The sequence below is a fragment of the Phyllostomus hastatus genome, unplaced genomic scaffold (genome assembly GCF_019186645.2).
Source record: "Phyllostomus hastatus isolate PE091 unplaced genomic scaffold, TTU_PhHast_1.1 phas_scaffold_1674, whole genome shotgun sequence".
NCBI lineage: Eukaryota > Metazoa > Chordata > Mammalia > Chiroptera > Phyllostomidae > Phyllostomus > Phyllostomus hastatus.
In genome coordinates this window covers 378,126-450,214 of record NW_025334011.1, presented here as the reverse complement: position 1 = coordinate 450,214, position 72,089 = coordinate 378,126, and the positions used below count along the sequence as shown (strand labels likewise).

The window sequence follows — 72,089 nt, the reverse complement described above, 5'->3', positions numbered from 1 at the left end:
TAACCCACACATCAGAACACATGTCAAAGTCTCTGATTCCCACCTAAAAAACTGAAAAGTCACCAGTGTGTTTGAGAAAAAAATGCAAAAAGATTTTAAGGGCAATTTTAGAATGGCAAAAAGAATACTGAACTTGGCTTGGAAGACTTAGGTTTAACTCCTAGCTATGTCGTTTTATTACTATATGATCTTGGTAAACTTATTTGCCATGCTGTTTTCTCATCTATAAATGAGAATCATCCCTGTTCTATTTATTTGAAAGAGTTGATGTTAAGATTAAATTAGAATATTTATTTACTTTGTAAACTCTAGAGCACTATGTGACAATATTGTTTACAACCTGTGTATTGAGTTTTCCTAATAATTTATTATTTATAGGTATAATTAATATAACTTCTAATTTTAACATTATTGGATTTGGAATGACAACTTTGGTTTGTTTATTTCTTTAACAGATATTTTTTAGACATCCACGCTGAAGAAGGTACTGTGGATGCAGTAGGAGCAAGAGAGTCTCAGTTCCTACTTTGGTGGGATAGGGGTTCATTGGAAAGCAGTATAACACAAACAGAAAAGAATGGCTTTCATCCAATGATATGTGGTTAACTTAGCAAGTACACTTTCACTCAACAATTCTTTTGGACAAATTTTCTTTACCTTTTCTTCCAAGAACCTCATGAAGATCAAAGTCAGGGTGTTGGGAACCGCCCTGACTGGTATTAGAAGCTGAGACCCCCGCCTAGGCTAAAGCTAAGGGAACGCCCTTGGAACCGTGAGCCGGCAAGGAGAAAAAAGCTTGTCTCCCTGGCAGTAATGCTGTTTCTGCTGCGGAACCCCAAAAAAGCTTGGTCGGTTAGCCAAAGACGGGTAAGATTCCCCACGGGGGAACAACCCAAGCCAGGCACGATCACTTTTGGGAGGCCCCCCAAAAGAAGGACTTGGGGGGCTGCAGCAAAAGGGGGGTGATGGACCCTCACTCCTCGGCTTTGACAAAGTCTGAGTTCTCAGCGTCCGGAAGAAAATCTCCTTATCTCTCGGTGGCCTTAGTTCCCGCGCTCCACCTAAGCCTGAAACAATGACGGGGAAGTGCAGCTCGGTACTGGGAAGTGCGGATTTCCCGGGGGTGATCAGGCCTAAGAAAGAACATGTAAATTACTGTGAAACCTTCTTTGTCCAAGAATGCTCTTAGTTGAATGAGGAGGGTCTTAGGAGGAAGCTAGTTTGTTCCTCAGCCTTACAGCTCTTTGACCCCCAACTCAATAGACCGGCAGAGTTCTTTGTTTTATATGTTCCTTACTTCCCCTAATGAGTATTGTACGTTACCTGAGTTATTATGTAGCATGAGCCTAATAAAAGCAGGTATGGACGGTGGATCAGCGCGCTCCCCACTAGGGGGGTGGCCATTCTGTCCCTACTTCCCCACAGAAACTGGTTTGTCTCTGTGCATGTGTGTTTTTTCTCGCGTATTGTCGAGCCATCCACAGTGTGCCGTGGTCACTGCTGGCCGGTGACCCACGCGCAACAGCTGGCGCCCAACGTGGGGCAGCGATTCGGGACCACAGAGGTGGGACCCCGTTCGAGACCACTTGGAACCAGCGGCTACGAGCCGTCGCTGTGGACAACGCATCAACTTCGGGTGGATTTGCGCGCTAACAGCCCAGGTAAGGGCCAACGACCCCCGAACTCTTTTCGGGCTTGTCGTGGGATGCGTTGAATTTTCAGGGAAGTAGGTCTTTCTTTTCTAGGTCGTTTCTCTCTTCGCGACCGCCTATAATTGGGTAAATAGTAATTTAATTCTCAAGTTTGGGGAAAAAAAAAGATTTGCCTTGAAAAAAGTAATCAGGTGATTTGTTTTGGCCAATTAAAAGTAAATAAAAGTAAGCTTTTTCTTTAAAAAAGAAAAAGAAGGGAGGTAAACACGGGTTGTAACTTATCTTAAGGGCAGAAATCTTTTCTGCGTATATTACAACAAGTTCTTAAAGAAGCAAAGTATAAGGAAGTATAAGAAAGTATAACAAAGTATAAGAAAGAAAAGCATTTGGTGCAGCTTTTGCAATCTATAAGAAAATGTTGTCCTTCATTTCCTGATAGAGGGACGTTAGACATTGATGTTTTGGGAAAAAAGTGGGTGAAAGGTTGAAATCTTTGCAAAACAGTGGTATATCTATTGGTGCACACACCTTTGTAACCTGGAGGCTTGTCAGGGATTCTCTCGAGTTCATTTGGGCAAAGAAAACAGAGCTAGATGATGATGAATCTGATTCTGACAGTGAAACGGTGTGCAAATTGAGTGAGCAGATCACGGAGGCCCCACCTTCACCCCCACAGAGAAGGATGGATTTTGCTCTGTATCTGCTCTGAAAAAAAAATTGAGGATTCCAGGGAAGGTTGGAACTTCACACTCTAGGAATGCAAATGGGAAACTGTAAAGATAAATGGAAAAGTAAAAGTTTTAGGAAAGAAGTTATGTGATGTTAGTTAATAATTGAAGGTATAAGGCATGGAAATGCAATCTTGGTGAATATCAGAAGGGGTATGAAAGACAGATTAGAAGGTTTGTGAATGTTTCAGAAAGTCTGGGGAAGTAAACGTTTTAAGAAAGAATTATGTGGTGTGTGTTAGTAATGGAAGGTATAAGGCATGAAGATGCAATCTTGGTGGATATCAGAAAGTGTATGAAAAAGAATATAGAGTTTGTGAATGTTGCAGAAGGTCTGTGGAAGTGAAAGTTTTAAGAAGCCTGGTAGATAGCAGAAGGAAAAGGATTTTCCTTCACACTTTATATTTTTCTCCCTACCTGATCCCTCCAGAATTTGGCATTCTAAAGGAGTAAGTAATGACGTAAGGTTTCTTTGCATAAATCTAACAAGTTAATAGTGATTATGATTTCATTGTGCCTTCCAACTCTTTCCAAATCTGTTATCTCCAGAATATGACCAAAAAATGAATGAATCCAAATGGCATTATAGCATTTAACAATGCACTGCTCTCCTTATGAGTCCGACAGTTTGTTAACACCTGGTTGCACTTATGGTTTAATCAATGCTACTTTAGAATTAGTCCAACAGGCTCAATAGATCAGGAGATCCTGACCCGCCTTTCTGCAGTTGAATCAGCACTGGACTGGATTGGCGAACGCCAGGACGCTCTCGTGATTCGTTAACACCTAACCTGTGACCCTGGTTTCTCCAGACTGTGTGTCACACCGCTACAGTGGAATTCCAGCCAACATACTTGGACTGATATACAACATCGCTTGAGGGGAGCTTTCTCCACTAACTTAAAAGGACAAATTGATAAATTGCAGTTGGAGTTACATCATCAGCTGCAGGACATTCAACGTTTAACCAAACAGGACATTTTTTCGAGCCCTTAATGAAAATATTAATTGGCTGAATCCTAAAACATGGTTTGATGGAATTAATTTGAGAATTTGGGTTTTTGGAGCTGCTGGTTGTTTACTGATTGTGATATTGATTTGTGTACTTCGTGTATTTGCAAATTGTTTTCCCAGGGTCGTATCAGAGACCAGCAGGTAGCCACCTTTATGGAACCCTTAGCAGTCCTAACTGAAAACAAGGGAGAAGGTATGAGAAACCACTCTGGCAGGCGTAAAATTAAAACTCAACACCCACGTTGAGAAAGTAGGTGATGAGTCGGTGCGCAGAACTGCACCTGTTAAGAAATCCTCTCGTAAAAAGTCAGGCTTGCATTATGCTCAAACTGCCATGTAATTTGCCTTTCCTGATATCTGTGTAATTTCTCTCAAAGATTGAAATGTAATCAGACCTATTACTTTTGTTTTTCCCTTAATATGTTTTCTTGCACTGAATTTAGAAATTTAGGTATTCACCACCCATAGAATTTAGTTTCTGCTTTATATTTCTATTATTGCCTTATGATGTATGTAGATGTTGCTTTTCTTCTGATTTGCATTCGAAAACAGCAAAAGTAGGTTTCACAGGCTTAACGACCACAATTGATTTTAAAAAAACTAAAAAAGGGGGATATGTTGGGAACCGCCCTGACTGGTATTAGAAGCTGAGACCCCCGCCTAGGCTAAAGCTAAGGGAACGCCCTTGGAACCGTGAGCCGGCAAGGAGAAAAAAGCTTGTCTCCCTGGCAGTAATGCTGTTTCTGCTGCGGAACCCCAAAAAAAGCTTGGTCGGTTAGCCAAAGACGGGTAAGATTCCCCACGGGGGAACAACCCAAGCCAGGCACGATCACTTTTGGGAGGCCCCCCCAAAAGAAGGACTTGGGGGGGGGGCTGCAGCAAAAGGGGGGTGATGGACCCTCACTCCTCGGCTTTGACAAAGTCTGAGTTCTCAGCGTCCGGAAGAAAATCTCCTTATCTCTCGGTGGCCTTAGTTCCCGCGCTCCACCTAAGCCTGAAACAATGACGGGGAAGTGCAGCTCGGTACTGGGAAGTGCGGATTTCCCGGGGTGATCAGGCCTAAGAAAGAACATGTAAATTACTGTGAAACCTTCTTTGTCCAAGAATGCTCTTAGTTGAATGAGGAGGGTCTTAGGAGGAAGCTAGTTTGTTCCTCAGCCTTACAGCTCTTTGACCCCCCAACTCAATAGACCGGCAGAGTTCTTTGTTTTATATGTTCCTTACTTCCCCTAATGAGTATTGTACGTTACCTGAGTTATTATGTAGCATGAGCCTAATAAAAGCAGGTATGGACGGTGGATCAGCGCGCTCCCCACTAGGGGGGGTGGCCATTCTGTCCCTACTTCCCCACAGAAACTGGTTTGTCTCTGTGCATGTGTGTTTTTTCTCGCGTATTGTCGAGCCATCCACAGTGTGCCGTGGTCACTGCTGGCCGGTGACCCACGCGCAACATCAGGGTTTGGCTGACCTTGAATAGTTGGATGCTTGTATGATTATGAAGACTGTGCAATAACAATACACAATATTGTCTTTTCTGAGAATTAAGGTAATCACTTTAAAGTTAATACAATTATACATCTGCATGACTGACACACTATTTTGATTCATAATAAGGTGTGATTCCTTTCTCTTTTATGTTCCTCATTACTTTGGAACACTAATCAAAACACTTTTATGAAGTAAATATTTCAGGTGTTCCAATTTATGGTTTTTATTTTGATTGAAAATGGAATATAGTGGAAATAACTTTGGAGGCTAAAGACTGATCTGCATATTCTGTAGCACAGTTTATACTTAACATTATTACTTGATTTGACTTAACAATTTTTGTAAGAAAGTACCTTATGTGAACACTTTATGATATAACATTATAAGCTCTATGTTTATATAAAAATTATTCATGCCTTCTCCAATATGAATTCAAGGATATTCAGGAAGTTTTAGAAAAGCTTTTTTTGACCATCAATATAACATATTATATAGTTATTTACATGTTATTGACATGGAGAAAATAAATTATTAAAATTTCACATTTAAACACCAATCAAGATAAAATAAAATATTTCTGGACATATTTCTATAAAATTTTTGTATATTAACATGACCTTAGACATATTTCTATCAGGTTGTTTTGAAAAAAGTAGGAGACTAGTTGCTGACATGTGGTTCATACCCAATAATTAAATAAGGGAGTTTCATACTAACTTACCTGTCTATCTTAAAATATACTGTTTACAAAATCAAGGCAATGTGAAATTATTGTCTAGTAGAAATTTGAAAGGAAAATAAATATATTACATTTTTGAAAGAAGGAAAAGAGTGGTTAAATAAACAGAAACTATGGTTTTAGCTTCCAGATAGTAGGTAGCAATTCAAAAATAGGTAAGAATTTGCAGGTATAGTGCCATTTGAGGAACAAGAAAAATGTATTAAGTGGAGATATCTTCATTCTGATATATATATATGTGAAGTCTGTTCAGAATGTATCCAGCCAGATAGTATGAAAATAAAGACATTTAATGAAGAAGATACAAGGTACAGGAAACATTGTACATAGGACAATGACACCTAAGATCCCTTCAAAGTAGGAACCTTGGGACCTTACATAGTTCTCCCAATCACCATCAGCTACACTGTCCTATGTTCTTGAATCTCATCAGCAGTTTGAAATCTTTTCTCTTTCAAAGGAAAGGGTCTTCAAAGGAAAGTAAAGAATTTTAGCTATGAAAAAAGGCAGGAGTTACAGATTGACAAATTTGGGCTGTAGGGCAGCTGAGTCACCTGGGTGATTTGATGTTTCACTAAAAAACTTTTCATGAGACATGATGCATGAGTGGGTGCGTTCTTGTGATGAAGCTACCAATCATCAGTTGCCCATAGCTGAGGCTTCATGAATTATCCAAATAGTTCCACAGAAGAATGTTCAAGCTTAACACAAAATTTGATTCAGATTCATTGCTCTACTTGCTCATTTTGAATGCAACAGCCACACAGTACACATGATCACTCAATTGTGTTTACTACCCCACTGATTAGTACAGTGAAGTTGTCATTGTTCATGCAATGCTCATTCCAGTCCACTCTCCTTAGCTACTAGGTTACATCAATGTCACTCAAACTGTTCTCATTATATTAACAATGATTGGACTTTTTCTGGAGAGACCTCATATGTACATATATAAAATCTGTATGCTTATAATTTAATATATATATAATATATATAATTGTTGTTCAAGTATAGTTGTCCTCATTTTCCCTCCACCATGCCCCACCCCCCCCACATCCCCACCTCCCACCCTTGAACCCTTGAACCTACCCCCTTTGGCTTTGTCCTTGTGTCCTTTATACATGTTCTTTAATGGTCCTTCCCCTATTTTCTCCCATTATCCTTCTCCCTACCCTCTAGTTACTGTCAGTTTGTTCTTTATTTAAATGTCCGTGGTTATATTTTGCTTACTTGTTTGTTTTGTTGATTAGGTTCCACTTATAGGTGAGATCATATGGTATTTGACTTTCACTTCCTGGATTAGTTCACTTAGCAAATGCTCTCCAGTTCCATCCATGCTGTCACAAAGGGTAGGAGTTCCTTCTTTCTTTCTGCTGTGCAGTATTCCATTGTGTAAATGTACCATAGATTTTTGATCCACTCCTTTACTGATGGGCACTCAGGTTGCTTCCAGCACTTGGCTATTGTAAATTTTGCTACTATGAACACTGGGGTGCATATGTTCTTTTGAATTGGTGTTTCAGGATTCTTAGGGTATAATCCTAGCAGTGGAATTACTGGGTCAAAAGGCAGTTCCATTTTTAGGTTTCTGGGAAAATTCCATACTGTTTTCCACAGTGGCTACACCAGTCTGCATTCCCACGAACAGTACACTAGGGTTATCTTTTCTACACATCCTCGCTGGCACTTGTTGTTTGTTGATTTTTTACAATGGCCATTCTTACTGGTATGAAGTGGTACCTCATTGTGTTTTTAATTTGTATCTCTCTGATGGCTAGTGATGCCAAGCATCCTTTCATATGTCTTCGGGCCCTCTGTATGTCCCTATTGGAGAAGTATCTTTTCAGGTCCTTTGTCCATTTCTTAATTGGGTAGTTTGTCTTCCTGGAGTAGAGTTGCGTGAGTTCTTTATATATTTTGGACATCAAGCCCTTGTCTGAGATGACACACACTCACCTGCCAGCAGTAAGCGTGGAACGCTGTGGATGGCTTGTCGAAATACGAGAAAGACATACACAGAGACAAGCAGTTTCTGTGGGGAAGTAAAAACGGAATGGCCATCCTCTTTTTAGTGGGGTGAGTGCCCCATCTCCATTCCCAAACAGATATTTATTGAGAAAACAGACTTAGTTTGTGGATTCACAGTCTGGCAGAAAAGATAAAAAGAAGTAGGTAATTTATAAAGGTGCAGACAGAACTCCTGCTGTGATTCTGGGCAGAGTTTGGGGTTTTATCATATGAAAGGGCTACAGGCTCCAAAGGTTTCCTGTCTGTGCCTTTAAATTCTAATCTAATAACATCCTCCAACAAACAGATCTCACAGGATCTTGCATATTCTATGTCCCAGGCCTGATTACCCTGGAGGTCCGCCGTTTCTGGTCTGGGCCGCCCCTGCAGGCCTGAGTTAACAGAGAAGACAAAGGCAGCCAGGAGACTTGGATTTCTCACAAGGACTCAGGCTTTGACAAAGCCAAGGGGGCAGGAGTTGATGCCCATCACCCCTTCACAGCCCTGAGTCTCTTCCCTTAGGGCATTCCCACATGATCGCATCTGTATTAGATTCATTCTCTTTCTTAGAGAATTGTTACCCATCATTGACTGTTGATCATGCAAAAGGGAAGCCAGGCATTAGAACAGGCAGCGTTCATGCCAGGGGAATAAGTTTTGTCTCCTTAGTGGCTCCTGGTCCAGAGGTCTTTCACTCAGCCTAAGTCACAGGGGATTACAGCTTCCTGAGACCAAGCAGGGTGGTCCCCAACACTGAGATACCATTTGCAAATATATTTTTCCATATGGTTGGTTCACTCTTAATTTTTCTGATGTTTTCTTTAGCCATGCAGAAGCTTTTTATTTCAATGAAGTCCCATTTGTTTATTCCTTCCTTTATGTCCCTTGCCCTAAGGGGATATATCAGTGAAAACATTGCTGCGTATAATATCTGACATTTTTCTGCCATGTTCTCCTCTAGGACTTTTGTGGTGCTATGACTTATATTTAAGTCTTTTATCCTCCTTGAATTTATTTTTGTGCATGGTGTAAATTGGTGATCGAGTTTTGTTTTTTTGCATGTAGCTGTCCAGATCTCCCAACATCATTTGTGGAAGAAGCTATATTTACCTCATTTTGTGCTTTTGCCCCCTTTGTGGAATACCAATTGACTATGAAGCCAAGGGTTTATTTCTGGGTTCTCTATTTTATTACATTGGTCTATGTATCTGTTCTTATGCCAGTACCAGGCTGTTTTGATTACAGTTGCCTTGTAATATAATTTTATATCAGGTATTGTGATTCCTCTTACTTTGTTCTTCTTTCTCAAAATTGCTGTGGTTATTTGGGGTCATTTATGGTTCCATGTAAATTTTTGAAATGTTTGTTTTATATCTGTGAAATATGTCATTGGTATTTTAATAAGGATTGCATTGAATCTATAAATTGCCTTGGGTAGTATGGACATTTTGGTGATGATAATTTCACTGTGAAATGTTTTTTATCTTTTGTGTTTTCAATTTTCTGATAATGCTCATTTTTCTTTGCTCACAGGCATCATCTTTAACTCACCATTTTCAAGAATAATGAAATATGATTTCCCTCAACAGCTTATAATTTAAGCTAGTAAATTGGTTTGTTGAATGGATAAACAAATCAGAATTCAAACATGTGTACTTTATCATTCAATATGGTGCTTTCTTAATTACCAACACAATATTTCAGTTATTGATTTATTGAACTATTTGGGCTCTTTAACAGTGTTGAAGTAATTATACGTACAGTAAAATAAAATTTGCTTGTAGTAAAATGAAAAATTTATTATTTTTTCCAAAATTTCTGACTTTATTATGTAAAATGACTTTATAATAGTATATAGATCTATTTAAAATCTCTTTTAAGGGAAATTTATAGTTTATTTTCTGTGTCAATTCCTACATGCTTATATTTCCCTTGAGAGAAGACTTGTATAGCTGCCATTGATTTTATATTAACCTTTTTCCAGTCCATACTCTTTTCTTATTTTGCCTTTGACACCTAGCTATTCACCCATATATCCATTCTTCTTTTATCCTGAAACTGGTTATATAGTCAGAAAGTGAATATCTCCCTTCGTTCCATTCTAGTGCTCAATGATTAGCTGAATATAATAAGAACAAGTATTATTTTTCTGTTGCTACAAAATGATAGATGCCTGATCACTTGTTCTATACAATATTATACTGGAGATCCTAGCAAGGAAAGTAAATAAAAGACTGGAAAGAAAGAAAGGGAATTCTCATGATTTCTAGATGTGTGTTACCTGTAAAAAATTTAGACAAATATACAGGAAAATGATCACAATTACTAAGAGAATATAGCAATATCATTATATAATCAGTTAATTAAACCAATTATATTTCTATATATTAACAACAAAGACTATAAAATTTTAAAATAATTATAATTTATAATAACATAAAATACTTATTAAATTTAATGATATGTTCAAGTTCTGTACTGAAAACTATAAAAGTTTATTGTATTAGTTTGTTATTCTGCCATAACAAATTTCCATACATTTAGTGACTTAAAAACACAAATTTATTATATTACTGTTCTTAAAGTCAGAAATCTGAGATGAATTTCACAAAACATTAACCAAGGTGTAAGTAGACTTTATTTCTTTTTTGAAGTCTCTGGGGGAACCTTTGTTTCTTGGTCATTTGGGTTGTTGGCAAAATTTAGTTCCTTGTGGTTGTAGGACTGATGGGCCCATTTTCTTTTGGCTTACAAGCTTAGAACTATTGCTAACTTTTTTCAAGCTACTACATTTATTTTATTTTAATTCTCACCAGAGGATATGTTTATTGATTTTAGAGAGAGAGGAAAGGAGAGAGAAAGAGCAGGGGAGAGAGAGAGGGAGACGTATGTGAGAAAGAAATATCGATCAGTTAGTTGCCTTGTGAACACTCTGTTTAACCGGGGATCAGACCTGAAGTCTAGGTACGCGTCTTGACCGGAATCCAATGTGCAAACTTTGTGTACAGAATGATGTTCCAGCCAACTAAGCTATCCAGCTAGAGTGATTTTTTTTTTTTTAATTAATGGGGGAAAGAAGGGGAAAGGATAAGCAAAGGAACACTACTAGAGGACTCACGAGCACAGACAATGGATGGGACTGACTGTGGGAGTAGGGGGAGCGGGGTAGGGGTGAAAAATGGTGAAAAAGGTGGAACAAGTGTAACTGAACACCAATAAAAAATAATTTAAATTCAATCTCTTTCACAATTTACAATTTTTTTCACAAAATTAATGGTCATAGCACTTGAAACTTAGTTTATGTCATATTCCTGAACATGCCTTTCTTCCAGACTCTAGCATTTGAGTGAAAGAGAAAATGAAAACTTGTAAATCACTCCTAATAATATCACATCTATTGAGGATTTCAGCAAAAGATTTTATGGGTGACTACTAAGCACTTTGTAAGGGTTGAGTGATTTATACTTTTCCTGGCACAGTGTGTTAAATATGGAGTAAGCACATTAATGACCCATTCATTTTCCTCACAATATTTGACTAAGGAAAAAATTGTCATATTTTTGTACATTGAGTATTCATCAATTTTTGTAAACTGGGAGAACCTCAGTCTCTGAGGCTTCATGGTTGTGTGTGTGTGTGTATGTTTGAACAGATGTAAGACTGTAGCTTTGATTCTGGAGGAAACTGGTCATGCAGGTCAAGAGCTTCACTCAACTCCTTGATTGTCGTCATGAGTCTTTTTGTAGTTGTGGTTATCTGTAGCCTGTCTATGCCCAGAATTTGCTGTTGGGGATGACTGTAAGTTAGCAATACATTTGCGCACATAAATTTAATGCTAACTCTATGGGTCCTATGATTCCAAAGAGCCACTTTTGGGTCATCTGGATTGAAACACCATGGCTTAGTTCTCTGGGCCCAATGACTAGGCTGCAAATTTAGGTGTTCCAGTGTTATCCTGGAGAAGACATTCTTGATCAGTGTTAGACCGTGGAGCACCTGGAGAATCAGATGAAATTATGAACTTTGCCCCCAGTTAAACTTGGGTACTCAAACTCACATTAAATTTGCTTCGGAATTTTAAGGTTTTAAAGATCCCTAAGGCATATCCACAGACTCTTCTCAAGTTAGGAGGTACAGTTGCATTCAATTGGCTTTATTGTATAAAAACAAAAAAATTAAATGTTGCATGAAAGTACAATATAAGGGGAGGAGACAGAGCTGAATCTGTGAAAATCACATTTCTCTTTTGACTGAAGATAGACAAGTGGCCAAAGGAGAGCTTGATTTGGTTTCAGCAAGATCTACAAAAAATAATGACAGTTCATTATCTGTTAATAGTTTTTAGGATATGTGGATTTTATTTAGCTTTCATGACTTGTCTTTTTATATATAAGGAGTTAGTATACAAGGAGTTTATAAAATTAAATATTTAAACTTAAATATTTAAACTTGCATATAGTGAATTGAAAATAATTTTCACCTAATATTTACATAAAGATACTGTCCTTTACATGTTTATTTATAAGTGACATTTTGGAATGGTTTTAACTTAGAAATTTAGATTTGTGGGTTTTGAACAAATACAACTATAGAAATCATGATTATACCATTAAAATCATAATCATAAAATAATATACTTTAGATTAATAAAATATGTAACTACATACTAAATTACTTGCTTTCATATTATTTCTGTTTGTTTTCTAATTTTGTTTTCTAAATTTTACATAAAAAATTTATTGTTACCTTTTTTCCTACTACATGTTCTATTAAATATCAGTTAGATAATACAATTTATATATATGCTGATTTGAGTAAATAAATGTTTTTGTTGCTGTTTTTTTTCAAATTAGACAGTGCATGGAAATAGGTGCATAGTAATTAGGCCTTACTATGTAAACTCAATAAGGATGTGAGGTATTGGCTATAAGGAAATCTTAATATTTATTACTTTTACTTTTTCTTTTCTAATGCATTACATTTTACAGGTTGATCGATTTTTACAATTCTTTTACAATATGCAGTCTCATTGGCATCTCATAGTAACCAAAATTCTGAGAAAATGAAATTTTAGAGAGACTAATGACTTGCCTAAGGTCACACAGTGGAAGAAATATCTTCTCTATCTAACTCTATTACCATTATGTCACATAACAGTGTTGTATTTTAGATTACAAAGCATGTAGACATAGTATAATGCACTGAAAATATTTATTGTAAAGACTCAGAATTTTCTGACTTTCTCCCCATATTATTTTATTCTCTTTGATCTTTTTCAACTTCATTAATCTTTCTCTTTATTTTAACTTCTTCCCATAAGTTTCAAATTATTTTAGACTCTGCCATTATTCATGGTCTCAGGTAATAAATGGAAACATTTTTCATCACATTTAAGGTTCTGAAAGTATTCTTTTAATGTGTATATGCTTTTCAAGCTAAGAATTAGATTTTTTCCATAGATTTATCTTAAAATAAAAGACATCTGTGGTACTTAATGGCATGGATTCTTTCACAAATGATGTCTGATATAAAGGTATGTATGGGAAACATACTTCTTTTCACTTTATTCATACAAAAATTAGAGTGCAAGAATACTGTTAAATGATTAATATGTATTTAAACTCAAAGAAAATTTATTTTTGAAATAAGAAAAATCATGAGTTCAACATTATATTTTACTCTATTATGTGTGAATACTAATAAAATGAAACTAATAGATCTGGGAGTGTTCCAACTGTCAAAAAAAGTTTGATCGTAAAATCTCCAAGTTTTCTTCATTTCCTAAAAGATTATTTTTCACTTTTTGTTGGAATGGAATCTAATGTACCAATCCTATGACACCATCAAATTAAAATTACAATCAACTCATTTTTCCTGTCCTCATAACAGACTTAATTTATCCATTTATACTATTTAGAGTTTATAATTGTATTGATAAATCCATAAATCTTGTCTTCATTTTTTCTTTTGCTCATTTACCTGTATTGTCTTCTTTGATGCTTCCATAGAGTTTTTAAACCACGGGTGAAGTAAATGTGACTGTGGTGGCCTCAGGTGTGCTTGTGATGAATTCTGAGGAAGCTTCTTGAATAACTACAATTGTTGGTTGAATGGTAGGAGTAGATGTAGGTTCAACAGCAGCAATGGTGTTGATGGTAGGGATGACTGTTTTATCCTGAATTTTCTTTGGGGGAACGACAATAAATCGTGGATATAGGTATGGGTGACTTACTCTAGTGAGTGGGTAGATAATTGGCAGAACTTGCCATTGAGGAATTTGGGCACATGGTCTAACTGACACTTGTTTTGCATAGTATGGGTGAGGCACATATTGGCTATTAATTGATATAGCTGGTCTATATTGGTAGTAATTGAGTTCAGAGTGAGGATAGCTCTTCAGAACATAATGAATTGGAATATATTTGACTGTCTTTTGATTGACCAGTCTTTTATCATTCTCATGACACTGCAAAGAATAAATTAAGCAGAATTGTATTATTATACAGTAGAATGTAGTGATATCTTAAATTAGATTTTTTTGAAATAGTGTTGTAGTATTTAACATTAAGTACAATATTAAAAGTAGTGAACCCAGCAACCATATTATTTTGTGAGACATGACTTGTACACATTCCTTCCACTTAATTTTCAACAAAGATTAAAAATAACATTAGTTTCAGACAAATTAGATGAGTTAATCCATAATGTAAACCAGACTGGCAAGAGCTTGGCCTATAGGAAAGGTGCTCAGTAAATGTCAAGCATTATGATAAGTACAGTAGCTATAAAAATCTCAGACAGTTTTGACAAACTATACACAAATGTAACAGCACACAGAGAAAAATCAAGATTTTTATATAGATGTATGTATGTATATATATATAACCTCACCACATATTCATAATTGTTTAGAATTTTATTTATTCTAGAGATTAGGCTGAGGGGACATTTGTTTTTTTCTAAATGAATTATAGCAGGATAGTAAAATATGATGTGGGAGAATTCCTGGAACTATAGTTTAAATATTTTCAGTTTACTTTTCTTCATTAAACATCATTTAGGGAATTTTCTGTTGTATTGGTCTCTGTTCTACTGATTATGTGTAGTTACCAAATATGTCTAGATTTTTCCATATAAATGGAAACAAATGAACAAAATTACATTGCAAGCAGGCATTTCTCATAAAGAGAAACATTTAAATATATCCATTTAATCATATTTGGGAAAAAAAGGAAGAAGTAGATACAAGTACAGGAAAATACTCAAATGTGCTCAGAGCAGAATATTTCCCAAAGTCTTAAAAAAATAGGCTGGAGAGACATTAAATTCTGCATTTGTTTTCATTTTTTCTCAATACTAAATTTTGAGACAGTTTTCTCATGTTGCTCAGTATACCTGAAAATGAAAACCATATGACTTAGGCTATAAAACAAAATTAAGATTTTCAGGTGAAAATTGAGGTTGATTCATATCACGGTTTGCTGGAGTTTTTTTTTATAGTAGTTACTAGATTACTTATGGAGTTTAAATATTTATTTAGTTTTTAGACAGAGGCATTTTAATATTATTGAACTTGGCAGAGTTATACTTGGAAGTTCATGTCTCTACCAGAAATATTAAAGTAAACTTACTGTTAGTTGTTCCTGGTTTTGCACCTCTGCACACTGGTGAGGTTCAAAGAAATAAAAAGAAATGAGAAGATTTTTAAAAAGTAAGGCAGGGTCTAGATTATTTTTTGTGCTTTTAAAAACTTTTATAATAAAGACAAAACATGTTTCCTTTTAATTATGGTATTGTGAAATATTGTAAAAAATTTTTATGGTTATTTAATCTATAAAGTCTGTGAGTCACTCAAAAAGTGATAGCAATTTACTAATTAAAATAGTAATAAAGAGCCTCATGGTTAAATTATCTTAAAAAATCATTGCCTATGGAGAAATATTCAAGGTTGAAAATGATGATCTGACTTTTGTGCCAACAAATTTACTTGATACTTGTTTAAATGAAAAATATGAAAAACATACAAGGGGGAACCTCATAAAATCAGAATTTTTTCATAAAAATTTTGTATTTATTCTTACATGTTTAAACTTCAGTCACCTTCGAAATGCTCTCCATTTGATGCAATATCTATGGAGACATTTTTTTCCACTGCCCCAAACAGTTTTGAACTTGTCAATTTTGATGCTTTTTACTGTTTCTGCCATTTTTTGTTTCACCAATTTCACATTGGTAAAACATTTCACTTCAAGGACTTTCTTTATAAAGTCCTAATAAATAAAATCTTTAAAGATTTTATCTATTTATTTTTAGAGAGGGAAGGGAGGGAGATAGAGAGAAAGAGAGAAACATCAATGTGTGGTTGCTGGGGGTCATGGCCTGCAACCCAGGCATGTACCCTTACTGGGAATCGAGCCTGCTACACTTTGGTTCACAGCCTGCACTCAATCCACTGAGCTATGCCAGCCAGGGTAGGACTTTCTTTATTTAGAGAAACATTGAGTGCAAGATTGGGTGAAGAGAAAGGATGGGGCAAGGTGGTCATGCCAGTTTTGGTCAAAAACTGCTGAACACTCAGCATGGTGTCAGTAGGTATGCTCATAAATTACCCATCACGAAATGGGCAAATGTGTTGAAAGAGTCTTCAGAAAAAATTCACTGAAGCTGAATGCAGCATCTCACAACAATGCCAGCTAGTTCACTGATACCGATGGGTTTCTGGAACACTCACCTAGTGGTGGAAGCCTGTACTACAAGGGGTCCACCCTCCTGAAGATAATTCCAGTATTTTGGGTCTCCTTTTGTACTCAGTTTGTATTAAATGTATTTTTTAAAAATAAAAGGAACATTGAACAATTTTTCTTTTTCTATTCTAAGATGATTTATGAGATTTATGTAGATTTAAAATAATTGTCCCTAGCATAACATCACTGTATAAATGTTATACACATACTAGTGTTTTTAAAATCATTTTATTCATTTTTATAGTACTTTTCTTAATCTGGTTTGCAATGTACATGGAAAACCAAGAGTGAGAAAATGATTTCCACAGATGCTTATATGAGTACTTATACAGTTTTAAAAACTCACAAAGGTTTTATAAATTTTTGAGACGAAGTCATAATATAAATGTTTTGAAATGACAGTTTTAGTTTAGAACTTGCCACACATATCCCTTGGATTAAAAAAAGATTCTATAAACCTTTTGAAAGTGGTAGGTATAGAAAATTCAAAATTTGATAAAAATAAGAAAATTCAGATTATATTGAGAGAGAGACTTGTTTTCTTCTAAATGCATAAAATTACTAATTTAAAGTTTAAATAGTAAAACAAATATTATAGAATCCTCTACACTTAGAAGTTCTGATCATCTGAACATCTTAATATACTATCAATCTATATCATGCATTTCTTATGTGTATTTATTTAATATACTGTATCTTTTTTGAAGTATAATTTCATAATAGTTTTCCATATTTCTCCTAGTTTTCATACTTCTATGTTTATGGTTGAAAAATAAATGATCAATGATTATGTCACAAAATGTTTATCTTTTACTCATCATCATTAGTCTTTCAATAAATGTTTTATTATAAATAGGGAGGTAACATTTGTGTACTAGTGGTCTTTTTAAAATACTTTTTATTAATTTGTTAAGATAGCTTTTCAAAAATATAGCTTTTGGGTGGGGTGTTGGGAACAAAAATTCATAATAGGAATTATAAAATTGTTGAACAGAAATGTGACAACTTATAATGCCACCAATAGGATATGAAATTATGCAGTTCACATAATTGTTAATATAAATATTATTTGAACTATTTTTATTTTGGAGAGAAGGAATACACGAGCACATAAAAGATGCTATCACATTGCTCTTTTAATTTGTATAATCTTGACTGCTCATAAGATTGAATGATAAAATTTATACATTGTTTATTCTTCTTTTGAATTATTTGTTAAAATCCATAGGACTTGAAAATTTTGTGAAAATGGGAGTGTCCAGGGTTAGAGCAGGGTCTAGTAGCTCAGCAAGAGGTTGCTACTGGGCAGGCAGTTGTAGATAGTTTCCTAATTTCCCTTTAATTTCTGTCACTTAAAAATAAAAGCAAAGTTCAAAATGTGCAAGTGTCCACAATAAAATGAAATTTCAAGGAATAAGTGAATGAAAATAAATAAGAGTCATAATAATTCAAATATTTAAAGCATTTGGCTCCAGAATTTATCTCATAGAATAGTTTAGGAGATATGAACTTAGTGGCAAATGTAAATTTAATAACAAATGAATGATGAAACAAGGACTAGTGCCCTCCCAAATTCTATGATCTGAAAGGTGGCCATATCACATCATTCCATGATTGTCTATCCTTGCTGTTGGCAAATAACTGCCTGTATGGCCCAAATGAACATGAAAACAAAGCAGAGCAATAGTCAAAACAACAATAGAAGTTAGTCAAAAAATTAAAACTTTCTCTTGGTCTTATAGTTTTAATACACAACACCTAATGAAGAAAATGAAAACCACAATGTTGTTTATGTATATGGTCCCTGGGAAGAAATCAGTCAGTTGACATAAAGGGAAGAGTATAACAAAAGTTTTCATAAAGTTTGAATGTTAAAGGTAAATGTGTCAAGGTCTTTGAAACTGGTGGGAAAACTTGAATTAGCTTTTAATCTTTTAAGGATTTAGTGCCTGAAGAGATTGGAGTCTGTGTGAGATAGGAATTTAATTTTAAAATTTGTGATTTTGGACTGTGATGTCTGTATTCTTCTTAATAAATTATTTTTAAAGTAATTTATAATTAAAATTTTTTCAGTATTGTTTTTCCCTTTAGAACGTATTTTCTCTATAACATCAGGATTTTAAAGATTTCTATACATGATGAGGGGTGGTTTCTTAATTCCTGGGAACTAAAAAGATATTCAGAAATACATGACTTTAATTTTATAATAGAAATAAATATAAATTACTTTTAAGAACTATATCTTGCAGTTATTTAATTCTATAAAGTATAACTGTATTGAGAAATTTACATAATTAGAACCATTAAATAAATTCATTAGATGAAATTAACTCACCAAAAATGGCAGGGTTAATGCCAGCATATTCACAACTAGAAAAAAACTCTTCATAATTGCACCTAAGAATAGAAATTAAAAGTATTAAATTAAAAGGATCTGCTATTAATAATTTAGGAGTGATTTGGAACACGCTTTCTTTTTTAAGGAAATAAAAACAGATTGATGGGTAGATTTAGCCAATATGGAAATGTATTTTGTCAAAACCTCTAGAACTAAACTTGGAGTATAAAATTTATGATTTTAACTTTTGACTATAATGCTGAAAGTGTCATTACAAGGTTAATTATCTATTTATTTACTTACTGTGCACCAAGAACCTGCTAGGAAAAAGGCAGTGTGTCAAGAGGTGAGTTTAGCAGGCTGATTTGGTCTTGTCAACAGGTAGCACCAATTTTAGGAGGAGAACTGCACTATCGACAAATTACTGTGAGAAGTGAGCAAGTAAAAATGCCACAAAAGTGGTTTTCTGCAGGTAAGTTTTCCACTGAGAAAGGAAAAAATTCCTTGTGTAGGCGATAGTATATAGGTGGGACTTGCCCATGCAGATATTAATATAATAGGGAGAGAAATTTTTCAGGCAGAAGAAAAAACCTTGGGAATATCCATGCACATTGCAAATAAAGTGTTTTATAAGAAGAGCAAGATAAAGTTAGGAAGCAAGTTTAGGGCAGAAAAGTGATAGGCCTTATTTTCCAGGTTAAAGAGTTAGGCATGGCTCTATAAACAACCCAAACCAGTTGAATGGTTTTGAATTCGAGAATGATGTGACTATACATTCTTTTAGAGGACTGAGTCCTATCTGAGTCTCTATCTCTACTTGTATAACTTTGGCAAGTAATTTTCCTTGTCTGAGCCTTACCTTTGTTGCTTATAAAATGAAGTTTAAGTGATTTCTAAAATTTTGTAATTTCATGATTGATAAAACAGGAATATTTAAGATGAAGGGGAGGGAGGATATTGTGAAAAAGTTTTTTTAATAATTTGCTTTTCCATTATTCATAAATAATATGATTAACGTTATTGTTTTAGTGATAACTATAGATTTGACAATTGTGGATTTGACTGAAATATTGAAAGAAATAAATTAGTCTTACCTTTCTAATCAAGTATTGGGTTGTCACATCTGCTTATATGATCCTTTTTTAATAAATCATCTTCAGAGAGATACATGTAGCACCTCAAACTTTTAGTATTTAAGTGCATATTGTATTTGTGAAGTAAATACTAACCATATTTAACTATACGTTTTACAGCTATCGATATGCTGTACTTGTACAGACTTGAGTTGTATGAATGGAGTTTTACAAAGGAGGGTCACAGAGGAACACATCAGTCCACTCTTGTCTCAGATTCTCAGGTAATAGTGACGAGAAAGGCTGTCTACTCAACTGACTTCAGAACTGCTGATAAGATATCACTGAATGGAAAAGAACTCACGTGAAATTAAATTTGAACAATCTATATCACACTCGAGTTTCACTGAGAAGGATAGAATTTCTTATTAATTCCTCACTTGCCAGTTAACTTTTTTTTTTCAATTAAAATATATTTGACATATAACACTGTGTAAATTTAAGATGTATAATGTGTTCATTGATATATGATTGTCATAGTGGTAATTAGCACCCTTATCACATCACATAATTATAATTTTTATGGTTTGAATAATTAAGATCTAATACCTTAGCAAGTTTGATGATTTTAATAGAGAATAGTAGATATAGATAGCAATATTTTATTACAATCTCCAGCTACCTTTTTTTATGTTTGTTCTTTTTTATTTGTTACTTTTATAAAATCTAATTATTTTTCAAAGCCAAACTTGTCATTTATTCTGCGAGGCAACACTAAACTGTAAAGACTTTTCATCTTTCAGGAAGCATAGAACTTGAACTTTAAAAAAGTCAATGTATTGCAAAAAAGAGCAAGGGAAAAACAGCTATTTAAGATTATAGACTAAATTATAACATTTTCTGTGATGAATCAAAGATATCTTTTCAATTCATACAAAATTATATGACATATGCAAACATTCTGTAAAATGATAGTAATTCCTCCCTTTTTAGCATAAACAGAAATCAGAGAGAGAGGATCATATTTAAGTTATTACCTAGTCAAACCTGTGAGTATTTAAGTTTGCTTTATTGTGAAACAGTAGCATTATTCAGCTTTTGTGAGGATATGAAAGGCATGTTTTAAGACAATAGTTATGACAAATAAAATTATGACATTTGGATAGAAATAAAAATTGAAATTAATTAAGGGATCCCCATGGATTATTATGGGATAATACACCCATCTTCATGACAAGTTAGTCCTCTGTCTGTAGAGATAGGTTCATTATCTTGAACACCTTTTTTCTTTAAAATTTTCATCATCTTCAGTAGTTTAGCCAGTATCAAACTTTGACTTTAACCCAAAGTAAAATAAAAAATAAATTAGATCATAAAACCATACAAAATCTAAGATTAGGTTAGAAACTAATCTCAAGATGATGTCAGTATGTATTCAAGCTTAACAATTTAAAGCTCAGAAAAAGAAAATGTACTTCTAAAGTAACTTTGGTATTGTTATCACTAACTGGTGTGCAAAGTAATCATTCTCTCTCTTGATATTTCAATATAATTACCTTTTCTTGTGTCTGTTGGATCTTGCTTGGCAGCAGGTTGCTTTGGCCTCCTAACTGCTGAGAAGACTCAAGGCAAATAATTGAAGACTAATTAAAGGGTATTACTGTCCTGTGTCATGCAATTTATTTTCCTCCTATATTTACCCAATAGGAAAATGACAAAAAGGAAAGATTTGATGACAGCAGAATTATTTTGGGGGTCAATCTTAGTTAATGAAATGGAGAGGGGGAAATAGAGTTGCTATTCATAAAGATTGAAAAGAGACTATTGATACTTTTTAAAGAATTTTTATTTTTTATAAAGAGATATAAAGGCATTTTAAAAATATTAATTGCATTCTTAATCAACTAATCCCACCTATTTGAATTTAAAGTATTGTTAAAATGAAAAGCAACTAGCCAAAACAGTTTCATATTTTAAATGTCCTTTTTTTAAAAAAAAAAACCCATATATCAGGCAACCCTACATATATTATGAGCTATGGTTGGACTTTTTCCTTCCAGAATTACAACTGTTGTACTTAAACATGAGAAAAGTTACCACCTCTTACACACACAAGTGCAATTTTTTACAAAAGGTAAATCCAAATATAAAATATTTATATCAATATAAAGTAGGAACTTATTTGCATTTGAGCTGTGACATGGTATAAGCATTCAATAAGTGAGTGATCAACTTGTTGATTATTAATCTTTTATGAATCAAAGTTCTTTTCAGATTTTTAAATTTCAATAACATGTGAATCATTTTGGATGTGTAAAATTAAATTATTAAAATGGGGATAATTTTTCCATTTCAAGGATAGCTATTTCTGTCTTACATAGTATATATCATAAAACCACCAATATGGGGGATATTTTTGTAAAATACAACTTAACAAGCAATTTGCCTGGATAACTTAGAACAGAATATTTTCTTTTGCTTGCATTTCTCTGGGAAAAGCGTTAACTGTGATTTAACTTGAGCTGTGAAGGCCTGGCTAATGGGCGTGTTTACAGGGATCAGTGTACGACTGCCAGAATACAAACAGGAGATAATATCAGCATTGTGGTTATTTTTACATTCCTGTGTTTTTCTTAAAATATTTCTTGTCTTTGAAAGTTAGAAACAAAGTTCAGAACCCTAGAATGTTTAAGCAGTTTGTATAGGTTTTCTGTTTCTCATAGTTGGCTTCTGCTTTTCAGAGAAAGGTGGCAGAGTTTCAAAACGGCTCAAACAAGCTGTTGAAGTAATCAGATGGGCCACTCTATTTGGACTGTTTAGTCACACCATTTTCCTTTGGTTGTGATGATCGAGTGACAGTTGGGAGAATGTGGTCTGGTCAATTTCCAAATTATGGAGGTCTTCTATTCCACATGGTAATTTCTCAGTCATTGTGATAGAGCCATCGAATGATATTGATGTTAGCTGACTCTTTATTTAATTTACAAGTATTAGAGACTCAGAACAATTTTAAAACATTGTTTTATCAGGAAAGTATATTTTACCTGGGAATGCTAGGAAACTTTCCCCCTACCAAAAGAAAACCATTTCTATAGTGGGGTCACCCATTTACTTCAAATAAGAATCTGGCTCTCTTGGGAGCTTTGCAGGGCTGGGTATTATTCTTTGTGAACTTAAATTATTTCAGGTACTGTTCCAGACATTAGGGATAAATTAATAACCTTAGCAGGCAAAGATCCTGGCCCTGTGGAACTCAAGTCTAATTTTCTTGATTACTAGTGACTATATATATATGGCAATATAAGACAGCAAAGGCATTTTGAGTGACAGCTGTAGATGAACTGGATGAATTCTGTACTGGAGCCATTCAGATACCCTGCTGTTTTCCAAAGAAAAACAACAGTGAAGTCACAAGTCCCATGATAGGACATCACAGGATGTTGGAATAGTGCTGAACAAAGTCACAAAACTTACAGTGTTTGTGGCCTGGCACTGATACACCAACCTTGAGCTAGTTACATATTCATCTTAAGTGTCATGGCCTACTCCTGAAGTAGCCCTGGGATCTGGGAAGAAGACCAGCAGGGATTCTGGGTCAAGCTGCAGCTTCTTTCCATTTAAGTTCTGATACTCAGTGTCTATTTACATAACTTCTCACACAGTGGGTAAGAGGCTATTGTGTGTTCATACGTTCACATTTCAAGCACTGTGAAGTAAACATATTGTAATATGTGAAACGATGATTATTGAATCAATATACATTCTTTTATCTGTAGCAACTTCTTTTTTATTCTGTTAGCATTTCTTACATCTGATATGTACTTTACGTCTATACATTCATGTATAATTAATTCTTAAGGCATCATAAAATTAACATGTTAGTGCAAATTTATATAATTTGGAAACCATTGATAATGTAAAAATCATAGGAAAAAAGCATAAGGTGCTCTTACATTTTTAACACTAGCAAAATGGAATATCATATTTCTGCTCTCCTGTAAATAATTTACTTAAATAGATAATGCACACACTTATAAAAATAAGTAGTACTCTGAAAAATGTGGTAGACAGTCACAATCTATGCTTGTGGAAAACTTGTAAAGAGATCATGCTTTCTGTTGGACATTGATAGGGAGACCCATTTGAGGCTGTGAGTAGATATTTCATGTCACCTGAAGCCCAGAATAAGTGTCATTATGAATTTAGCATTACCCAACATGTAAATTCACACTTCAGGAACTTTTAGGATCCTAGGGTATCTGGGTTCATTGTAAGAACACAGATTTAAAAATACAAGTAATCAAGAAAACTTTCAAGTTGTGTAAAGTATTATTTATCTGTTATGATTCCAAGGCCATTGGTAGCCATCTTATGTTTACCCTAATAGAACTTTAGTTCATCTCAGACCATTTGAAATAGATAGCCAGGGCAACTATGACACTCATGTGGCCAAGTCCAAGTCCATGTGGCTACCATTTACTCCTTCGGTCAATCTCAGCAGCCTTTGGCATGGTGATTGGTCTTTCTCACTTGTAATGATTTCTTCTTTTGTTTTTTCCTCTCAAATTATTGGCTGCTCTTAATTTTTCTTTTGTTCTTATGTTCCTCAAACTCTCAGTTTGGGAAAACTTCAAGGAGTCTTTCTGAGTTTATTACCCTTCTACTGTTTCTCCCTCTCTGTTTTGAATATCATTATAACTGACCTTCTCTATTCGTATACCCTTAAATATCATCTACATTCTGTTAACTTCACTGGAGATTCAGGTATCACAAAATTCCTTTAACATCTTGATTTGTATGGAAATAGACACAACAAATGTGTCATGAACAAGGTAGAATATTTTGATTCAAACATACTCCATTTTTCAACCAAGTTCTCCTCTAGTCTTTTCCTCTATAGTAAATGATACCAGGGGCTTAAGAAAAAATCCCATGGGTTTTCTTCTGTCATCTTTTGTCTCCTCCTTCTCAACAATCTATTAGAAAAATGATATACACTATCTTGACAATATAGCCTAAATCTGCCATCACTTTCTAGTCTTATATTTATTGCATTGGTCGGTCCCATCTAGTGACATCTCACACTTTATTACCCCAATAGGTCCCTTCCTTGTAGCACTGATTTCACTCTGTCACTTTACAATTACCCCTCACACAGTTATGGAAATGGTATTTTTGGGGATATATTACTCATATAATTATTCTCTTGCTTCAAACCTTCCAAAGCAATTAGAGTAAATTTCAAATATTTTTTCAGAGCCTATTGGTTTCTATATAACTTAGTCTCCCTCCATCCCTCTTACCTTGTCTTCTATGCATTTTCTCTCACTATGTGCAGATTTAATAGCCTTTCTTTTCCTTTCCCGGAGTAAGAACTTTTCACTTTTGTTCATAGTCTGTGAAATGTTATTACCCTGATTATTCTCAGTAGTGTCTCATTTATATTATTCAGGTTTCAGCTTGAATGTTTTCTTCTTAGAAGTACTTTCTCTGGTTCCTTTTCAAAATAGTCATTTTCCCCTTCATCACTTTTTATTTTTCATAACATACTACAATATGCAATGATTTTTAAAATTGTTATATGTTCATTTACTATTCTTATTCTTCTTCCACTAGAAGGAAAGTTTCTCAATGCATACATCTAAGTCTGACACATATTAGAAATAAATTTATTTTGTGCAAATGTTTAAATATCTGAACTATTTGTTTAAGTTTCAAATTCTTGCCTCACCTTACATAAGTAAGTTCAAATTTTTACAGAAGGGATGTTCCTAGAAATCTTCATGGTTAATAAATAATTGTTTACATGGAAGTTTAGAAATCATTACTTTCTTCTGGATGAAGTCAGAACCCAGTCATGAAGAACTAAGATGGATGGCATATTATCTCTTTCTCCTAGAATTCTAATTTATTTCACTGAAAGCTGATATTACAGATAAGAGATGGGTTTTCTGAAATTGATTTTCCTGTGGGAGCATTAGAACTGACTTCCCCTCAACTATCAAGGAAGCTGAGCTCTAGATGACGGAAGCTAGATTTCAGTGTTGGTGCTCTGGTTTTATTTTATTCCCCTGTGAAAGTCCTGGGTAGTTGAAATTAGAAGCTTTTTTTACCTACTGGGGGGAGGAAAACATCAATTGCCAATGCCTCACATTGTTCTATTGCCATTAACTACCTTCAGCTACCTTGGATTTACCCAACTTTTCCCAGAAGTTTCAACTCTGCCTGGATACTATTGAATTGACGAGGAATTTTGGGAAACTACTCTCTCCCATATCTTACACATTTACAAATAAATATCAGCTCATCAGATGATATTTGTTCTCTGAATCTCTATAAAAAATGAACAGAAATGTATGTACTGAACAAAGATATTACTAAGATATTTATTACTTTTCCTTTGTTTCTAAGGTCAGAAGTTACTCCTAAGGTTAAAAAACTTCTTATATTCATTAGAAATAGATTTTAAATAATTTAATTCCCATATTTTGCTGTAATTTGCTTTGTCCAATGAAGCTAAATGTCATTAAAAAGGGGGAAAGATTGTTGGGAACATGTATAGGATGGCTGGGGATGGGGGTAGTGGTGGGGGAAAAATGGAGACAACTATACTTGAACAACAATAAAAAATGTGAAGAAAAAAAATGATCAATTTCAGTACAAAACTTCCTATCCAGTAAACATCTGTTGAACCACTAGTCTGTGCTTATCTAATCGTTGATAGCATATTTGCCCATCAAGATTCAGCTCAAAGTCACCTGTGGGGTCTTTCCTAATTTATGTAGGTGGAGCTTCTTTCCCCTCTGGTTTAAAAACAAACAACATCTCTGTAATTGCTTTATTGGAGCACTTATTTATTGAAACCATATGCATGTTTATCTCCCTTCACTAGATTGTAAGATTTTTAAAGGCAAAAAAACAAAACAAAACTTTCTCTAAATCCTTAGGTTTTAGCTCAATGCTTGGCCCAAGATAAGTATTTGTTTTTTTAGAGAATGAATAAACTCTGAAAGATTATATGGAAGACTTGTGAGTCTTCTCCCTGAGGAACTAACAGAATAGTAGAGATGAATTTAGCTCTCTGTTTACTTTTCCATAAAAACCTTTGTCAATAATTAGTGGTGCTTAGTGTCTTTATAACTGATTCTATTTTAAAATAGCATAGGGTGCTCCGTACACACTGATTTCATCAACTGTTTTAGATGGGATCATTCTGTCACCAGTCTAGTTTTGGAAATGTAGTCAAGCAAAATGACTTGTTAAACTGGCATTCTCAAGATTTTTTTCATATGTATGTATACTGTAGATTTCCAATGGTTATTTTTGGGATGAATATTTATTTGGGGGGTTATCTGGTAAAAATAATGCTTTGAGAAGCACACTTTAGGAACCAGTGCTTTTGTGTGGATTTTATCCTCATAAACCATTAGATTAAAAAGAAGATGGAGCTTTGGCTGGCTGGCTTGGTGAGAAACTGTCCCACCAATCACAATCACCAAAGGAATGATGTTGCTCTAATCTAGTGGGAGAATAATGGATTAATTTTAATAGAATGCATTTGCTCCACAAATCTAGTGGTTAAAACGTATTGACAGTGTCTTTTTTCCCCAGAAAGTTACAATGACATAATTTGAGATGAATAAAAGTTCTAATATGAAAGTTAAGGACATATACCAAAGACTTAAACACACATACACATGCAGAAGAAAGATAGTAAATTACAGAGCTGGTCCTCCCAGAGTTCTGAGCTGCCAAGGTTTGCTTTTGGCCACCCTTCATGCTCTGGTTTCCTACCTTCTTGTTACGCCTTCCTCTAGGTTTCCCATTCTGCCTTTCTTCAGTCATGCAATGGCCTCTAATCTGTCAGCTGTAAAGTTGGGATATATTCCCTATAAAATCAATTTATCAAATTATATTGAGGACAGTTTGATCCTCTTGCTGTCCCTCCCATAGTTTTAACTGGGATCACTGACTTTAATCCCAAAGAATGCATATTTATTGTTTGAGGAACCCTTAATCCCTGGAAATGGCCAAGAGAGACAACAGTTTCCCTGCTCAAATCCGGCCAAAGGCTCATTAGGCTGGCCTTGATTCACAGTCAGCTTATGCGTCAGGGCAGAAGTTCCCTCATTGATGCTAAGGGTCTCAGCTGTGGACAATTTAAACTTGGGCGGAGAAATGTAATCTTTGTTTAGAGAATTTTTATAATTTCCTGATAATTTATCTGTAGGGACAAAGGCTGCCATTGTGACATAATGGAAGGCTTATTGTGAGATCTCATTGGGTGACTTTTATTGTGTACCACAAAAGAGTTTATTTTCATCACCACCTGCTACCATTTCCTCCTTCAGAGTTTGTTTCTAGAGTGTTTATTATGGGATTTATGGGAACTGATGAGCAGGACAAATTGTCCCTCAATAAAATTCACAAAGCTTCTGCTATGTGCATTTACTTTATACAAAAGAGAAAATATAGTTGTTAAAGTAAAAGCCTATAAACTTGTCTTTTCCCAAAGCTGGCACAAATGTTAAGTTCTTGAGACATAGACATGTATATATTTTATGATCTTACATTGTCTTTGAAAAAATAATTTTATTCACAACTCGACATTTATGGGTCCTACAATTTCACCAGCAGAGTACAGGCAGGTATTAATATTATAACCAAGTAAGAAAGAACTGTTACTATTTAAATATTGACTTTAAGAAGTTTTTGTTTTTTCTTACAAAAAATCTTTTGATAACATATGTTGATATAGGTCAGTGATATGAAGCAATATATTTTTGAACATTTTATTGTATATTTTATTTATCATACATTCACTGGATACCTTCAGCTCTGCTAAGTACTGGAGAATAGTTATATTATTGTGATATCCCAGGAACTTACAATCTCCTCAGGAAGGATATAGAAATATAAATGAATTATTTTTTGGAAGGTAAAACTTAATAAGATTCATACCTAAGTGAAAAAATGCTGTGAGAAAGGGTGAAAGGGTGTAAGTGACTCACTGTGTTTGGAGAGAGGAGAAAGTTTTTCATTGGATTTGGGCTTTGAAAGATAAGGGTTTACATACTAAAACCCAGGAGTGGACATTCAGTGAAGGGAGCATAGCATCAGCGAAGGCACAGCTGTGTGGGAGTGAAGGCCAGTTGTGGGGAATGGCAATGGCCTGGTGTGACAGCAGGGGTGTTAGGGAGGCTGGGCTGGTGGCAGGGGAATTTGCAAAGTACTTAAAGATTAGTATGCAGGAGGCCTTGAATGCCATGCAGAGGAAAACAGATTTTAAAAGATTTTATTTATTTACTTTTAGAGAGGGAAGGGAGGGAGAAAGAGAGAGAAACATCAATGTGCGGTTGCTGGGGGTCATGGCTTGCAACCCAGACATGTACCCTGACTGGGAATCGAACCTGTGACACTTTGGTTCACAGCCCGCGCTCAATCCACTGAGCTACGCCAGCCAGGGCTGGGAAACAGATTTTATATCGCAGGCAGTAAGAAGCCTTCCAAGGCATTGGAGCAAGTCAAAATATAAGTCAATACATGTTTTGAAAAATCACACTGGTGGCAGTGGACAGATAGATCAACAGAGGAGGTGATGGGTGGCTGTTTCCTTTCTTATTATGGTTTTGATTTCCCTCCTGAAATGAAGTGAAAACATTGACTTAACTAGTCTTCTTTGGCACTGCCATCACACAGGCCTGGACTCAGAATTTGTTTGCTAGATCAGCAGCTGAAACAGAGGCATAGGAGTTGAAATAGTCTGGTGGTGTATTTCTTTTCTGCCACATACTAGATCTATGACTGGTAGGTCCACAGGACTTTCATGATCTTCAGAACCCCTGTTAAAATGTGATTACTGTACAGAGATTAAGTAGGATTTGATGATATAATGACTCAGAAAAAGTATTCTGGCTCTCTTCTCCCTTTGTTCAAGGATGCTGAAGGGAAAGAAGGCTAAGGGGAAGAAGGTGGTGCTGGCCCTTGCTGTCATAAAGAGGCAGGAGGCCAAGAAAGTGGTATATCCTCTGTCTGAGAAAAAAAACACAAGAATTTTGGCATTGGATAGAACATTCATCCCAAAAGAGACCTCACCTGCTTTGTCAAATGGCCCCACTATATATGGCTGCAGTGGCCAAGGGCTATGTCTATAAGTGTCTGAAAGTGCCTCTTGCCACTAACCAGTTCATCTGGCCTTGGATGCCAAACAGCTATACAGCTGCTCAAACTGGCCCACAAGTACCAACCAGAGACAAAGCAAGAGAAGAAGAGGAGATAGCTGGCCCCACCTGGGAAAAAAGCTGCTGGCAAAGGGTATGTCCCCACTAAGATGCCACCTGTCCTTCTAGCAGGGGTTAACACTATCACGAGCCTGGTGGAGAACAAGAAGCCCCAGCTAGTAGTGATTGCAAATGATGTGGATCCCATCGAGGTGGTTGTCTTCCTGCCTGCCCTGTGCCAGAAGATGGGTTTCCCTACTGCATCATTAAGGAGAAAGCCAGGCTGGGGTATCCAGTCTACAGAAACAATTGCACCACTGTTGCCTTCACACAGGTTAACTCGGAAGACAAGGGAGTGCTGGCTAAGCTGGTGGAAGCTATCTGGGCCAATTACAACAAGAGAGGTGATGAGATCACTACCATCTCTCCCATCTTTTACCATGGGAGGCAATATCCTGGGTCCAAAGTCATGGCTCACAATGCCAAGCTGCAAAAGGCCAAGGCTAAGGAAATGGCCACCAAACTGGGCTAAGTCTACACTGTTGAGTTTTCTGTACATAAAAGCAATAAAAATTATCCTTCAAAAACAAAGCAAAATAAACAAAAATGATGATACCAGGATGATAAACATGCTATTTTAGTATCTCACCCATTACCAGCTTTGAAGTTAGAGGTAGTAGTTGAGTGGTTTTGAAATCCTTTACCAATGCTTATACCCTACTGTGAATAAATTACAGATTTAATTGAACTATTGAGACTCAATTACTCATACTGTTTTGAATTAAATTAAATCAGCCTCTGGCTCTATTAATACAGTCAGTGCAAATACAGAGCGTAAGCTGCTGAATAGACTTTCATTCAAGGTATTTCCAGGGCTGATTGATTTTGGTTACCTCCACTCATTGTACTTTCTCTAGGCTGTTTACTTATCAAGAAGAGTATATTACAACTTGTGAAAATACAACCAAAGTGTCACAGGTTCAATTCCCAGTTAGGGTACATGCTTAGGTTGCAGGCCATGACCCCCAGCAACCGCACATTGATGTTTCTCTCTCTCTCAATCTCCCTCCCTTCCCTCTCTAAAAATAAATGAATAAAATCTTAAAAAAACTTGTGAAAATATATTTTGTATTACTACTGATAACACACATTTAGAAAATAGGAAACTATAATCTTTTTTATGTTAACAAAAGATGACTACAAAAGAAATTGATGAGAGAATACTGTATGTAACTTTAATCATTTATTTTTCTTTGATTAACAGGATTATTAATTCTTCAAAGAAGTGGCTTGCATTCCATTTTAGTGACCTGAAAAAATAACAGGCATACAGTTATTAATCTTAATGGGTCATTTACTTGTGAACTTGCAAGGTTTTTGCTTTTTAAGTGTCTCAAAAGTACATCTAGTTTAAGAACTGGGAAACTTTCTGCTCAAGGAGACAGTAAATACAAGAAAGAAGACAGAGGTCTTCTTTCAGTGGTAGGTATTAGCTGATTTTTTTTCTAGAAACTAGGACACAGAATGGTCCTCTGGGTCTTAATATAATCTTTAATATACTTTTAATATAGTCTACTTTCCCTTAATTCATCAGGTAATTGACAGACCATCAACTTTGTTTCTGATATGGGAAGATGAAAGGGGCCTCTACTATAAGTGGAACATTCAGCCTCTAGGATTTTTTAATAATGTGACAGTCATAGGCTAGGTTTGAGTTTTTAATACTAGTTAGAAAAGCACATGATTTTCTAAGGAGTAGGCAAAAATCAAGTTTAGATCCTACATCTACAAGTTCATCTATTATAATCTCCACTTTGGTTAAAGTTTTGCCTTCTTTAGCCTTCTGATTCAGTCCCAAAATACACATACGGTGATGATAGTAGATGTTTAAAACTGTTTTGTAAAAGTATTTTAATAAGAAAGTATTTGTTTCTATTACATCACAGGAAAGGAGGGTTTCCAATTGCGATGTTGATAAGATCATGGAAGGACACGTGTGTATCTCTGAGTAGAGATGCTAACAATCTTTATCGGAGAAAAAGGTTGAAACAAATTGTAAATGAGTGTGGCTAAGTGAAAACATTTTGATCTTTTGTTTTCATGGAATGATGCATTGCAATCTGCAGACAAACAAATGTAAAAAATGCATGCCTTGTACTCTGTATACTTACCACCTATTGCATCTGACATTGTACCAGGACTTTCTTGTTTACTGTTCATTGATAGGTGTGGGGCCAGGCAGAGGTAACAGAGGAGGAAAGAAGCAATATCTAAACCATGGGTACCGTCCAGGGGGGAATGGTGGATATGGGCCAAATGGTGGGTATGGGTAAGGAGGCACATAAAACTGCGAAGGCGATTCATTGCTCCCACTGAGCTGCTGGGGAAAAAAAAGAAATTAAAAAGGCTGTTTTACCCTTTGAAAGGAAAGACACAAGATAATCTTTTAACATGTGTCTTCATTTTTAAGTAAAAGGCTTTAGAAACTCTAAAATCATTTACCTTTCTTTTGTTTTGCTTATAAAAAACTAACTTTTCTTTGTGTAATTAAAACTAAGTATATTTAAAAATCAACTAACTTGAGGACTACTGTACTTGAACAACAATAAAAAAGTTAAAGAATAAATAAAAATCAATGAATTGTATCTGCTTTTATTATAGTAGGTGATAAAATAGGTATAATTTTTCTGTTATAATGTAATTTAATAGCATGCATAGTATTTTAAATGCACTATGAAGTGAAAATCTGATGATTTCACAATTTTAAAACTTTTTTTGTTTTTAATTGTTTTCTATGTGTACTAAGAACAGAGATTTGATTAATTTACATCATTTTAGGAAATTTTAGGAAATTGCTTAAAGATAACTATGTTCTTGTACTTTTCTACTCATAGCCAAATTTTCAGATAACTACTTCTATTAACTATAAGGCCAAAGGGAAGGATATGGGTGAGGGGATGTCAAATGTCTCCCTTTGCATTTATACAAGGTCTGTACCCAAACCATGTGTTAGACACAATCTCCTATTCATCTCTTCTCTCTCCCCCCTTTCCCTCTCCCTCTTCTATCTATATCCTTACCAAGTTCTATTTCCTTAACACTACAGTTTTAGCCTCAAAGCTATGCTGCCTTTCAAATGAAAAGATTTCTCTGAGCCCTGACTTGTGTGGCTCAGTTGGTCAGCCATCATCCCGCAAAGTGAAACATTGTTGATCTGATTTTGGGCTAGAGCAAATGCCTGGGTTCTGGGGTGGGGCATGCATGGGAGGCAGCCGATGGATGCTTCTCTCTCCCGTTGATATTTGCCCCTCTTTCTTCACCCTTCCCCCTCTCTCTAACAAATACATATTTTTAAAAAAGATTTTTATGAGTATAAACAAATTCCCAAACAAAACTCCTTCTTTTCAAATTTTCTTTCCTTTTCCAAAAACATTTTTTTTGATGAACTGTTTAATCCTAAATGTTCCATTACTGAATTTACCTCCGGTGGTATTATCAATGCTTGCACACATTTCCTAGTTCTCAGGTTTTAATTATCATTATTTTTACTTTCTCTGGAATAGACTTTGTAGAGTTAAAACAGAGTGGAGGAATTAGAAATTATGAACCTTTATTAAATAAGGCTTGATAATTTTAGGAAAAGATATCATAACTCAATTTATCACAGAATGATACACATTTCAATTCGGGTCCCATTGTTACATGAGGAACTCCCATTATTCCCTTCGTGTAAGCAGAGATCAAATCCCTGAAGTCTACACTGTTGAGTGCTAATAAATAAACTCTCAAGATTTCTCTAGAGTTTGAGAAGTTTGGATAAAGGAGTATCTTTAACCACAGTTACAGACATTTCACATGAAAGCTTTATATGTTAAAAAAGAAATGTAACTTACACTTCGTGGTTCTCTTTCCTGGCCTGGAGTGACCTGAAGTTCAAACAGTGAAATTAATTTAAGTCATGCTGGCGAAGCACACAAACTGAGAGACTTGTACACACTGTATGGAGGAAAGAATTTGACTTCTCACTACCTGATATTTTCTCATAGCATTCATTTCTTTAAAATATCTAGGATTTGAGTGTCCATAATATAATGTAGGAACCATTTTCTGATGAGTCCTAACATGTATTTTAAATGACACTAATTCCACTATATCAAGGCTATGTGGAATTGAACTATGAAGTGAACAATATATCATTTATAATGTTTTCTAGAATATAATATTAAAAGAGCAGGTGTTAGACATGTTTATGAAGTAGAATACAGTGTGTGTGAAGAGAAAAAATTTGGATTCCTGATTAGACTAAAATAATACTGGTTACTCTGGTGTGTAGAACTGGATACTTACCGGGAAACCAACTGTTATTGCCAAGATGGCTGCGATCAGAAGCAGTAGCTTCATCTTACACTGAAACAGCCTGGAAGTCAGCAGAAAGACCAAATGTTAGCATGAATTTAAAAAAATCCAGGTATAGAGTATGTTAAGTTACCAACAGCTCTCTGATGTTGGGCAAATCACTTAACAAATTCAGGAGACAATTTTAGAGAAGACAGCATTCAAGCTGAGCATTTACAATAGGAAGATATTAAAGAATTCACCGGTTATTCAAAGCCAGATTAAGTAAAGAGTAAATGATACCATCACAGACTTCCAGATTAAGTCTTGCAGTGAGGACATAGCATAATCACCAATTACCACATTTTATTTTTTTACTTTTCAAGCTGCACCACCCATAGCAATATATGGATGTATGTCTCTGAAAGATGCATCGCTCTGGAGCATCACCTTTATTCAAGAATTTATAAGAAACTAAGTAGTTCTATATTAAAATCAGCATGATATAGAGTGGAATATAACTACAGCAAAATTTAAAGGTCAAACAGAGGCTACAAATAAAGTGGCAATTGTTCATAGTTTTGAGAGTGTCTGGTATTGCATGTTCCCTTTGTTTCCTGACTTGAGACCCATAAAATAAAAATGATGAGCCTCACTCTGTAACCGTCTCAGTGTGCCACCCAGCCAGCCCTCCAACCCCACTGAGATTTTTGGCCATTCTAAAATACACACTTACTATGTATGGAGATCTTAAGAAATATTTATCCCAAATGATTGTCTAATTACTTAGCTTACAAATTCCCAAGCAACCATTACATGAAAATCTCAATAATTTTTACTTTTGACGGTTTACAGGATATGTGTGTATATATATATATATATATATATATATATACACACACACACACACATATATAAGTTATAATTTACACACATATATAAAATTATATATATGTCTTAGTTTGCAATGATATTTAATATTTTCTCACCTGAAGCTTTCCAGTCAGTTTCTTTTCTAGGATGCTGCTGCAGGTGATGGGGAATGACTGGCCCTGGATTTTACAGCTGTTTTATACACTCTGAAGTGGATGGAGTGAAGGCGGTGGCTTGAAGGCCTCTCCCCTGGGATCAGTTATGACTCAGTTGAATCATCAGCCCTCACATTGTGTTGAAATTGGGGAATAACAGACATTTGCAGTTTCATTGAAACTTTGGTTGAGTGACTACCGACTATATCTATTTGTGGTTTCTTGTGAAATTTTGTGTACCTTGTATATGCAAACCTTATCATTTCACCTAATGATGTTCCTGTTCTTATTTAAATTTTTTCTTTAATTTCCCCAATTAAAATTTATTTTCTAAGTATCCTGTTTTTATCATAATTTATTAGAAAACTTTTTTTTGGTAGTGTAATTTTAAGAAGACAAAGAATCTTCAAAAATGTTAAAGATGGGATGAAAACTCTTTGCATGATTTTGCTTTCAGTTCTTAGGTTTTAGCAAGCAGGGTTAGAGCTTCTAACAGCAATAGACCATAGTTTTGGAGCATAAAAGCATTGTGATTACCTTATAAAATGTTATACTCTTTTTCAATCAAAGCTTTAGTTAACAGAAAGGGTATAACCATCAACTGTAGGACTAAAGCCTACAGACCTCAAAAAATTCAAGAATCACCTTATATATGTGTGTATACTGTTTGTGCTATAGTCAAGTCATAAAACTTGGGATTTTTACTATTTATTTGAGAGCTCTCAAGAATATTGAATCCTTGAGGTCAATTTCTATTTCAGCAGAGTTCATATGATCCAAATAGTAGTAATGTATCAATGTCCCTTCTTTTCCTTTTTCCTTTATCAAGATATCTCAGAAAAATAATAACAAGTTACATTTCTTGAGGACTTGACTTGCTTAAGAGCAAACCTAAACACTTTGTATGTATTGCATTATTTAATCCTTAAAACAATCAACCCTGAGAGTAAAGTGCTATTATCAACATCGCCCCATTTTACAGATTAAAGGACTGAGAAGTAGAGAATGCTCACAACAGGCCTAAGGCATCATAGCTAGTACTCTGGCAGATATGGTATCGAGCACCTACGATTTCATTCTAAAACCCACATTATCCATTAGTCTTTTATATTGGCACTGTAGCAGTTTAGAAAAATCAGTGCAAAGCAGGAGAAACATTAAATTTTCTTTATCTGTAACTGAAAATTCAATCTTATTTCATCGATGTAAAGAAAACTGCTTTGATTAGAAACTTAATTATTAAATTTAGTATCATGTTGTATCAGTTTTCATTTTGACCAATCTAAGAGTAGATTTCCCCAGGACTAGGGAAAATAAGTGTGTGTGAATATGTATTTGTGTGTGTGCATAACATACTCTTCACTTCCTTATCTGACAACCTGTGTTTCAATTTCTTTTACTTATCTGAAATTATATTAAGAGCTGCCACCTAGCCTGTCTTCCACTCCTGCAATTGTTCTAAAAGCTGCCAATTACCTCTTAATTGGAAAAACCATAAATGCTTTTCTGTCTTCATGTTATTGATATTTCTTGGCATTTATTAGTGGTGTCTGCTCCCATCTGGAAGCTTATTTTTCTTTTAGCTTTTGGCTTCTTAAAAGGCTTCTTAAAAGCACTCTCTCTTGTTCTTTTTCAAATTTTCTGATAGCTACCTTAAGTCTTTGCTGATTCTTTTTCCTCAATTCATTGTACATAACCTCTTATCTTTTTAGTTTACTTGGCCTGAATAATAACATCTACATGTACCTTCCTAACCTATGTCTTCAGCTTGAAGTTTTTAGTTTGACATCTTTATCCAACTGCATATTCCATTTAGATCTCTGATAAGTACGACTGAACATTGAACTTTTTATTTTTCACTCCAAAGCTCCTCCTTACTTTTATTTAATCCTTCAGAGGATGGTTGTCAATCACTTATTCGTCCTACTTAGAAATCTGAAGCTCACCCTACACTTTCTTTGCCTCTTCCCTTTGGCATCTAATGCTTATTAAGTTTGCCTTCCTGCATATTCCTAGAATCAGTGTCTTGCATCCTTATTGTTATTTCCTTCATTTATTCCTCATTCTCTTTTGAACTGTAAGAATAGCTTCGTAATTAGGCTCCCTGTCTTTGATATTTTCTCTCCATTTTTCTCATTATCTTCTAAAGTGACTTTCAAGCCTTTTAAAGTGCAACTCATGTTGTAACTGAGTATACATACACATACAACAGAAAGAGGGTTTTTAAAATACATAATAGTTTTATATATTACACTTTTTAAATGCATAAGATTTTTCCAGCTTTATTGAGATTTATTTGACATATACCATTGGGTAGTTTAAGTGTACAATGCAATGGTTTGTTATAAGTATATGTTGTGAAATGATTAGCATAGCGAGGTTGGTTAACACATCCATCACCTCACGTAATTACCTTTTTGTGTATATGTGTTAAGAATGTAAGACCTAACTTTCAGTAACTTTCAAGTATACAATATAATATTGTTAACACTAGTCACAGTGCTGTACAGTAGGTACCCTGAACTTACTCATTTTATCACTGAAAATTTGTACCCTTCCATCACCATCATCCATTTCCCCCACTCCCCAGCCCCTGGCAACAACCAATCTACTCTCCATTTCTATGAGTTTGATTTTTTGATTTTTGATTTTTTAATTCTCACCTGAGGATATGCTCATTGATTTTAGAGAAAGAGGGAACAGAGGGGGAGAGAGAGGGATAGAAGCAGTGATCAGTTGCCTCTGGCACACCATAACCAGGGACCAAACCCACAACCCAGGCATGTTCCTTGACTGGGAATTGAACCCTCAACCCTTTGGTTATGGGATGATATTGAAACCAACTGAGCCACACAGGCCAGGGCAATGAATTTGTTCTTGTTTTTTAGATTTAACATATAAGCAAGAGCATACAATATGTTTTTTGAAAAAAAATGTTTTGCTTTCCTATTCTTTGGTTTCCATTTGTGTTGGCCCACAGATAGTCCTGATTAAGTTAGCAGGTTGCGTAAATGGTTACCCTGTTATTGAAGGTCTCCTTATTATGAGGCAACAGGAATAATGAAGATGTCAGCCATGGATACCCCTAAGTTAAATGAAAGGAAGAGCTCTAGATCTGACAGGTGTGTATTTACATTTGTAGATCTTTATTAGCTGTAAGAAAGCAAGTCAGACTCTCTGAGTCTCAGTTTTCTTATCTTTAAAGTGAAGATAATTATCTCTGAAATTGGGAATTAAATGAAATGAAATGTATAAAAACACTTATCATGGTGTCTGACTTCATAAATGATGGTTTTATCAGCATCAAAGAAGTTTTGAGTACATCAGTCCTCTTTTTGCCATATATCCTTAGGGTTCCTCAAATAATTAGGTTCCTTAGCTAATATAAAGGTATATGACCATACCTGATATAGCTATTGGAACTGAATAGGAGTTTACTTAATATGTTAGTTAAATCTGAATATACATAAAAGATTTTTGAAACCAAGCAGTATCAGAAAAGCAGAGATCATTCTTTCAGGTTACTGATTTAACTTTACCCTCCATTCAAAGAGCCAAGAACTAGCTCATAGGTGTAATTCTGGGTGAATTCAATTATTGTTACTTTCCTCTGTTGATCTTAATTAATGCAGCCAGAATCTAATAAACAAAAATCACCTCTGTGAAGTTTTGAGCACGTCGTTGTCTTTCAAAGCTCAAGGGTCAGCCAAGGAGGAGCAACCCAGATGTTTTGCTCACAAAGAGGTTGTGAGTGGTTTTCAAAAGCTGGACAGGCTATCGTGTGAAAGAGGACTTGAGTTCATATTTGGGGATGCAGATAGCAGTAGTGAAAATTAGTATAGCAAGACATTAAAACTAATCTGTAAGGAAAAGCTTTTTAAAAGTTAAAAACATCTATCTCTGCAGATATTCCGGGAAGGTTGAGTGGCCCAAGGCTGAGGTATAGCTGGGGGGATTTTTGTGCAGTCAATGGATTTTGTTAGATGACCTCTCTGTACCCTTTCAGTTATGACTCTCAGACTGGGTTGTAAACTGGGATTAGACTACCTACAAGAATAAGTTTAGCAATTAGTGGGGTGAGGGGTGGAAAAAGGCCCACAGGCCTATTCTCACAAAAGGATTAGAATTGGTGGTAGGGAAGCGCTCATTTTAAGCCACATATGGGAAGTCTTAGCAGTGGATTAACTGATTCTGGCGTCAATAAGAGAGCAGAAATATCTTGTTCCATATTTTGTGGCTGACAAAGTTTGTAGAAATTCAATAGAACCTCGTTCTTTAGGCATTCTCACTTTTTTTGTGCGTGAATTGAAAACCAGGAGATATGATCTAAACTGTAATAGATTTGCAGACATGTTAATACTAAAGAGGAATTTTGACTTTAAAAAGTTTTTGACATCGTCCCTCTAAGACAGTGGGTACAAATACCCTCATTTCCTTCAAAGCCTGTACAAATGTTATACATTTCACCAGAAGTGACTGTGGTGACTGTGGATCCCTGCAAAGAACTGGGTGCCAGAGTTAAGGGCAGACAGCTGCACACCCACTATAGTGTTCCCTGGAATGGGCCTGGCTCACAATGGCACCCAGTATGTGGTTAATAAATACTTCTTGAGTTAAAAAAAATATGGTCCTCAAAAACTTCTTTGGATATTTCCTGGTGCCCTTTATCAGTTATACCATATCTTAAAACCCTACGGCCAAAAGCTGAGAAGCCCTGTTTGTTAACTCTTTTCATACTTGTGGGACATAATAACTTTTTATAATTTCAGTTATTCCAAATTCTATTAATGATTTGATAGGCTTAATGATTTATATGGCTTAACTGATGGAAATTAGCCATATTTGATATATATTACAAATAGCTTATGTGGCCCATTGCAAAACTCCCCTTTCCCTCTGCAAAATACAGGCAGAGTAACACCTGCTGGAGTGTGGTTGGTAGGGTAATAATATGGGTGTAATAATTTATAATTTTCAGTTGAACATTTCATCTAAAACATCACATGATATGTTTCAGTGTCATAGTGTTATGTTACAGAATTACATGATTATGATTTTGTAGTTAATGATTTTGTAATAAAAAGGGGTGTTATTTGTGCTGGACCTTGTATATCCATCCTTTTCTCAAATTCCAACTAAAGATGGTAAATACAAAACCTTAAAATTTTAATGACCCCCTCCTATGCACTTCACATTTTTTCCTAAAATATTTGAATAGAACCTACCATTCTGATAGAAAACATGGTTTACAGAACTACTACCCAGTCTGTGTTACACAGAGCTTTGTAGACACTCCCTGTGGCTCCTCCTGAGCAGACGTTTTCCCCTGTTTCCCCTGACGTCTGCTCCTTAGGCAGAGAGAGATTAAGAAAGTGGCCTGCAGAGTCACACACCCAGGATCTGAATCACACTGCTCTCCTTAATTTGGATTAATTTCTAAACCTTTTATAACAACCCAGTTGAGCATTAAGATAACAATAGCAACATTCCCCCTGTTTGTCTCATAGCTTTAACAATTTACATAAAAATTATGTTTTATCTATGGCAGCATGTGAAAATCAAAGGTCTTGACCTATGCGTCTCCTTCATGTCCACATCCAACCTTCTCCATGTTCATGGTTCACTTCTTATATTTTGAATTATCAAAATGTAAGAAGCTTTCTGTATTTAATAGATTCTAATTACACTAAATCCTAAAGGATCCACTTAAATAGAAAATGCCCTTTTACCTTTACATTATTTAAGGGAACACTGTCAAAATGCTTATTATTAGAAGCTGACAAATACTTTACATAAAATGCATTATATATCTTATGATTTGGGGAGAACTAGCAAACAGAGCTGCTCAGCTGTTGGCCCTTGCTGTTTAAGTCATGAAATTATTGATGGGTAAAATCAGGTAGTATTCAAAGTAGGTTTTGCTCATTAATGTTACGTATTTTATTATATTAAGCATTATTGTGCTTTAATTAGAGAGAAAGTACTATGCAAGTCACTGTGTTGCACTGATCAGAGAAGATGCTGTCCATGCTTTCCTCGAGCTTACAGCTTATTAGACAATAAACAGAAGTAACAATAGCATCTGTAAGCGAAATGATTAAGGGAGTACAGTTACTGTAGGAATACAGGACAGGTACGCCTACCTAAAATGGTCTATGAGAAAGTAAAGACCTAAGAAATTATATGACATTAGTCAAATGAAGAGGAGGAGGAACAATTTTACTGGCATAGGAAATAGAGTGTGAAATTTCAGGTGTCTGGAGCTCACGGCATATTTTGTGAAATATGAATGAGTTTAGTTTGGGATGTAATGATCAAGAGGTCTATGGAAAATGTATCAGCAGGAGCAAGTAACATAGACATTTTAAGCCAATTAAAGGAGTTTGGAGATTAAATATAAACCAATGGGAAGGTGTTACATGGTTTTAATCAGGGATGTAACACTCTTTCAAGAGGAATAAATATGAAAGTGGTTATATGTTAATCCTCATAGGAGATGAGCATGGTCTTCAGGAGAGGTAGTGCAGACAAATATAAAAAGACTCAAAAGATACTTATGAGGAAAAATCTCCAGAATATAGATCTCTAGTTTCTGTTAGTGGTAGAAAAGTTTATATTGAACTAACCTCCTTGCTAATTACAATTATAAGCTCTGGGCATAATATGGAAACAAACAAACAAACAAACATTTGAAAGGCATTGGAGAGTGACCAAAAGCAGGAAGAAACTTAAAAGGAAATTAGATTCCTGTAATAAAGGTGAAATCTACATTCATATCACCTTTTTTAAAAATAGGGACTCCCTAGCTGCACAGTGTAGGGCCAATTCAACCTCAGTAAAAGAGTAATAGTTTCTGAGACATCAAAAGAGGGAGTTTGGGTAATTAATGTAGGGAATCTCTGAGCTGGAAGCCTCAAAATGTATGACTAAACTCTGTCCAAATCCTTGGCTGACCACTGAAATATGCATATGCGAAACAAAATATCAAGGATCCAGAGGGAAATAATATCTGAAAAGTGGAAATAGCAGAATACAGATTTTAACAACTTTGTATTGTTGTGGAGACTGAATAGGAATTAGAGTTCCACCAACTTAGGGGAGCTTGATAAACACCACAGGCCAGAAGGCAATCTCACGGGTGTAAAGACCATGTTGACAGGAGTTAGTTTTGCCATAGCACTAAGGACAAAAGTGAAATAAATATATGAATATATGAGTAAATAAAAACAAAAGCCTCCACAAGATCAGTGTGATCCTCCAGCAATAACTACACGCACATGTCATCATCATTAGATTACACACAAAGTCTACACATTTAAAAGTGCTACTAGACTATGCTATTAGAATGTATATGGATATAATGTTGGAGAAGAGGTACATGGACTTTCTATTTCAGGCTTGAACTAATGCTGTTATAATCCATTTAGATAAGAAGCACCCCATGGAGGAGATTGGTAGGGAAAAATTTGAAGCTATACAGGGGTAGGCAAAAGGAGGTTAATAATAATAAAAATATTATAACCAATAATTAAATAATAATACAATAAACTGTTTTTAAAATATATTTTATTGGTTATGCTATTACAGTTGTCCCATTTTTCCCCCTTTAATCCCCTCCACCCTGCACACCCCCTCTCACCGTAATTCTCTGCCTTTAGTTCATGTCCATGGGTCTTATATACGTTCTTTGGCTTCTACATTTCACATACTATTCTCAACCTCCCCCTGTCTATCTTCTACCCACCACTTATGCTACTAATTCTCTGTAACTTCCCCCCCTCCCCCTCCCACTCCCCTGCTGATAACCTTCCAAGTGATCTTCATTTCCGTACTTCTATTCCTGTGCTAGTTGTTTGCTTAGTTTGCTTTTGTTTTTGTTTTTGTTTTAGGTTTGGTTGTTAATAATAAACTGTGAGTTTGTTGTCATTTCACTGTTCATATTTTTAATTTTCTTTTTCTTAGATAAGTCCCTTTAACATTTCATATAATAAGGGCTTGGTGATGATGAACTCCTTTAACTTGACTTTATCTGAAAAGCACTTTATCTGCCCCTCCATTCTAAATTATAGCTTTGCTGGATACAGTAATCTCAGATGTAGGTCCTTGCCTTTCATGAATTTCAATACTTCTTTCTAGCCCCTTCTTGCCTGCAAGGTCTCTTTTGAGAAGTCAGCCGACAGTCTTATGGGAACTCCTTTGTATGTAACTGCCTCCTTATTTCTTGTTGCTTCTAGGATTCTCTATTTTTAATCTTGGGTAATGTAATTATGATGTGCTTTGGTGTGTGCTTCTTTGGGTCCAACTTCTTTGGGACTCTCTGAGCTTCCTGGATTTCCTGAAAGTCTATTTCCTTTGCCAAATTGGGGAAGTTCTCCTTTATTATTTGTTCAAATAACTTTCCCACTTGTTGCTCTTCCCCTTCCCCTTCTAGCACCCCTATAATTCAGATGTTGGAATGTTTAAAGATGTCCTGGAGGTTCCTAAGTCTTTCCTCATTTTTTTGAATTCTTGTTTCTTTATTCTTTTCTGTTTGATTGTTTCTTTCTTCCTTCTGGTCCACACCATTGACCTGAGTCCCAGTTTTCTTCCCATCACTATTGGCTCCCTGTACATTTTCCTTCATTTTACTTAGCATAGCCTTCATTTTTTCATCTAATCTGTGATCAAATTCAACCAATTCTCTGAGCATCCTGATCACCAGTGCTTTGAACTGTGCATCTGATAGATTGACTATATCTTTGTTGCTTAGTTATATTTTTTCTGGAGCTTTGATCTGTTCTTTCATTTGGGCCATTTTTTTTTTGTCTTGGTGTGCCTATTACATATGAGAGGCAGAGCCTTAGGTGTTCACCAGGGCTGGGCAGCCCACATCACTGTGTTGTGACACTGTATGTGGGGGAGGGGTCAAAGAGGGAACAATGGTGCTTGCTCTGCTCTTTGCCAGATTTCAGTCACTTCTCCTGTTACCCACAAGCAAAGTGGGCCCTTCTGGTGCTGGTCCCTGGGTGGGTGGGCTTGTGTATGTTCTAGCACCCTGTGGATCTCTCCAACGAACTTTCCTGTGAGGCTGGGAGTTTCTCTCTCCTGGCTTAACCCTCACAGGTGTTTTCAATCAGAAGTTTGAAGCTTTATTTCCCGGTGCTTGAGCCCTGGGTTGTGAGGTCTGTCTTGATCCCCAATTGTTCCTCCCAGTTTATCTGTGTCCAAATAGGGGACCCCTCAGTCCACAATCTGCCACCTCACCCGGTCCTCCAGCACCCGCCTTACTGTGAGTCCTCTCCACCCATCTCTGCCCCTCGTACTGGTCTGAATGAATATGTCTTCTTTAACTCCTTGGTTGTTGCAATTCCATACAGTTGGATTTTCTGTCAGTTCTGGTTGTTTTTTGTTTTTAAATTTGTTATTGTCCTTCTTCTGGTTGTGTGAGGAGGCACAGTGTGTCTACCTATGCCTCCATCTTGGCTGGAAGTCTAAACTCTCTGTTTTGTGTAATCACAACTATAAACCTGCATTTGCCCACCCTGTATTGTGAGTTATTAAATCTAAGCAAAGCTGATTCCAGAGAAATTATTTTACATTCCACATAGTATTTTTCTGGTTATATCTGTTCAAAATTAAACTTTTTTAAAAATAATTTTTTGTTGTTAGTCTATTACAGTTGTCTTAATTTTTTTCCCTTTGCCCTCCTCTGCCCATCCCACCTCCTGCTCTCACAGTCAATTTCCACAATGTTGTCCAGGTCTGTGGGTCATTCATACATGTTTTTTGTCTAGTCCCTTCTCCTTCTTTCCACCATCATTCCCCTCCCTCCCTTCTCTGTACCATTATCCCCCACTCCAGGTCACTTTTACTCTGTTCTATGTTTCCATGCCCATTCTATTTTGTTCATTAGTTTATTTTGTTCATTAGATTCCTTTTATAGGTGAAATCAGATGGTATTTGCCTTTCACTGACTAGCTCCTTTCACTTAGCATAATATTCTCTAGTTCCACCCATGCTGTCACAAAAGGTAGGAGTTCCTCTTTCTTTCTGTTGTGTAGTATTCCATTGTGTAAATATACCACAGGTTTTTGATCCACTCATTTACTGATGGGCATTTAGGCTGTTTCCAGTACTTGGCTATTATAAATAACGCTGCTATAAACTTCTTTTAAAGCTTTATCTTTCTTTTACTGGCCTGGGATGTGAAGATTGGGATGCCAAGGTTAAAACTAACAAACAAAACTTAATTCTTTGCATATACTCTAGTGGATTTTCACAAACTGTATGCTCTTGTGCTCTTAACTTTGGTTAAAAAAATTTTAAAGCTGTTTTATTACATTTATTTGAAAATATAGAATAGGTCATTGGTAGCAATTATATTATGCTGGTTTTCAAACACAGTTGTTGCTGAAGAATACCTTAACACTTAACATCTTCCTGAAATAGATTGAATCTTGAACAGAGATTAGGGAATTATTTTGAAGTTGTCATTGAATCAGATCTGTTAAAACTATAGAGAATCATAAGTTCCTATTAATATTGCCTGGAGTAAATAAATTTACCATGCTGAGTTAAACTTAACATTTTAACAAAAGATGTATTCTTGAAGTAACTTCTCAATATTTATCATTGTATTTTTATGTAGTTCTTATTCATTTTATGGTTGTATATGACAGTATGGTACTTATATAATCCCCATATCTTCTAAGACCCACTTGTGTTTTATCAGATATGTTGGTGTTTAAGTTGCTGTGTCATATACAATATTATTAGTTAATTACCCAGAATTACACTCATTCAACTCACCAATTTAGGGTAAAAGGATCCAGTATAAGATGAAGGTAGAACAAGTGATTAGTAGATTACTCTTTCACTAGTAAGTAGCAAATTCCAGAGTTATAACATCACTACTGTTGGAAAAGGTATGATTCTATGAATTGTGATCAACTTTAAAGCCTAGAACCTGAACCAAATTTGTTTGAAACCACCTAACACATATTCATTGATTCACTCGCTCATTCATTTTTCTTTTCTTGTGCATACACTCACACACATCAATACATATCTACATAAAATATGTAAAGTATATTGAAAGTCAATTTTTCTGTTTTCTCAGAATTTCAGGTAAAGGTTCAAAGCTGGGAAAATAAGCGAAAAGCACTTTCATAGTTATAAGTAAAAGAGGAAAACATTTTCTGTGTATTTTGTGAGTCAGGTTTCTTATAAGTGTTAGTTTATGTAGTCCTTTTAGAATTTCTAAATGGTGGGTATGGTTATTTCTGTTTTACACCTGAGAAAACTGAGACCCAGGCAGTATAAGTGACTTGCTGAAGGTTTAAAGCCAGATTGAAATCTAAAATCTGTGCCCTATCATGTACCAGGTACTGCCTCTCCAAAGCATCATTCATCCTTTTGGGGACTTATCCTTTTGGGTGAGGACAGTCTCCCTCTCCCTGTAGCTGTGACATACTGGGAGCATGTACTTCATGATATCTGCCACCAAATAATGTTGATTTTAATGGAGACTACATGCAAGGAGTCTAGCTGAATGGGCCTGGGAGAAATTAGATATGCTAAAATTAGGTACATACTTCAGCTTGTCAGTCCCAATCACCACACTCATAATTCCAATGTCAGCTTATCTTTATTCTCATCAAGTATACCATTTACCAGAACCACCTCTTATGAATGCCATTATGTAGTTTATTCAGTGATATTAATTTTACTCTAATTGTTACATTACAGATTATGCAATGACAGAATATTTGAAAAGAAATATAATTTTATAAAGACATGATTTATTAAGTAATTGTATTAGTTTTCTGTGACTTTTCTAAAGAGTGCAAAATGATAAGTAAAAAGAAATTCAGAGAAGAGCGAAGATGTTTTGCATATATCAAAGAGCTGATATTAGCAGTGAGGAAGCAAATAGCCTAAAATGATATTTGAGGCATTGTCATGTCTTCTTTCCTAAAAAATAAGATAGAAGAACATTTTAGTATCATTAGACTGTTCTGTATAAAATTTCCTAGATATTTTCTGAATTGTTTAATAAAAGAAGGGTATGGGGACTACCCAAAGAACATGTATGAATGGATTCATGGACATGAACAACAGTGTGGGAATTGACTGTGGGAGTGGGGGGTGGGATGGGAAGAGGAGGGCAAGGGGGAAAATTGGGACAACTGTAATAGAATAACAATAAAAAATGATTAAAAATGGAAAACTTTACATTTTCTGGCATTACTGCCATGTAGAGTTAGGGTCACACTATGCTGAAATTCCTTTAATATTTCTGATTAAATAACTGTAACTTGCATTGTATAAAACCTTACATACTAAAACAATCTTTTCTAAAAAAGTGCTAACACTATTTATTTCTGGTTGTATTATTATAGATTTTTTTTATCCAAAGAATGCTGAATATTCATTTTAACAGAAGGAAGAATCAGAAGAGACTTATAGGCAGCAGGGAAGAGATTAAAAAAATAACAACTTGCCTCTTAGTTTTCCCTTCAGTACAAATTGTTTGCTTTTTAGTATGTATTTTTTACTTCTTGGTGCTATGCCAGCCTGTCCTTCAATTAAACACTCACTATCCTCACAGCCAGCCAAGCACATTAGAACAGGTAATTAGGGTTATATTTAATATGAAAACCATGACATTTTAAATTTCCAGGTGATTGTGTAATTTTTTAATCTCTGAAACTATTTCATTCCAATCTATCACAGGTTGGCTGATATGATTACAACTTGTAGCTTGCAAAGCAAAGTTTTGATTTGGGAAAGTTGACTCTGTCAGTAGTGTCTGCAGAATGACTTTTATTTGGACCCAGTATATTTAGTATTTGTGTTTTCAGAGTTTATACCAAGTTGATGGTAAAGGCATAGATAGTTCTCAAAAACTTATTGAGGTTTAAAAAATTGTTAAATTCCCATAACCATTATTAGCTTTGTAGGAATATATAACTTATTTTGTTGTTGTTAAGACCTCTTCATTTTTTTCTCTGATTTTTTTCCCCCTCTTTTAATTTAGGATATGTCATGGTACTTAATGCAGGCCTCTTGGCAAATACCTACCAAAACCTCTGCATAATTAGGACAACATCTTATGGTTCCTTTAGGCTACCAGTCTTGGCCTAGTGAGAAAGAAAGACATTCATAAGAAGTTCTTATAAATCAAAATTAAACTATATTCTGATTAATTATTAGTAAGCAATTATAGGCTTCCTCATTCAAAGTCAAGACCATATATTTTACTGTATCAATTCATTTTCATAACTAAGTCTTATAACTTAAGCACTAACCTTATGTTTATATTTTCTATTAGACAACAATGTCTTACATAAAGTGAATATTTGATTACCTTCTCTTCCATGAGCTCTGGGGTACTAGTTGGATCTATAGCAGAAGCAAAAATATTTGTTGTGCTGGGTTTTTGTGAAGTTGAAGGAGTGAAAATTCCTCCACTGGCATGCCTAAAATTTATTATTTCTTTTTGTAAATATGGTATCACTCCTCCTTCTGGCTATAGAGAATGAGAAAGAAAACAAAGTGGTTTCAGGTTCAAGTATAAGGCCAAAATCAGGGAGAATATAAAGCAACAGGACTGAGATGTAGGGCAAAGAATTAATTTAAGAAGTAACTGTCTTGAATATTTTCTAGATATAATATATCTGTTAGAAAGACTATGCTAATATGGATGTCTTTTAATACCTAATTTTAAATGAGTGTACATAGGAGAGTATCTGACACATGGTAGTCCCTCAATAAATATTTGAGGAGCTGAGTAAATTGAATCTTGACTGGCATGATATAATAATTGGGTTTTCTTTAGATTTTATTTATTTATTTTTAGAGAGGGGAAGGGAGGGAGAAAGAGAGGGAAAGAAACATCAATGTTGGGTTGCCTCTTAAATGTCCCCTACTGGAGACCTGGCCTATAACCCAGGTATGTGTCCTGACTGGGAATCAAAATGGTGACCCTTTGGTGCTCAGGCCAGCACTCAATCCCCTGAATGACACCAGCTAGGGCCAAGATGTAATAATTGTTGATGGAATGATAATAATGATTTTCATTAACATGAACAACAGTGCAGGAACCTGTAGGTTGTCAGTTGCTAGTGAAGCGTGGTTGGGACCTCACCATCACAGCAGGTTCAGGAGCTGTGCCTAGGAAGGTGTCAAAGGCTAGTTGCTGCTGTCCTCCTGGTATAACCTGAAAAGTTGGGAAGTTTACAAAAGTCTGAATTATTAACTTCTACAATATGTTGTTTTGCATTCAAGGCAGTTAAACACTTCCAAAATTCTTAGTTTCTTAAAAACAAAAATAATCATTTAGATTTGAGAAGCAGAAAAGCAGCTCCTGACACTGGGAAACTGGCTTGACACAATGGTTCTGCTTATGTTCTCAGGAGCTTCTTGCCTGCCACTCTCTACAGGGCCTGAGTGTTCTCTTGAACATTAAGAATCCTACAGAGCATCCACATTAGACAGGTTTGCCTCTGAACACAATGAAGTACGACAACAACAAGATCACTTTGTAATCTGTCTAATGCAAGAACACAGTGTGAGACATGAAAATATCAGGCATCCTCAGGCATTCTCATATTCTGGCTAATCTGAGTAACTTGCATCTTTACCAATCACAACCTTGCCTTGCTCCATTAGTACCTTTGATGTAAGAATCGTTGTTACTCAGTTATAGGACCAGAGTGAACTATCACTCTTTGAATTCTCCCCCAAATCACCTGACACAACCCTAGATCCTATAATTCCTTCCTATTAAGACACCCTACAGTTCCCCATGGTGTGTGTCCTCCCTTGTTTCAATGATAAATAAATACACCTTTGTTCAACTAAGGAACAAATATGTTCCTGGTGGTTTTTGGCTGAAGGGCACTGATGTATTTAATATTCTGAAGCAAGTAGTTTCAAAAATACCATATGATCTCACCTGTCAGTGGAACCTAATCAACAAAACAAACAAGCAAGCAAAATACAACCAGAAGCACTGAAATAAAAAACAAACTGAAAGTAATCAGAGAGGAGGAGGGAGAGGGATAATAGGTGAAGGGCCATCAAGGAACTTGTATAAAGGACACCTGGACAAAGCCAAAGGGGGTAGGATCAAGGGTGAGACAGAAAGGCGTGGTGGGGTGAGAATGGAGACAATTGTACTTGAACAACAATAAAAAATAAAAAAATAAAAATAAAATAAAGTAGAACTGGAAAAAAGTTAGTTTTGTTTTTACGTGTATGCATTTACTTACAGGCTCTGCTTGTTGTGGAATATTTCCAAATTCAGTATAGAATGGCATCTGTAAGATTTTTGAAAAAAATGTATTAGATTTGCTCTGACAATTTTTGTCATAATGTTGTGGTAAATGATTACATAAAATTATATTTTTTATATTATATTAAATGTTTTTTCAAAGCTCTTATGTTTTAGGCAGTAAAATTTTTTGTTAAATTACTAAGTATCTTTTTAACATTATATAATTTCTAGGTTAAAACTCTTCCTTTCTCTTTAAGATGGCAATTGGAATTACCACTATTAGTCACTTAAAGCATAATTTTTAGTTTTCTCTGATTTGGATGACAAATTTTATAGTGGTGATAAACTATTATATCTTTTCCATTTTAAGTAAAATAAATCTACTTATTATGACCCACCTGAATTTACATTAGAATTCTAAAAAAATATTACAGGTTCAGAAAATGTAATGTAAGGTTATCTAATTGTATCTCAAGATCTGGTGATCATAGGTAACTTTCATCATGGTAGCTATTTGTATTTTAAACAGTAATCACACATATATGATAAGAGGGATGCTGGTAGGTTTTTTAAAGTTAGAAAACTTCAATTTCTAAGACAATTTAGCTTTTGACATCTGATTTTGTTAAGTCCTGTCACTGATTCATTCTTTTAAAGCCCAGCCTTAGAACATTTCCAAAGTAGTCATATATTAGGAGAAAGCACTATAATCTTTTATGACCATCAGTGCAAGCTGCTGAGTTTTTGCACTAAATAAACTCAGATATTCATTTTTTCTGAAAATTTACCTTATCCTCTCTTTTCTCAGGTGGATCTAGCCAGATTAAAATCAAACACTTGCAGTACCTGCTCCTCAAATTTCTGCTGTCCCGTTTGTGGAGGCGGCTGTGGGACAGTTTGCTGAGGCTGTTCCCAGGGCAGGAGCATGTAAACCGGATAGTACTGAAACATCTATTTGTAAACAGAAACACAGATAAGAGCTTCCTTTGAATCAGCCTAGGCATTTTAAAAAACAATCTTCCAAAGTCAATATTAGCTCAAAGCTGATATATATATATATAGTAATTTTGTGAGCAACAACAACAAAAAAACACATACACATTTGTTCTCAAACTTTATAAAGAACTTGTATTGCATGTGATACTGGAATGGACTTTGTTTCAAGACTGGTTGGTCAAACACATTTAGGAAATAGTGTGCTCAACTGAATAACAGGTTTTAAAAAAGGATGCTTTGGACTTTATACACAAAATTTAGACTTTATATACAAATTACCTTGCAAATATCTAAGAAGAGAATTGCCTATGTACCATTTCCATTACACTTTTTGAGAATCATTCTTCAGGACATGGTATGAGTCCTTCTACCATAATGAGTATAGTATCAAGAATATATTGCTTTTAGTAGCTGACATTTTATTAAAACAATCTATATGCATTTTAGAATATTCTGAGAATCTAAAGACAAGGAGCAAATAAAATCACTTGCAACTTTACCATCCACATCATCATGTATTGCTTCCAATTATGTCTAAACAAGCATATGTGTATAAAAATCAGGCTCATAGTGCAGACACAGAGTTTTGTATGCTGTTTTCTTTCCTTACATAATTAGAGTAGATTAGATATAAGAGTTAAAGAAAAGCTGTGGTTTGAAAAATATATTTTGTGCAATGATCCTTAATCCTGGCTAAGAATCAAAATCACCTATTGAGCATTTTAGCAGAAAATCATATTTGGGAACTACTCAGGGGGGTTTGATTCATAAGATATGGGCAGAGTCCAAGCATTTGTAATTTTCAAAATAACCCTCAAAGAATCTAATGCAAAGCCAGGGTGGAGCCAGTGGTTAAAAAAGGTGGAAGAATTCTATTTCAACTCAGCTATTTACTTCCATTACAATAGAAAATTTAATCTCGTTAAGACTTATTTTTCTGATCTTTAAGATGAAGTAATTCCACATGCCACATATCTAACTATCTAAATGCTATGACATACAATGAGATAGTGTCTAGAAGTAACTTTTGTTTTGGGGTGGGACAAAATTACATTATTATGATTACAGTAGAGTCAGTCTAACAGAGTAGTGAATGCTCAGTACTTTACTGGTGAATAATGGGATTTACTTATATCCTAATTTCTTTGAACCCAAGATATTAAAAAATTAATTAGCCTCATCTTGAGAGGGTTTTCTATATTATTCTAATGATTCTACTAGTTTGTATTCATATTTTTAAGAAATATCAATCATTTGACTGTAACATGGAGTTAAATTTAAAATATACCAGAACCTGGAAACGTTTTGACCGGAACTTGATAACCATTAGATAATGTGGCCAAGGTTTCTTATCTCAAAGCATATCATATCATATTTTATCAATATAATGCATCTCACTCTGAAAAAAAATTTAGAGTTGGGCAAAATCTGCCCATGGTATTTCTTTTGAATTATGCCAAAATGCCAGCACTTTAGATGCAGAGAGGACATAACCTAAGGCTTAGTAAGCTCCTTTATTCCCAACATGGTAATGTCCTAGGAACTCAGGAATCCTGTGGACTCTCCCTAGCTGGTCTTTCTTCAGGAGTTATTAAGTGAACCTGCCTTTAACAAACTGATGTGAGCCTAGCAATAGCAGTATCCAAACAGTGATGCCAATGGGTTTTTACAGCCCTGCTACAGGAGTCAGAGCTACAAATATAAAAGAAAGCATTCATTCAATGGCAAGTGTTAGTAGCCCTCTCTCTATAGGAATGACGATATCCTATTTATTTACCTGTGCTTGCTCTTGAGGCATTTTAAAGGAGAACACATAAGGCATTGCCTGCTAAAAAAAGAATCATAAAAAAGTTTTACTTGACTTTTTAATTTAAATTTCCAGAGCTGTTTTTCTTAAAGCTAGTCATATAAATTTATATATTAGCAGACTTCTATGACAACAAAAGGTCATCTATTACATGCACTATCATTAATGCAAATTGTATTTTCCAAAACATGTTTTAATACTTTTGATTTGCGGCTATGATCCTACAATAGCTGGATTAAGTGGTATTTTTAATGTTGTAAATCAGAAAAGATAAGGTACTTGCAGCAATTGTAGAAACATATTATGAAGAAGAATTCTTGCTTAATAACTCCTGTCTTATTTTAAAGCTGATTTGTATTCATTTTCAGATTCAACACATATCATCTCTCCTCAGAATAAGATGGAAGAGGCGCAACTTACGTGGTTAGGGCCCTGTTGGGTCTGCACTGGTGTTTGAGACTGTGAGGGGTCCAGTTGTCCCACTTGGTTTCCCTGGGGAAAACTGGCCTGTCTTGGGAAAGTTATCTGATTTGGGAGCAGTCTAGCAAACTGGTCTAGAGTTGATAAAGAGAATGGGGCAAGCCCCGGAATTTGAGCCTGCTGTTGTAGAATCCCAGAGAAAGGAGGAATCCATGAATTAAATGGGCTCTGGAAGAACATAAAAGAAAGAAAGATTCCTGTTAAAGGTGAGATCACAGGCTGACAGAGGGGAGAGGGAAGGGGATTATAGGGGAAAAGGGGAAGGGTTTGCAGGAACAATTATAAAGGACACATGAACAATAACAAGGGGTGGTGGAAACTGGGGAGGGAGGTGGGGAGGGTTGGGGTGGGGGGAATGGGTGGGGGGAAAAGTCAGAAAACTGTACATGAACAACAATAAAAATGTTTAAAAATAATAAAATTAAATCAAACAATTAAAAAATAGAAAGTTTTCCTCTTTCATTTCAGAAACCATTGAAATCAGTCCTGAGCAAGTAAATGATTTCTGTGAAAAAAAGATAACATCTTGACACATTGTGAGGTGTGCAAATGGCATGAAGAATACTAAATTCCCAATGACCATGAGAAATATGGGGCAGAATGAGGTCAATAAAGAGTATAGTTTCTGCAGTTGCCAAACTGGATTCAAAGCTTTTTTTTTTTAAAACCAGTTAGCTAAGTATGATTTTATGTAAAATAGTTAACTATCTTGTAGTTGTGAGTATCTGTCTGGATTGCAGCAGAGAGAGATTCTTAATAAATAAATGCTAATTAGATTCTTAACAAGTAAATGCTAATAAGATTATAGTTTTTACTTTAGTGTTCAAACATATGGTCATTAAAATATATGGGACAAATTCATAACTTTAAAAACTAAAATTTCAGAAATGGAATCAGAAAACAATTTGTTTTTATAAAAGTGGCATAATAAGAAATAAACAGTAGAAAAATATTGTTAATTATTAAGGTAGAGGTACCTGAAGCTGTAGTGCCTGAAGTTGAGCATTATTAAGATTCAGAAGTAACTAGAAAAGGAAAAATAATATAAAAACAAGGTTACTATATGGTATGATTATTAAGAACCATATTTATTACAAATATAGCATAAGTCAGAGCTGACTAATCTTAGTTTCCTGTTAGGAATGAGATGTTTTCTCACTAAGCTTATACTAAATTGCAGTGATTAGAGGCTGGGATTTAACTACCTCTCCCTCTCTGTGTATGAGATTGTATAACTTAAACCCATTCCTGGTTTAGTTAGTCATTTCATGCTCTTAAATACCTGTATATACCTGTATTAGGTGCTATTAAAACAAAACAATATGCAAGATATTTTCATTGCTTTTCAAAAATTTACAATCAAACAAGGTAAAATAGTATTCTAGAAATAACCTGGTATATAAAAGAAACATGAATGTTGGAAATGCATTTAGATGTAAGAGCACTGAAGAACCAAAGAATCTTTATTGCCCCTAACTAGGCTTTGAATTTTTGGCTTTTATCTCTACCTTACTGTCTTAAAAAAAACAACAAACAAAAAGGAGGAGATTCTTTTGAGTACTAACCTCATTGCTGTTGCTTGCAGACAAAATTCGCTGTGGGATAAGCTAAAAAAAAAGGTAAAAAAAGGGTAAAAAATGATTTGTTAAAGGTTCTACACACTGGTAATGGTTGTATTATGGAATCACTTACCGGAGCTGACATTGTGGCTCCCAGTAGCCCCAAAAGAATTATTGTTTTCATTTTCAGATAAAATATCTAGGAAAAGTAATTGTGAAATTTAGCTTTAAAAAGACTATATAAAAATCATGAAAATAATTTGTTGGTATTATTCAATCAGGAGAGCAGTTAGATAAAATTTATAGTATTTGCTTATACATTAGAGTTTAAAATACGATAGGAATTATTCTTTTTTCTGAGTAGAGAGACAAACCAAAATTGTTTGCTCATCCTTTTAACTTGATCAAATGAGTCAATCAGTGGCATATGATGTAGCTGATTGAGTTACAAATAAGATGGCCATGTTTTGTGCTGCTCTACACTGAAAGGATTGAGTCCTTCTGACCCTGGGAGTGCCCATGACTGGGTCCTTATTATGAAAACAATTTTAATGTGTATTTAATATAGTAGTACAAGCACTACAATAAAGATCTGACAATAGCAGTTTAACACCAAATAATTTTCATTGAAAAGTCTAATAACATTAAGTATATATTAAAATTAAGAAACTGAGTCAATATTTTTCTAATTCTAATAAGTTTATGAAATTGAACTGCAGTATTGATTTATAGTGCAACCTATGGAAGTATATTACATCTTGTCCTTTAGATGTGAAAACCTTACCCTACTTCAAATCACTGTCCTACACAGCTGATTAGGGTGACCTTGGTAGGCTATCCTGTAGGGTTGGCTGATTTCAGTTATTAATATTATGAAAGAAAAAGTTTGATATCTTACCTCACTCCTTTGCCTATGAAGAGATATCTAGGCCCATGCAAGGTCTGTGTTCTTTTTATCTTTCAGTTCTGCTTCTTGGAACATCTCTTATATTTTAGAACCCATCTTTAGAAAAAAAGAACCAATTATTTTTCCAAAGGACCCATGATTCAGTGGGTCTCAGACAATGGCTTAGCTAATAACCCCTTTCCTAATCATCTAGGTGGTATATGGATTCCCACACTTCTAGTAATGTCATTAAATTATCCCCTGGGAGATGTTTCCCTGTGATCATTACTGGTTTCTGCTTTGGTTATGACTAAATCTTCTGGAATAATTTCATTCTGCCCCTTCTTTTTTTTAATCATCTATAAAATGGATACCCTAATAGAATGACTTTTTAAAAGCCTTTATTAAGGTAAAAAATTAATGGATGATTATTTTATTTTAATAGTAAAATATAGAATTATTAGACATAAGGCATAGGTATAAAAGACAAAAATTCAAAACCTAGTTAGGGGCAGTCAAGATTTTTTGGTTCTTCAATGCTGGACTAAGTAAATATGAACTAATTTCATTTAAATTCAACCTTAAAAAATCAGTAAATCTCTTTCTACCTGTGGAATAAATCCTCAAAAAATAGCCAAATCTTTGTGTCTATGACATGTATGTCTCCATATGGTGTGTTCCTTGGTATAAATAATTTTATAAATAGAAACATGATGGCTTTTGTATTTTTAAAAATAGTGGTGAGTGTTTTACACTTTGAAAAATCTTTTTCACTAAATATGATATTAATATTCAAAATACAGTTAAGTGTTATTATCTGTACATCATTGATATTTCAATTTTCTTTACCAATTGAACTTTGTGACTATTTGTCTTATTTTTCTTTGTGTTAATATTGAGTCCATTCTGATAGTCCAGGATAATGAGTGTTGTGATAATGTGTTATCAAGTAATTTCTATTGTGGAAGAATTCTTTAACTAATATAATCTTAAACAACTAATGGTAGTGTTATCATGCAGGAAAACAAGTTATTACCTTTAAATAGATTTGTTTTCCTTAGCAGGATGATACACCTGTTAAAACTTGCACAGCTCTTTAGTACTAAAATGAGGACATTTGTTATTTAGCCTAAAAACCTGGAGGGACAACTATTAATTAAAATAACAAAATCCTTTTCTTTACTAAAGAAGAAAAGCTACTACTAGGATTGTATATTGTTAGAAAGGAAGTTTCTCAAAATTCATGAATGTTATCTTTGTAAATCGTTATTGAGGGCAGATTGAACTCAAGCTGGGAGGTTAATGTAACCCATCATTGTCTGGAAAATCTAGCATATTGGTTGAGTGGGTAGACAGGGTAGATGGTGCTGTATTGCCTAATGACACATATTTACAATTGATGAGCTTGGTCTATTCTGAGTATTGTCAAATTAAATTCAGTACACCATAAACTCTCAGTCTTCTGAGATTTTCTGTTGCATGGTGCAGGGTCTTAGGCATCTAACCTCACTCTGAGCCAGAAAGTTGTCAACGGGAAGCACAGAAAAATTTGGGAATTATATTATGGAGTCAAAATATATAATCACTGTAGAAATTATCCTGATGATGAATAGTTTCATCTAGATATGTATTCCTCAAATCTGAAGGTGGTTGGAAAAAAATTTCTCTCATTTCCCCCCATTATGTGAATATTTTAAAGAAAAACAGTTGAAACTGCTTTTTACAAGTTAATGTGGTAAAGATCAGGCTATGCTTTCCTACCAGACAGGTAGCTTCTAACTCCCTGTGTCATTGGAGGCAATGTGGTCTCTGGGTAGGAGAAGAAGTAGCAATCTTACATCCCGGTTTGGTATTATCTATGTATTTCTCCCATTCGGCTATGTTGAACTTACTAATTTTGCTATCCTATGTCAGTCACCCAGTAGGTATTCCCACTGGGAAATTAAAGAAATGAATTCCACCATTCCGGGGAGAAAAAGGTGATACAGATCCAGAGCAATGTCAGTCTGTGTGGATTAATGTGTGGAAACCTTAAATTGAAGAACCGGAAGATGAGGAAATCCTGAACCAGATATTGTCACCATACCTTCATTATTTTGTTTTAGTTCAATTATCAGAACATCAGACACCCTTCATTCAACTAAAAGTACAAAAACATACATCAATGCCAAGTACAAATGACTGTTGGATTATGTACTATTAAAGTTATCCGGATCTTTGCTCTGTTGCAATAACATAAATTATGAAGAAACAACAATGGCTTATAAGTTAGTCCTTTCAAAATGTTATCTCTGTGTGTTTTTTCCCCTTCAATTAGCCTGAAAAATCAAATAAGAGGCTTACAGAGAACCATTGTGAAGTAGACCAATATTCTGTGAATCAAAAATTAAATTTGAATTTTAGTATTGCTTATAATAAAATAATTTTCTTACATATGAGTTTTAATTTTTCAGGAACTTTTAATTACATATTAAGGTAGGCATAAGAATATATATACATATGTGTATGTGTGTGTATATATATATGTATAATCTTCTACTTTTCAGTGAGAAAGCTGAGGTACAGAAGGCTCAGGGACTTCATTCATTCATTCATTCATTCATATAACTAATAATTATTATGCAGTTGCTGTAGTCCGCAACTTTGCTAAGCATTGAGAACTTAATGTTAATAGGACAGATGTAATCTCTGGGTTCATGGAATTCCTGTTTTCCCCCCAACTATTAAAAAGGTACCAGAATTTTGGTTAGTATTCAGGTCTTTTAAATCTTAATCAAGTAATTTTTCTAAAGCACCAAGCTGCCTAACCACAGGGGAGAGAGACATAGCACAACTTCAAAGATAATTAACAGATAAAAATAATAAATGCTAAAAATGAGTGTTTTTATAAGCTGCCTGAGTTGAAAACTGAATCTGAACTCAATGAAGGCAATAGGTTTTGTATCTTTAACAATTACTTTATTAGTAACTTGTGCAGTAAATAAAGAGAACAAGCAAGCTCTCAGTAAAATATCCTTTGGCACATAAGGGTGTTTACTTTTAACTTTTACAAAACTCTGCTAAAATGCCCCTCTCCGTTAAGTAGTGTACATTACTTAATATTAATCATTACATGTCCACTATGACAATATATCCTAGCCTAATGGCTCCAGCTTGATTGTATGAGTCTAATTTTATGATATTTAAGACTTATATGTAAATGTGAATTATGACTATAAAATATCATTTCAGGAGCAATTTTTTCAGGAATAGAGGTATTAAGAAAAATAAAACAATGAATACCTATTCTTTTCACAAAAGAGTCCATGAATTTCAGAGTAGTTGAGAGAGGCCAGCCCACAACACTAAGCTTGGGCTACAAACTAGCAACTGCCTGTGGTTCCCTTAGAGTGGCCTCCAGAACACTTGATGAGAGGCACATCCTTTCAAATACGACCCATTCTGGTCTGAGAATGATCAAGCCTTGCCTTCCCTGAAAATCACTTTCTTTGTCCCCTGGCCTGAAATTTTTTTTTTCTATTGAAACTTTATAGTACTTATTTCTGCCCTTTGCTCTTGTCAGTTTGAGACCCCACCACTTTCATGCTCCTCCTGTCTGTCTCTTCTTTTTGAGACTGTAATCAGAGTTTGGCCCCAACCAAGTTTCTGTACTATAACCTCCCAGAAACAACTCCATTTTAATCACAATCTTATAGGAACTTGATTTAAGATTAGTGTTTTTGGCTGATTTCTGGCTTTCTCTTTGTCAGACATCTAGCCAAGCCTGTGCTGTGGTCCTGCCACTCTCTTGAGAATGTCCCAGTCAAGAGGACTGACGAGTACCCCAGGTGAGTCCACCTTAGTTCCCCCTCAGAATTCTGTTGATTGTCTTTTGTTTTTCATTCTGTTACATTAAAGGTTTATTTGTTTATCAAGGTTTTATGTTTTTAATATCAATGGCATTTTATTGTTCAAAAGTTTTTCTGTCTTGTTTTCCTTTCTCTTTCCCCACTTTCATCTGTGAGTACTTATTTACTCTTTTATTCTCTTTTACCTGCCACACTGTTATTTTTCCTTTTCTCCTACCTAACCTGGTTTACAAAGCCCTTAATGATCTGGCTCTTGCTTTGTTTTCCCACTTTAGTGTTTTTCACTCAGGTCCCTGTTCATTAAGCTCTATGCCTGGAATGCTCTCTCTCTGACCACGCAGGGGCTGATGCCTGCTTGACATTCATTTTAGGAATCATCCCACAAAAGGATATTTCCAGGTTATCCAAACTAAAACAGTAACTTCCATACATATAGTCCTGTTTTGATTTTCAAAATTTGTGTAACTGTCTCATAATTGATGCAATTACTTACTTATTTAGTTAGTATTATTTATAATCATTTGTTTTTATTTTTTACCTGATACCACTAGAATATAAGAGTATAACTTCATTAGTACAAAGTCTTTGTTTTGTTTACTTCTTTGTCCCCAGTGCCTGGCTCATAATCAGCATTCAAATATTTGTTGAGTAATTATATGATACCTGTTCTTACTTGGTAATTCCAAAGATACTTTTACATAATGAAATTAAATGTTACCTACAAAATGGACAAATACTGAAAATCATTGAAGTGTTTAAGACAGTACATTGTTTAATATAATTGCTCTTCTTTCTAGAAATGTACTCTGTCATACAGATATATTGTTAATGCTATATTTTTTATATTCCAAAAATTATATATCTAGCTTGATTTAATCTCTATGATAGAATCTGTTACCTCATTACTGGTAGGAGGAAGTGGTCATTTGTAATTATGTGTTTCTCTATGTGTAGTGCCTTAATCCACACCTTAGCAATTTTACAAACTGCTTTTTCCCCCCGATGCTATTTGAAAAGTGAAAGGGGAGCTGGTATTTGTTGCTTGGAAAATAAGGCCAAATGTCAAATCCAATCATTGTGTCAAGGACGGAAATGGCAGCTAGATTGGTAGACAGAAGAACCAGAAGTAGGAAAAGATCAGTTTTAAGTTGATGAAAGATGGTGTTATAAAAGGAAACTGTATGCTAAAGGTCATTCAATATAATATGCTCAGTTTATGGAAACAAATTAGGTAAAGGACTGTTAGACTTCACTCTCCACTCAGGGAATAATTGTCTCAGTTACCAGTATGTTGGTCAGTTGGTCATCCATCTTCACCTAACTGACCTCTGGAGTTAGTGAAGAAAAAAGTCATCTTTCATTTCTAACTCTCCTTTTTCAGAACTCCATATGAGTCTCTTCAGTGGAGGCTGTGATTCTCCAACCAGACCCCACTCAGGAATGGACTTAATACCCCAGCTGCTGGGAGTGCTGCCATCAAACAGCCTCAACAGGATTTGCCTCCCTGGCCTCCCCTAAGGCTATTCCTCCTTTGCAGAACAAGGAACACCCTCCCCTAATTCACTAAAGGTCAGGCCTCTCAGCATCCCAGCTCCAGAAACTCCCATGAGTTTGACTGAAGCCTTTGTTAACTGCGCAGAGGTGGAGTTCTCCCTTTGCCTGTTCCTGCTTCCTTTCCTTCCATTTCATGGTGTTAATTCCAAAGGCTTTTAACGAACTTTCTGCATGTTAATCCTCACTTCAGCTGGCTTTGTGGGGATCTTAACCTGAGATAGTCACCAAGACTTCAGTCATGAAAATACTATTTCTGAGTGATGTTATAAAGATTTGATAATAGACCATCAGGTGTTAATTATTTCTCATCAGTTAGGTAGCCCTGAATCAGTGTGGAGAATGAATTATTTCTGAGAAATAATGTCTAACTTGCTAGTCTCATTTATAAAATTAATGCTATCTTAGTGTCTTGGATCATAGTCTAACATCTAAACTTAAGCTTCTCATTTGACTTGTTATTATATATACTAGCAATTATCTGTATATTGAATAAGATCCTGCATAATTTAAATGATGGGCATAACATGCCTAGACACAAAACCATAAAGCCCTGCCTACAGAGTCCATGGTAGGAGATTTTTGCAGGTTATTCTTACTATGGAATGGTTTATAAAGCTTGTCCTCCACCATGTCATTTCAAAGCATTTTAAAGAGAGAGAAAGAAAGAGAGAGAGAGAACAGAGACCATACCAGTGTAAGCAGCCCCTGGCATTTTTGCAGAGCATGCACCAGGAAGGTTAGCACTGCGTGCATTTGTGGAATACCAAGTTAAGAGCAGGATAAACCAGGCCTACGGAAATTTAATTTTCAAAAAGCACCATAAAACCTCCCAGTATATTGCATTCATTTGTTACCTAGTCCTTTTGAAACTCATCCTTATCTCAAAGAGGAGCTGTATAGGGTCAACATCAAGAGCATGAACTCTGTAATCACTTTGCTTGACTCTAACACTAACTGCCAGCTGCAAGCTCTAAAATTGTGGGCAAATTTTAAATTTCTCTGAGGCTCAGTTTATCTTTCTGCAATGGAAATACCTCATAGGGTTGTTGATATAATTAATGGTCTGAACATATAGAAAGCACCCAATGTTAGTTACATTAAGCATTAGACTGTAGGTACCTTGTGCATCTCAGGGTTTGACACAAGATGGGTAATGAATATTTGATGAATGAATGAAAAAAGGAAGAATAATACACAGAAATACCTATTCTTACAAAGGCCAGCATGGTGAATTGAATGGTGTTTTGTGTAAAAGAAAAGTGAGAAGCAAGGAGTCGGTATAGTATAGAAATAAGAGATCCATAGAGCCCTAGGGTAGAGGTAGGCCCCTGAACTAAAACTAAATAAAGATATAAATTATCAATCAATTCATCCTTTAATTAAAAATACTCTTGAAAATTTCCAAAAATCAATTTCAATATTTCATTAGGAAGAATTCACTGGATTCCACCACCCCCTCTTTCCCTCAAATTTTATCCTTTCTTTTTCAGTCAGTAGTGTGCTAGTAAATAAGAGCTCTGACAAAAAGCAAACAAATGAAAACAGTTATTTGTACTATCTCCCAGTTTCCATAGTGTAACTATTAGCACCAAGGCCCACATCCAATTACCAACTGTTTAACAACTGGATTTTAAAATTTCTACATATTTAAAGATGGAATCTCAAGGTACAGCTCCAAAATTAATGTCTTTACATAACAGGTAATGGTTGAATCGTATAATCTGGTTGCCCTGGTCAGAAGTATTTCTTATGATGTATTTAAACTAATGTAATAAATCAGTTGTCAATTTATTCTGAGGGTGTAGGTATTTTGAGATAAGTGAAGCTAACATTTGTTTAGTGCCATGTGTCAGGTCCTTGGTTATGTTCTCTAAATACATTTTTTTTTCAATTGATTCTCATAATCTTCAAAGGATCAGTGGCATCATTATACTTATAAAGAAACTAAAACTCAAATAGTTTAAGTAAATTGCCCAAGATGGCATAGTTTTTTAGTGATAGAGCTCAGATTGGAACACAGGTCTTTTTCCAAAGTAAAAGTTTATTTAAACACCATTCTCTATGTCTTTGCATGGAACCCAATATTGGATAATTTCTTCCCATATACTTTTGAGATATATTAAATAAGTGTCATAATTTCTTGATAAAAATTTCTTTCTCATCATTTGTTTCCAAGTCCCTGATGTCTTGAATTATATAATCTCTGACATATATTCTGTTATAATCAGTATCTCCCTAATTCTGAATTTTGAAAAGCTTGCCTTAGGTTGCTTGGGAATTTTCAAAGACAGAGATACCAAGCTGGACAATTTATTTCTTCTTTTTTTTAGTAGCCTTAAAAAACTCATTTTGATATAAGGAAATATGTCCAAGATTGTTCTAGCTACAGCTTAAGTGTCCTCAGCTGAGATTACCAAACAAGAAGGTCACCTAATAATAGTGCTTATTGTTCTGGTCACATTTCAATAAAGGAAGTTTTTTTTTTTCTCTATTCCTTTTCCAAGAAGGTCTTCTATCTGCAGAAACAATCACAGCATCAGAAGCCAAGAACTAATAAGCCAGTGTCATAGACAACTTTCGTCATTAGGACTGCTTTCAGAAATGTAGAAACTGTGGAAACACCAATATTGTGTCTTCATTAAAATGTCTGCTTCATTGGATATTTTAGATTCAGTAGCCCAAAACATTTGTAAATTAACAATCAATTTCTGGTTTGTCAAATAAGAATCCCATGTGGTTTTTGATAAATGGTAATGTTACAAAGGATTCTTCTTTCCTTCTGAAATTAAATTCATGACTACATGAGATGCCTCATCACATTTCTACATGTATGTATGACTTATTATCTTCCAAAGTATATTCTTGCCTTTGTATTCTCTTTTTCCAGATATGAATGTGTATACCAAACATGTAAAAATTTATTTGCAAACTTCTGTAACATCTCATTCTATACCTATTTATGAATGATAATGCTAATTGGAAAAATAATGTTTACTAACATGTAGTTTGTGCAAGATATTATATTAAGTGCTTTATTTATATAAATCAATTCAATTGTTTTAATCCTTTTGCAACCTTGGTGCTTTAGATACCGATATTCTCATTTTATAGATCAGTAACATATGGATCACTGGTTCAGGAATCTCCACATAGGTATGTGATTAAAGAGGGCCAGAGCCAGCGTCTGAATCAAGGTTTGTGCAACTCCAAAATGTATTACAGACCCACTGCATAACCTTAGTGTTTGCTTTTTCATGTACATGCACATTTTAAAAAATCCTACTTAGCAAAATGAATGGTGTTTTGACATGGGTCTAATGGGCATGAACCTACATTTCTACAACTGTATTTTTTGTGTGCCCTGTTGTAACATCCATACATAGAAGTTGAAGAAATTTATTGTTTATTCATAATTTATTATTAAAATATTCCTTTCTGATGTCATACCTAATTCACATTATTGAGAAAAAGATCAATTTCTTATGCTGTCATTGATTGGGCAAAGACTTTTGGAAAACTAGTAACTTGGGATAAATTTATTGAAAATGCTACAAAGTAAGTTCTAACCCTGAAGGTATGAATGGGTGAAAAAATATTACTGAGAACAGGAGACGAAATTGGCAATTAATCTGTATAAAGGAGATGAAAGCAGTCCATGAGTAAACACTGTGCTATGATTTGTGAAATGTCTGAGGATGATGGGTTACCTGTCTGAGCCCAGACTTTGAGTTAAGTGTCAGGTTGGGTGGAAATGACTCTCTTAAAAACTGACGGGAATAAAACAATTTGTGGGAGATCATTTGAAGCAGCATGACCTGTCTGAGTGCAGAGACAGCAGAACCAACCACATGGGCCCTCTTTCTTAAGTAATTAGCCATCCTGATTTCTCAGGAAAATAAAATTCACTGAGCAGTCATGTTAATTATGTGCTCCAGTGAAGCGTGCTCATGGGGTTTTCTTGTTGAAAAAACAATTTGCATGCCTGAGGCCTTCACACAAATTCTAGGCCAAAGATATTATTGAAAGCTGAAATAAGTGCAACTTCTATTCTAAAGACATTTTTCAGAAACACTTTTAATATGTCTATAAAATAATATAGAATCATTTTATGTTGGATGATAGAATGAAGTTCCTAGTTCTGTATTTCATAGGTACTTCAGAGAACTGACTTAGATTTAATGAGCAGATGAGCCTTCTGATAAAAATTCTGTTGGCACAAATGGATACAATTTGAGTCCAGAAAGGAATAATTGTGAAAACCTGGCCTGGGGCTAAATGTGGGCATTTAACAAAAATGCCTTTTAGAAATTTTTGGCAGTTCAATTGTGATATTAGGAAATTCTTAATATAAGTTCCTAGAAAACAAATGCATTGCTATTTCCCTTGAATTGTCAAAAATATCAAAGAATTCAAGGACATGATGTACCCAATGACATGTGTCAGTTAGGGTAAGGGAGATGGTAATGTGATTCCTGAATATATAACTACCACAAAGTAGCAGGCCCAGAGTAGATCCTAAACTTTGGTGAAAACAACTGTTTGTGAAGTACAATTTCAGCAAAATTTACGAGTCCCAAGCTATCATCTATATAAGTGATAAAGCCTGAAGTTTATAACTTATCGATGCTCTTTGGATAAAAACTTTGTGAAGAAAATTCCTAATAAAACACAGAGTAGGGTGATTTATTAGGACATCAACTTCCATAATTGTATGAGTATCACAAATTTATTCACCAATACATTTATTGCATAAATGGTATTGTTGATAGAGTGGCTTCATCATCAAAAAGTCTTGAGTTTGAATTCCACTTCAGGCACTTACCAGTCATATAACTCTTTGAACCTCTTTCTGTCTCTGTGAAATGGGAAAAAATTACATGCTTATCTCCAGGGTAGCTATGAAAGTAAATGCTTCTACATGAGAAAATGCATTGCTCACTACAGTAGTGATTCTTAATAACCCGTTTTAAGGGAAACTTGACACATCAGGTTTTCCAGGGAGAAGTCTCTAAGAGATAAATGTGGTTTTAAAAAGCTTTCCAAACTGATTTACATATATGTGACCCTCTACTTTAATTTAAAATAACCAGGTTGCATTAAAGAAGAGTTACTTAGAAAAAATGTTAGATTTATCAGTAAAGAATAAAAAGCTAATGCGCATATGCCTATCCCCTGCTGTCCTACATTTTTTTTCAAACATTTTCTGGCTCATTGATGAGTTTAATACTCATGATGTCTTCTTTTTGCTAATCATGGTATCCCCTATTAAAATGCAGATAAGTTGTTCCTTCAACCAGACATTGAGTACTAGCAATGATCCAGAGTAATTACACTCAGAGCACTTACATTCTAATGTAATAAAGGAGGATGACATATAAACAAATGGGTCTGATACTCTTTGATGAGGATAGAATAATGGTAGGGCCCTGTGTGTGTGGACCAGGGGTGGGGTGGGCTGATAAAACTTTTTTGGGCAGAGAACCCCTGTGCTAGGCCCTGAAAGAAGAGTAAGAATTCACCAGGCAGACATAGGTGGAACGAAAATTCCAAGCAAAATGTACATCATGTACAAATGCTTAGGGCATGACATAGCTTGATACTTTGGGGATATAATTATTGATTTAAATTAATTGGAATATAGGATTCCTGTGGGAGGTGATGAGAGATGAGGTATGGCAGGTACTCAGAGGCCATATCATAGAGGATTTTCTAAGACAAATAAATGTGCTTGGATTTTATCCTGTTGGCAACTGGCATCTATCAATTAAGCAAGGGATGCATGTATAGTCATCAGTAATGTCTAGCATATATTTCCATTCCTCCTCCTGGTCACATATAAAGTTCTGCTTTCTAGCCCTTGAACTTAGTGACTTGCTTTGGGCAATTAAATGTGAGTAAGAAATGGCATGTGTCACCTCTGGCTGGAAACTTTCAGAGAATTCTCCTACCACTCTCTTTCTGTTGTAGCCACTGGCAATGTTCCAGATGTTACCTATGCATTGATGCAAATTCCTTGATTTTGGACCCCTCAGAGAGGACTGTATGGAACAGAACTTCAAAATGACCCACAGTGAATATGTAACATAAAGAGAAATAAATCTTGTAGTTTCAAGCCACTAAGGTTTGGTGGTTGTTATTAGCTTGCCCCAATTATCACCCTGTCATATTATTATCTTGCCAAATACTTTCTTATTAAAATGTAGATTACTCAAATGTATTTTCTTCATAATCCTAAGTTTTTTTCCTAGGATTTTTCCATCCCTTTAAGTTTCCAGTGGGAGCAATAAGCTGTAGTGGCATTAGGCCCTTCTAGCTCTGCGATAATATTACCCAAGTGACTTTGAGTGAGCCGCAGAAACTGTACAACTGAGTGAATTGAGACTAATAATATCTACTTTGTGGGACTAGTGTGAGAATTAAAATACATACTTGGAACTACTTTATCATTGTCTGACATATAATGGATACTCATGGCAGTTCGATTGTGATGTAACCATCACATTAATAATAAGCTGTAACCATCATTATTATTGATATTACTAATATTCTCACTTTATTTATCTCAATCTCTCAACTTCTGGTGCTTAATTTCCATAACAGGTAATCAATGCAGTGACCAGTCACAGTCTTCCTTTGAATTTCAAGTCCTGTAACTCTGTAATTGATGTCTCGTCATTTTTTTGAGCTCCACTGATCTCATGATAGTCTTAATGCTATCAGTTCTTTATGACTTTTATAATTACAAATTCACTTTTTAAACACTGTCAGCTACTTGATGGTTCATATTCATGAATACATACATGTATTTTGTCAAATTTTACTTTAGGATGCAAAATCCTCAGTATCCATAAACTATGCATAGAGCCAGTCAACACTACACATTGGACAAGTCTATTTGTATGGAGCAATGATAGAATAAATATCATTGGATTATCTGGATAAGAATAAGTTACAGGTAAGAGGTCAAAAGATCCCTAAATTAAATGATGCTCAAGCATGATGTGTGCGTACATATGTGTGTGTGTGTGTGACAGAGAGGGGAGAGAGAGAATATGGTTGGTGATGTGGTACTGTTGCAGACGTGTTTTTCTTCCTATTCCTCTTTGTTTTTGGACAAATTGTTAACATAGAGTTAGTAAAATTAAAGAAAATTAATATAATATAAAATCAGAGACTTGAACACTTGAGTCTGACTCTCATTACCTTTGAGTGTTTCACTTAAACTATTCTGTGGCTAACTAAACATATTAACATTTTATCTTTAGTGCCAGAGGCAACTGATTGTGTGTTGCTTCTTAGAGTGTTGTTTTAAGATAGATCTGTAAGGCTAAATCAATTAGTAATGGCTTCAATAGGTACTCGGTGGGCCCCCTGAGATGATAAAACTGTCAGCCATGAAGCAGGTTAGGTGGCTACCTGTGCATGCAATATCTGCATGCAGTATCACCACCACATGGGGGCACTCTCTCCACAAGACAAACAAATTTAGTGTTTTGTTTTTTTTTCTTCAGTGTAATTCTTGTTTTCTCATAGGAAATATAAATTGCAAATTATTATGGTACATTCTAAATTTTCAAGACATGCTGGACCCATGACATCTAAAATACATTCCATACAATTGTAGGTAACTCAAACTTAATTTCAGCCATCTGGATATGTTGAAGAATTTTCAAGGCTACAGATACTAAAGCTGAAAAGGACAAATTATGCTGGAAGGATTTGTGGTTAAGGTGCTCGCTCATTGGAATCATGAATGTGGATGCATATCTCTTACTCTTTGTAAGTAAAATATGGAAGTGTAAAACAACAAAATCAAATTTCCTGTATTAGAAGAATTCTCTAAGTGTTGGAAATCTAAGTATGAAATCGTTTGTGATGGATAGGTGCTATTTGTTTGGTTCTTCTGTTTATTAAATAATGCCAGTATACAGGGGTATACAAAAGTAGGCCTACAGTTGTTCAAATGGAAAATAATATGATAATTAATGAAGAACAATACAGGAATAAACTGTGTTTCACATACAACTGTAAACCTGCTTTTTTCTGCTCCCGTATATGACCATTTGAAAGTAAGGCAACATAGTGGTATCTCTTGCAGTGAGAATCAATTAAAATCTGCAGATGATTTTTTTTTAATGGGGCAGGCTTTCATGCCCCATATTAAATGCTAGAAGAGACTCAGTGCCAACTCAGAAGCTTTCAGAATGATCCCTTAAGCCCTGTGACAACGTTAAGCAGGTATATCCTGCTTCCGTAAGAATTCCGCTTAGAAGGGCATAGGCTAAGGTCATTCATGGCAATAAGGAACAAACTCACCCAAAGTGTATACCAGGAATAAAAGTTTATTTAGCACAAGGAAAATAAACTGATAACTGAAATCAATGAAGACATTCACAAATAAGAACAGAGACATGTCATTTGCCAACCAGAGAAAAGCCAAAAGAAACAGACACATGGAAATGTCAATAGAACTGAATTCATCCCAAATGAAGGCAGCGGCTTATTCGAAGTGTCTTGTGGACAATGCTGGTATTTGGTTCCCTGAAGTTTAAATGGAAAGACCAGAGGCCAGTCACCTGTGTGCATATGTAAAAACATGATTAAACAGTATTTTTATCAGCTGTTTATATAGCTTAGCCATTTCACGGGGCAGATTTTTTTTTTACACATGAGCTCTGCTTATTGCCTGCTCACTGATGCCAGATTTTCCTCCCAAAGAAGGTGATTTGATTGATTCTAGATTTTGAACTCCATTCTGTTGGTATTAAAAAATTAATACTTTTCCTCCTACCTTCTAAGCTCTTCTAATAACCAAATTAACAGAAACAGATTAATAGGATAAAATGAAAGTTTAATACAAGCTCATGGGTTATTCATGTAGTCATGATAATTCCATAAAAATTCTAAAGACAATGAGGTAATCTTAGGTATGTAAGACATTTTTGGACGAAGGAGAAAAAGAGGAGGATGGAATATGAGATTCCAGAAGTGAGAATGGGTGATTAACCTGTAGCTGAGAGAGAGCAGAACACACATGGCAGGAGAATTCTTGGTAGGCAACTCAGAAACAGTTGGAACCAGGGAGTATCTAGCTAATGGGCTTGGAATCTTTCTGAGAAGGTGAAGATACGGTGGTTAAGCCAAAGCTCTCTTCCTAAAGCAGGCTTTTCTGTTGGAATTTTTTCAGGAAAGAAGCTGGGGGTGGGGGGTGGGGGAGGGCATGGGGATCAAAGGTTCTGCACGAATCTTATTTTGTAAACAGTTTAAAATCAATATCCTGCAAAGGCAGATTTAGAGTGGCAAACTTTGGTTTCCCTCAATTCAAATGCAGTCTTTTTTAGTGTTTTGAGCTCTGTTTAAATGCTGCCTCTTGTAAGCAGTGCTTGACTATTTACCTAAATGCATAAGTACTAAGGACTTAGAATCTCAGAAGGTCAGAAATGGAAGTGCAGGCTAGCCTCATGAAGGGGAAGTGGTTGGAAAATGTCACTTATACTGTTAAGCTACCTTTGCAAGATTGTGTTTAGATAGGAATAGAACAGGAAGTGAGTGAGCATATAGTGGGGTAGAAAGGAACAGGTTTATGAGCCTGGGGACACTAAAGATATTGCCAATTTTGCATTAATTCCTGTAGGTGGTATTAATAAAAATTGTCCTTTGTGTATTGTCACTTTCTTGATCCTTCAGATTGCTAGAGCTAAAGAACAACTCTTCTGAGATAAGCAAAATCTCTTTCTATATTAAGCAAATAAATGTCAAGTATGTGGCTAGATTTGTAATTTTACATTATAGAAACATCTATAGAGAAGCTTGTGGAAATAATTAAGATAATTAAGTGGGAAATTTATTTCTGCATATAGGTTATGGAAGATTTTTATAAGACATACATATACTACACATACATGCACATGTTCATGCACAGATGCACACATTATTGTATTTTATTGAGTATTCTTAGAATGCAAAATAAAAAAAATGTTTTTAGGCCACCTGCAAAGGCCTTGAATATCATCATCTAGCCCTGGCTGGTGTAGCTTAATGGATTGAGTGCTGACCTGCAAACCAGAGGGTTGCTGGTTCAATTCCCAGTCTACAGCACATGCCTGAGTTATGGGCCAGGTCCCCAGCCGGAGGCGCAAGAGGCAACCACACATTGATGTTTCCCTCCCTCTCTCCTTCCTTTCCTCTCTCTCTATAAATAAATAAATAAAATCTTGAAAAATCATCTAATAAGATCATACAGGAAATAAAGGTTACTTTTTACTCAGAAATAATGTTGCACATTCTAGCATGACAAAGATCAATTAAAGTGAAAGCATTGATCCATTCATTAA

The 72,089-nt window shown here is 35.1% G+C and overlaps 2 protein-coding genes, 1 long non-coding RNA gene and 1 pseudogene across 3 annotated transcripts; 1 reads left to right on the top strand and 3 right to left on the bottom strand.

Annotated features, from left to right (window-relative positions):
* Window positions 1–13,641: 13,641 nt before the first annotated feature.
* On the bottom strand, window positions 13,642–18,761 carry CSN3 (casein kappa). The gene is made up of 3 exons (XM_045857681.1): window positions 18,708–18,761; window positions 15,260–15,292; window positions 13,642–14,094 (listed from the first exon to the last, which is right to left on the bottom strand). Exons 1-3 carry the CDS (start codon window positions 18,759–18,761, stop codon window positions 13,642–13,644), a joined length of 540 nt encoding a protein of 179 aa, XP_045713637.1.
* A 10,960-nt stretch (window positions 18,762–29,721) lies between these two features.
* On the top strand, window positions 29,722–30,535 carry LOC123831323 (annotated as a pseudogene).
* A 3,361-nt stretch (window positions 30,536–33,896) lies between these two features.
* LOC123831011 lies at window positions 33,897–35,368 on the bottom strand. Its single transcript, XR_006787852.1, has 3 exons — window positions 35,328–35,368; window positions 34,351–34,420; window positions 33,897–33,929 (listed from the first exon to the last, which is right to left on the bottom strand). It is a non-coding gene; the product is annotated as an uncharacterized LOC123831011 (long non-coding RNA).
* Window positions 35,369–48,457: 13,089 nt separating this feature from the next.
* ODAM (odontogenic, ameloblast associated) lies at window positions 48,458–55,651 on the bottom strand. Its single transcript, XM_045858256.1, has 10 exons — window positions 55,601–55,651; window positions 55,474–55,515; window positions 54,886–54,933; window positions 53,849–54,076; window positions 53,399–53,446; window positions 51,472–51,576; window positions 50,621–50,668; window positions 49,495–49,566; window positions 48,715–48,876; window positions 48,458–48,487 (listed from the first exon to the last, which is right to left on the bottom strand). The coding sequence occupies exons 1-10, from the start codon at window positions 55,649–55,651 to the stop codon at window positions 48,458–48,460; spliced, it is 834 nt and encodes a 277-aa protein (XP_045714212.1).
* Between the last annotated feature and the right edge of the window lie 16,438 nt (window positions 55,652–72,089).

Coding starts and splice junctions, on each gene's coding strand:
- CSN3 (XM_045857681.1), bottom strand. CDS start 18,761: ATGAAGAGTTTTTTTCTAGTTGTGAATATGCTGGCATTAACCCTGCCA. Junction 15,293..18,707: donor CATTAACCCTGCCATTTTTG/GTGAGTTAATTT, acceptor GAACCTCACCAG/TGTGCAGAGGTGCAAAACCA. Junction 14,095..15,259: donor AAAACCAGGAACAACTAACA/GTAAGTTTACTT, acceptor TATTCTTTGCAG/TGTCATGAGAATGATAAAAG.
- ODAM (XM_045858256.1), bottom strand. CDS start 55,651: ATGAAAACAATAATTCTTTTGGGGCTACTGGGAGCCACAATGTCAGCT. Junction 53,447..53,848: donor CCCAACAGGGCCCTAACCAC/GTAAGTTGCGCC, acceptor TTTTTTTAGCAG/GCAATGCCTTATGTGTTCTC. Junction 48,488..48,714: donor CAGAGCTCATGGAAGAGAAG/GTAATCAAATAT, acceptor CTTTCTCACTAG/GCCAAGACTGGTAGCCTAAA.